General features: G+C 41.9%; 2 protein-coding genes across 2 annotated transcripts; one reads left to right on the top strand and one right to left on the bottom strand.

Annotated features, from left to right (window-relative positions):
• Window positions 1–50,813: 50,813 nt before the first annotated feature.
• On the bottom strand, window positions 50,814–52,122 carry LOC142706821 (serine/threonine-protein kinase SBK1-like). The gene is made up of 3 exons (XM_075848312.1): window positions 51,929–52,122; window positions 51,408–51,610; window positions 50,814–51,302 (listed from the first exon to the last, which is right to left on the bottom strand). The coding sequence occupies exons 1-3, from the start codon at window positions 52,089–52,091 to the stop codon at window positions 50,814–50,816; spliced, it is 855 nt and encodes a 284-aa protein (XP_075704427.1). The 5' UTR covers window positions 52,092–52,122.
• Window positions 52,123–55,609: 3,487 nt separating this feature from the next.
• Window positions 55,610–71,804, top strand: LOC142706660 (serine/threonine-protein kinase SBK1-like). The gene is made up of 5 exons (XM_075848304.1): window positions 55,610–55,692; window positions 59,157–59,332; window positions 59,844–60,046; window positions 60,489–60,970; window positions 71,573–71,804. Exons 1-5 carry the CDS (start codon window positions 55,610–55,612, stop codon window positions 71,802–71,804), a joined length of 1,176 nt encoding a protein of 391 aa, XP_075704419.1.
• The last annotated feature ends 285 nt before the right edge of the window (window positions 71,805–72,089 follow it).

Below are 72,089 nucleotides of genomic sequence, written 5' to 3'. Positions count from 1 at the left end.
CACACTCCAGTTAATTTGTCTATTTCTCCTCTCTTATCCTTCCATATTTCCTTTTCAGCAACTGGTGCTGAATCATGTGCCTCTATCAACATCTGGATAGACTGAAATCTGATTCTGAAAAAGATCTACGACATTTTCAGCACTATGGGATATGGCGTTACCATATAAGCTACTTCCTTTGCAGTGTCATCTGCCAGCATATTTGCTCTAGATATATCTCTCCCGTATGTGCAGCGCACTTAACTACAGCCAGTTGGCAATCGAATAACACGTGATAACTGTCAGATTGCAGCAAGAGCCATTTGTAACAATTTGGACAAGGGGTCAGTTAAAGAGGCATAATCCGGGATCCAAGGTCGACCATAGTTTTTGAGGCCTAAAAATTGCTGCAAGCTTTTTATATTTTAGGGCAAGGGTGTCTGTAGTGCAGCTTGAATGATTTCTGATCTTAAGGTCCTTTCCCCATGTGAAATCTTTTGCCCGAGATCCAATACTTCTGTCCGGCATAATTGTAACCTGGATCGACATGTGGATCCAAGAGCGCACTTTGGAAGTTCGCTGGGAGAAGAGATCTAATCTATTGGCAACAAAGTTTCAAACACCTCTTCTGTCTTCTTCTTTTGTACCCATGGAGGAGCCTATGCAGGTAGACAGACTCAGGCTGACCGACCAAGAACGGCAGCCCAGGTGATTAACTGGGTTGTGTCTATACTGTGTTCACAAGGGGCATTTTGTGCGCCAATGCCCCCAGGAGCCGGGAAACTCCAGCACCTAGGGTTAATTGAAGAGACAACTCTAGGTGAATCTAATTGTAATTGTACAACTAAATTCTCTCCCAGACTTTCTATTCCTGGTTCTATTGTAACCCGTGAAGGATCACACTCTGTGCCTGCCTACTTGGATTTTGGAGCAGCTGCAAATTTTATCCAGCAGGACTTGGTAGACCGTTTTCATGTGGCCACTGTTCCTCTGGAGAAGCTACTGGCAGTCGCTTCCGTGGATGTACAACATCTGCTGGATCTTATCCTGTCTACCACCAAGCCTCTGAGACTACAGATAGGAGTCCTCCATTCAATAAGTTTCTATCTTCTAACCAAAGCTAATAACCCCCCCCCCACCCTGCTTCGATTGAAATGGCTTCGCCAACACGCTCCAGTCCTCGATTGGCTTCACCCCTGTCTGCCTCATGTTTGACCTGTCATCTCTCCTCTGCCTCAATAGCTCTCTGGACTACCTCCACAATATGCTGGTTATGCATATGTTTTAGTAAAAAGGTGGCAGAGATCCTTCCTCCTCATTGTCCTTATGACTGTCCTATCGAGCTGCTTCCTGAAGCCTCTCCCCCCTCGCGGACGGGTTTATCCCCTCTCCTTGCCGGAAACCCAGACCATGTCAGATTATGTCAGGGATAACCTAGAGAGGGGGTTCATCAGGAAGTCTACTTCACCAGCCGGTCCTGCATTCTTCTTTGTGGAGAAAAAGGATGGATCACTCCGACCATTCATTGACTACCGTGTTTTAAACCAAATCATGATCAAAAGCAAGTACCCTTTGCCGCTAATCTCTGAGCTTCTTGACGGGATTAGTGGAGCCAAGGTGTTCACTAAGCTGGATCTACGTGGGGCCTATAACCTGATCCATATCCGCAAGGGTGACGAATGGAAAACCGCATTTTACATCCGAGACAGTCACTACGAGTATCTCGTAATGCCCTTTGGACTGTGTAATGCTCCAGCTGTGTTACGAGAATTTGTAAATTACATCTTTCAGGATCTTCTATATGTCTGTGTGGTGGTATATCTGGACAACATCTTGATCTCATCAGCTGATCTGACGATGCATCAGAAGCATGTACGCCAAGTCTTGTGGTGGTGAAAGGGGAATAATCTATACGTGAAACTCGAAGTGCGTATTTGAAAAAAAATCCTTGCCCTTCCTGGGATATGTTATTTCTGATCATGGTCTTCAAATGGATACAGAAAAGGTAAAGTCCGCCTTGGAGTGGCCACGTCCTCAAGGTCTCCAAGCTATACAAATATTTCTCAGATTCGCTAGTTTCTATCGTCCGTTCATCCCAAATTTCTCGTCTCTTACTGCACCCGTCTCTGACCTTACCAAGAAGGGATTGAATGACAGGACTGTACCCCTGAGGAGGAGTCGGCATTCTTCAACCTCAGGAGCGCCTTCACTTCTGCCTCTGTTCATCATCCTGATGTGACTCTACAGTTTTCCTTGGAGGTTGATGCCTCTTTCATTGGTGCTGAAGCACTCCTGTTTCAAAATAATACCAAGGGTAAGGCAGTATCATGCAGATTTTTCTCCCTGAACGCAACTACTCCATTGCGGACCGATAATTGCTCGCTGTCAAGTTGGCCTTGGAAGAGTGGAGACATCTGCTGGAAGGAGCTACTCATCCCATCATCATCTACACAGATCACAAGACTCTTACATATTTGAAGTCCGCACAGCAACTAAATAATCGTCAAGCCAGATGGTCGCTGTTCTTTGCTAGATTTAGATTCCTGCTACACTTCCGCCCTGCAGACAAAAACCTTAAGCCCAATGCCCTGTCCCGGTCATTTGAGACTGATGACTCTGAAGAAAGTCCTCAGCACATCATTGATCCCGTTAGGATTATTGCCGTGAACCCTCTACAGATCAGGGACATTCCTCCTGAAAAAATGTTTGTCCTTTCTGCTGACAGGAAAATAGTTCCAAAATGGCTGGGCACTCTGGTGTCCATAAGACTCAGGACTTTATTGCTCATCACTACTGGTACCCCACGCTACCCAAAGATGTCGTGGACTATGTTTCTTCCTGTACGAACTGTGCCCAAAACAAGGCTACCCGTTCTAAATTTGCAGGCTTGCTCCTACCACTGCAAGTTCCTGATACACCCTGGCAGAACATCGCTATGGACTTTACTAACCTTCCTACTTCTGCTGGATGTACAACTGTCTGGATCGTGGTGGATCACTTCTCCAAATTGGCACATTTCGTCCCTTTAACCGGTCTTCCCTCTGCTCCCCGTCTGGCAAGTTTGTTTATCCAACACATATTTCATTTGCACGACCACCCACCCAAAAATTGTGTCAGATCGGCGTGTACAGTTCACATCTAAGTTCTGGAGAGCCCTATGTAGACATTTGAATGTGAAATTTAGACATTTCTTCCGCTTATCAAATTGATAGGATAAACCAGGTACTTGAAAATTACCCTCGTCCTTTTTATTTTTGCTCAACAAGACGATTGGTGCAGCTTCTACCATTGGCCAAATTCTCTTACAACAATCATACTAGTGAGTCTACTGCTTGTTCTCTGTTATTCATTTTGTACAGTCAACATCCACGTGTTCCTCTGCCAGTGCCAGCTACGTCTCAAGTGCCTGCAGCCAATTCTTCATTCGGAAGTTTCCTTCACATCTGGCAGCAAACTAAGTCAGCGATCCTTCAGGCAGTTGATCACATGAAGAGATATGCAGATAGGAAAAGGAAAATTCCTCCTCGGTATTCTTCCGGAGTCAAGCTCTGGTTATCTTCCAAAAACATTCATATGAAGATCCCTTCACACAAATATGCTCCCAGACTCCTTGGTCCCTTCGAAATATTGCAATAAATAAACCTTGTGTCCTATGAGTTTTGGCTACCTCCTACCCTCAAAATTCCCAACTCATTCCATGTGTCCCTCCTAAAGCTTGTGGTCTTTAACCGATTCAGCAAATTCCTTGTTTCTACAGTTGCTCCCTGTGGTTCTTCTGACACCTTTTGAATAGGAGAGATCCTGGAATACAAGAAGATAGGAGGGAGGACCTTCTACCTGGTGGGCTGGAAGGGGTTTGGTCTTGAGGAGAAGTCATGGGAGCCTGAAGATAATGTGGATGCTCTGGCTCTCCTCAGGAAATTCCTCTCCAGCTCGGGGCATAAGGGGGGGGGTACTGTAATGGCTGCAGTTGCGGACCGCCGGCATTACTTAACTGCCAACAGCCGGCGTCCCCCCTACTCTGAGACGCCGGCATGCTACACTGGCCTCCGGTGCTGCTAGGTGATCACGGAAAAGCAACTACATCCAATCACAACACACCCTGGATTTTAAAAAGGACTTTGCCCTCTCCCTCTTGCCTAAGCGTATGGTGTGTCTTTCCATGTTCATTTAGCAAATGGTCCCTTAGTTGTATCCTGTATCCCGTATCCAGTGATCATGTTTGTTACAGTGCAAAAGTCTAGTGTCGGAGTTGTGTTTACCATCTGTAGCAGGCCCGTGGGCCCGGGCGACTACACTTCATCTGTGCCAAGTGTCACGCCAAGTGTCTGCCAAATCCCCTATCCAGGGACTCTTGTCTTTAAAGACTATCATTGACTTTTTGTTTGGCCAGCTGCTACTACGCCACGGTGGAGCGGCCTAGTGAGTCCACATACCCCATGATCGTGACAACTATCCATAAGTTATCAGGAACCATTTGAAGGATTTCTTTATAAAAAGAGACTTGTGCCATAATGGGACTTTCTGGTTTTCCAATATGTTTCTGACAAAATATGTCTAAAGGATAATTTAGTGATACCCTAATATTCCCCTTGTGATCTTGATGTATCGGACTAGTGTAATCTATGGGGGACCAAGGCCCCGGGGGTATATCGGCCATTTCGCTTAACAAAGGCATATAAACTTGTTAATATGAATGCTACCCACCTATTATCATCTTGATCTTTAGCGATTATCTAGTATAGTCCTTCAGGACATACATCTCAGTCACTTTAATTGCTATAGTAAAATAAAAAGATATTTCCAGCTCACCGGTGTCCAGCGTCTTTAGTGATCCAGTACGCGGACCTCGCCCTGGCCCAGGCGTCTTACACAGCAGCAAAAAAAAAAGGTATGATCCAGCACTTCATGAAGAGATCTCAGGACTTTATTGTATAAACATTAAAATTCCACCCAGCACATAAAGACAAAGGACCAGTACGCTTACAAGCGTACTGGTCCTTTATTGTATAAACATTAAAAATCCACCGATCACAAAGACAAAGGACCAGTGCAATTTTAATGTTTATACAATAAAGATTTCTTCATGAAGTGCTGGATCATACCTTTTTTTTGCTACTTTAATTGCTAGGTAGAGATCAACTGAGCTCTCGTGATCAAGAGGTCTAAACATAATTTCCTGCACGGAGTCTTGATCTTTTACCTGAACCGCACAATATTTGCTGTATGTAATCCACATATCCATGCTTAAGAGCTGTAAGGTAGATAGGACACAGACGTAGTTCAGTATCCAGATTCATCATTATACATTTGCCTGCTCCTGATATAGCCTCATATACGAGACCATTATCAGTACAAGATATTGTCATATTCAGTCTTGTCAGCAAATCTCTTACTAAAAGATTGATAGGGGTATGTGGGGCAAACAATACTGGTTCGGTCACAGTAGTGGAACCCAATGTAACCTGTACAGGTTGGGTGAAAGGTGTAGTTAATAATTGCCCAGAGAAGCTTTGAGTTTCAATAGTTTGGGCTGACAAAGAGGCCATTATGGCATTTTTGCCTATACAGGTAAATGTTTCTCCTGTATCAATAAGAAATCGAACTGGCTTACCTTCCACTAGTAACGTAACGATGGTTTCCTGTCTAGACGAACTAGTGGAAGTTACTACTGAAAACTCAAATATCATCTTCTCGGGGCGCTCCTAAACATCTTGTTGTTAACCTCATTCGATTCTGGCTACAAGTCTGCTGAGGGGGAGCCCCGAAAAGGTTTTGGACCATGTCTGGAAGAGTGGCCCATGCTGCCGCAGCTCCAACACTATTCTCTAGGTGGACCTGTCATCCTTCCACCCCCGGGACCTCTATCCATCCCCTTGTGGGCAATTGACCTCTTTGATTTCCCCAATATTCTGGTTCCATAAGGTGGGGTATATGTGGTGTATTTGTTGTAAGATTATTATTGGTGAAGTTATTGTTAGTTTGTGGGGATGTCACAACAGCAGCTTCTACAATAGGCAGCAGTGTCATCTGTTTTTGCTTGTTTTTCTGTCCTTCTCCTCTTCCTCTGTCTCCAGAAATGTACTATATGGGCCTGAATTTCTGGCCATGGTTTGCTTTCCAATGCAGCTATTTGATTCAACTTTCGCTGCAATTCTACGGGAAAACCCTTAGTAATAGTTTGGTAAAATAAAACATGCCCACCTCCTGTCTCATCCCATTTTTTGTCCTACCTCCTCTCTTCATTTTTCTGTATTTTCTCAATGTATGCAATAGGTTCTTCTTCTTTACCCATAGAACTAGCTGTAATCTTCCCAAAATCTCTCCTATCAGGTTATATCTGTCTCCGTGCTGTCCAAATTATGTTTCGATAGAGATTAAACAAAGCCCCATCACATGCATCTCCCTTAGTTGTTACCCGATCATGTCCAAAGGCTGATTTAAATACATGATTAGTCTTTTGTCCTATGGTATGCCCTATAAAGGGTGCTCTGGCGGGCACCAATCCTAGTAATATGGCGCAGGTTAGTACTATGATTATTTTCTGTCACTCCACTTGCCGTTCCCAGAGTAAAGCCTACTGGCACTCCTCACCATGCAGCGACTGTCCCCTTACTTTAACACAAGCTGAGGTAACAACGCGGGGGTTCTACTCTTCCAGAGTGCTCACAGTAAAACCTAATGGCACCACACCATTGGTTTGTGTGCTTACAAAAACTTGGCGTTTCAACCACTCTGCTTATACAATGAATGTTAAGTACAAAACAGAAAACAAGACCAACCAATTCCTAAGGGGATTCTCCAAGCCCACTGGACAGCAGAGATCTTCAAACTACAAATTTTACATTTTTTCAAAAATGCTACCGACGTCCCTTTATGCACAAACTTTAACAAACTGGATGCCGGTACCACAATACTCATTACTCCACGCAAGAGCGGAACAAACAGTCTGCCCAATGTCTGGTTACTTTGCGCACAAAGCTTTCACAACACACTGCACACAGAACACTACCTCGGTTCCCACATCCCCAATTTGGTCTAAAACCAAACAGAGAATTACTGGGCCTTTGGAACTGGGAAAAATACCCAGCCAGTTGTGATGTAAACCTGAACTGAGGCCCCTTCCTATTTTGGTTCGCAAATCAATATTGTATTTTCTGGACTAAAGGACTAGGATTCTAGCCAGCAGTTATGCAAACCTGAACTGTAGCTTCTTCTTATTTCTACTTGATAAACATTACTTTACCTGAAAGTGGTATTAGAATTTACCCATACTAACCCCTCCACTTAGTGAACTCTGATGACCAATGGAAAAAACAGTGCGGACAGACTTTAACAAAGCTAGGTGTCTGCTTACCTGTAAGTTTGCGCAGGCCTGCACTGATGAGATTTTCCCAATGGTCACGCTGCCAGCAAGAAGAGTTCGAGTTTTTGGGATCACGTCGGGGTCACCAAGAAATGTTGTAGAATACCACAAGAGACTTGGTCTTCAGGAAATATAAAATTTATTGATGACCAGCCGGGAGCATTTAGAAAAACCGCAGCACACGCAGGTTTCAAAGTATCAAAAAGAATATCTTTATTCCACCATGAATAGCGACGTTTCGACCCAAGTGAGGGTCTTTCTCAAGCAATAAATAAAGTGCAAATGTGAGATTTATATAGGGGAAATTACATCACAGCAGTGATTACATAAACAGATGCACATGTAACAAAATCAGATAAATAGGAGTACATTAATATAAATACATACAAATGTGTATAAATATATACAGTACTCAAGTGGGTGGATAACAGGACTGTCAGTTTAAACAAGCTGTCCAAATTCAACGTTTTAATGTATCAGTGTTCGGCTCTCCCTACTGCCCATGTGCGGGATTCACTAGACGTCATAACAAACGTCGTAGCTTAGTAACCCCGACCATGTGACCGCAAGAACCATGGCACGTCATCAAGTGCGGCTTCCATGGTAACCCGCTCCACACTTCAACAGTGAGTAGTGTTAGACATACACCGCATTCCAAATTATTATGCAAATGTTATTTTTCGCTGATTTTCCTAAATAGTCGATGCAAATGACAGTCAGTATAATCTTCAAGCCATCAACCGTTGGAGTATAATGCAAATTTTATTGAACAAATCTCCTAAAGATAACCGGATTTTTTTTAGAAGTAAAAAAACTCAAAATGCACTGTTTCAAATTATTATGCACAACAGAGATCAAAACATTTTAAAGGTTGTAAAGAGAACTAAAATGGTAATTTGTTGAATTTGCAGCATCAGGAGGTCATATTTACAGAAATCAAAAGCTTTTTCAATAAAAAAAAAACTTAGCAGGCCAAGTTACATGTTAACATAGGACCCCTTCTTTGATATCACCTTCACAATTCTTGCATCCATTGAATTTGTGAGTATTTGGACAGTTTCTGCTTGAATATCTTTGCAGGATGTCAGAATAGTCTCCCAGAGCTTCTGTTTTGATGTGAACTGCCTCCCACCCTCATAGATATTTTGCTTGAGGATGCTCCAAAGGTTCTCAATAGGGTTGAGGTCAGGGGAACATGGGGGCCACACCATGAGTTTCTCTCCTTTTATGCCCATAGCAGCCAATGACAGAGGTATTCTTTGCAGCATGAGATGGTGCATTGTCATGCATGAAGATAATTTTGCTACGGAAGGCACGGTTCTTTTTGTACCACGGAAGAAAGTGGTCAGTCATAAACTCGATGTACTTTGCAGAGGTCATTTTCACACGGTCAGGGACCCTAATGGGGCCTACCAGCTCTCTCCCCATGATTCCAGCCCAAAACATGACTCCGCCACCTCCTTTCTGAAGTCGCAGCCTTGTTGGGAGATGGTGGCCATTCACCAACCATCCACTACTCCACCCATCTGGACCATCCAGGGTTGCACGGCACTCATCAGTAAACAACACGGTTTGAAAATTAGTCTTCATGTATTTCTGAGCCCACTGCAACCGTTTCTGCTTGTGAGCATTGTTTAGGGGTGGCCGAATAATAGCTTTATGCACACTTGCAAACCTCTGGAGGATCCTACACCTTGAGGTTCACGGGACTCCAGAGGCACCAGCGGCTTCAAATACCTGTTTGCTGCTTTGCAATGGCATTTTAGCAGCTGCTCTCCTAATCCTATTAATTTGTCTGGCAGAAACCTTCCTCATTATGCCTTTATCCGAACGAACCCGTCTGTGCTCTCAATCGGCCACAAATCTTTTCACAGTACGATGATCACTCTTAAGTTTTCTTGAAATATGCAATGTTTTCATACGTTGTCCAAGGTATTGCACTATTTCATGCTTTTCGGCTTCTTTCCCATATTGCTTGAAACCTGTGGCCTGCTTAAAAATGTGGAACGTCCTTCTTAAGTAGTTTTCCTTTGATTGGGCACACCTGGCAAACTAATTATCACAGGTGTCTGAGATTGATTACAATGATCCAAATAGCCCTAAGAGACAATACCATCCATGAGTTTAATTGAAAAACTAATAATTAAATGTTTATGACACTTAAATACAATGTGCATAATTGGAACACGGTGTATTACCTCCGTAATTCGATGTTAATGGTGTTAAATAATATAATATCACAGTTTAAATGTATCACATTGCGCTCCACTACAGTTTCGCCTATTTTCAAAAGGCATATACAGATATTTTTTTATTCATTAACCGGTTAAGGACTAGGCTGTTTTACAGCTAAATGACCAGAGCAAATTTCACAATTTTGCTATGCGCTTCTTTAGATGACTATAACTCAGCAGGTGAATAAAGTTCATCTTTGAATTTTACACTCTTTTTAAAGGACAGATAGGGCTTTGTTTTAGTGGCATTTGTCAGTATATATTATTTTTATTTTTTTCTCTAAAGTGGGCAAAATTGGAAAAAAATGCAAGAATTTAGCAATTGCGCCAGTTTATGCTAGCATTTTTCACACACGGTATAGACCACGGACAAAATTCTTCTCCTTTCACATTCTTCCACTTCTCCCGTGCATGGGGATACCAAATATGTGAGCCTTATTCACTGTGCGGGCATGTGCCAACGCGTGGCATAAAAGGAGGCTTTTCGGTCCAGGAATTTTGAATTTGATTTTATAGCCGCATACTGCTTTCTGGGGGGCGTAATGCTGCTGAAACATTAGAATTACCCCATAAATTACTTCATTCGCACAAGTAGACCCCACAAGGTTTCCTTCAAGGGATTTATCATATTTTTAGCAAGTCCAGTTTTCTTCTGAAAGTTTCTTGAATAAGATGGAACAAAAAAAAACCAGCTATTTTTTAGCAAATGCGTCAGTTTAGGCTAGTATTTTTCACATACGGCATAGACCACGGACATAATTCATCTCCTTTCACATTCTTCCACTTCTCCCGTGCATGGGGATACCAAATATGTGTGTCTTATTTATCACATAGAGAAGTAGGAGGGCGGACGATAGAAGAAGCTTATTTCACAAATCGCTTTTTTTCAAAGCTGGTTTTACAAAACTCAACAGAGTTTCTATAACACTTCCAAAATATCTGCTCTTGAAGCATAAATCCCAAAATATTCATCTAGGGGTATAATGGGAATTTATTTTTTTGGGTTTTCTAAAATAAGAAATTGCAGGCTTATGCAAATGGAGCTCTCCAGCAGATGAACTTTAGAGAATATGCAAACATGACATCCACCCCCCACCCATTCCCTCCCTCACCCTTGGAGTAAAATCAGGGGAAAAATAAAAACGTAATGTAGGGCAAATATATTTTCAACGAATTAACTAAAATCTAATAATTCAGAACAGTGTGGTATTTTTTAAAACATGGCTCAATGCACAGGCCTGGTTATGAGGGACAGAAATATCGGGAATCTTTGCGGTGCCCGTCTTTTCTGCAGACGCGGCACTTTTTCTGAGGGTTGCTTCTGGTTGCTGTTGGGGGAATCCGACTGATGAAGTGTCTTTCAGTCAGTCGCGTGACATCCTCAGACTGGGGGCATTCTCGGGTGTCCTGAACATCAAAAATGAGGCCTTCAATAATTTTTTCCTGGAAATCCAGGTATGTGTCTCTGCCTCTGTTTTTTTTGTAGAGCACAAATGAGTTGTGGATGGCCACCTGTAACAAATAAATGGCCACTTTTTTGTACCAGGTTTTAGTTTTGCGTTTTACTAAATAGGGCTGTAAAACCTGGTCGCTTAAATCCACCCCCCCCCCCCATGTACTTGTTATATTCGGACACGCTCACTGGTTTGTGCTTGTCCGATGTTGCCCCTCATTCCCTCACTGCCACTGTTCCTGCGGTATGAATCGTGCTTAGCACATACACATCTTTGCGATCCCTGAACTTGACCGCCAGCAATTCTTCAGATGCATAAGCACAGGAGTCCCCCTTTACCATGCGCTTCCCCACTAATTGCTGTGGAAAACCAATTCTGTTTTTGCACATGGTACCACATGCCCCAGTCCTTGCAGCATGCAAATGCCTAAACAGGGGCACACTCGAATAAAAATTATCACAGTACAGGTGGTACCCCTTGTGAAGCAGAGGCTGCATTATCTCCCACACGATCTTACTGCTGGTGGAAAGATCAGGGGGGCATCCAGGAACATTTATTGTGCGGTCCCGCCCTTCATAAATTCTGAAGGCGGTGGTATATCCTGACCCGCTTTCATACAATTTGTAGAGCTTAACGCCATATCTTGCCCTTTTTGAAGGTAGATATTGGCGAAAGCTAAGTCTGCCATGAAAGTTGAGGAGGGATTCGTCCACACTTACATTCTGCTCAGGGGTGTAGAGTTGCAGAAATAAATTATTCAGGGAATTTATTAGCGGTCTTATTTTGAACAACCGATCCCGGTTTGCATTGGTACTAGGGGGTCCTGTGCGTTGTCATTGAAGTGGAGGAACCTCATTATTGTCTCATAACGAGACCTGGTCATTACTGCAGAATATACTGGGGTGGCTTGGGCGGGTCTTGTTGACCAGTAAGACCTAATGGAGGGCTTTTTGACAATACCCATATTTAGGGTGAGCACCAAAATTTTTTTTAATTCCAGCAAATTGGTGGGCGTCCAATCTCTGCCATGGGTGGATGAAGGTTTCTGCCTTATATATTGAGTGGCATATAAATTTGTTTCGTGGACAATCTGATTTAGGATGTCGTCCGTTATAAATAAATGGAAGTAATCCATTTGGACAAAATTTGTATTGTCCACGGTTATGCCAGGAGTGGCAGTAAATCCGTGGATTCTAGGCCCAAAAGATGGGGCAGGTGCCCATACAAGAGCCTGGACTGAAGGGACCAGGCTGTCCCGTGCTACAGCGCTACTTGGCCCTGCGCTTTCAAGTTCTGCAGTTTCAACTGCATCAGGGATAACGTCCCCTGAAGATGAACCTGAAGTGACGCTGTCATCGTCACTACCTAAAAACAGGTTCCATCTCTGACGCCATCTCTGATGCGGTCTCAGACCACAGCATGGCGTATGCCTCCTCGGCGCTAAACAACTTCCTCGCCATAACGTAACTAACTAAACAAATTTATTTTTTTTTTATATAAAACACACAAACTAACTGCTATATATATCTACACTACCGCTAACAAAAAAATAAACCGCTATTGCTATATATATTATATATATGTGGATATATATATAATTATATACTCCCTACCTGCCTATTCTAATAGAATAAAAGATAGAAAGGTAGATATATAGAAAAAAAGATAGATTGTATAGATAGATAGAAATCTATCTATACAGAGAATGTTTTAGAGTGTAACTGTATTTTTTTGTGTAACTGTAATCTTCTGGCAGCAATTCTCCCGAGTCTCTTCTTCTCCTCAAACTGAAACAATGTTTGAGGAGAAGAAAAGAGGCAGGAGATTTACTGCCAGAAAAGTCAAAATAAAACAAATGTGGTCGCTGTGGTTTTCACAGCGACCACATGTTCAGGGACCATCAGATTGGTCCCTGATACTCTGCCCAGTGCCCAGAGCTGTTGGTAACAGCGTGGGCACAGGGCTGTGTGCACGCGATCGCGTGCACACTGTTTTCTATGCAGAAATGCATGTGATCGCTGTGATTGGTTGTCACAGCGATCACATGTTGGTCAATCTTTTGGCCCCTGACATTCTGCCCAGTGCCCATGGCTGTTAGCAACAGCCAGGGTACAGAGCTGTGTGCACGCGATCGCGCGTGCACAGTCTCTGAAGTGCCGCCGTAAATAGTCTATACGGCGGACTTCAGAGACGCTGACCGCTGGCCGTATAAATATGGCCAGTGGTCGGGAACCTGTTAAATTTATAAGCATCTGTTGATACCAGACTAGGTGCTAAGTAAAACTCACTTATTGCACCTGTCGGGCACTAGAGAAAAAGATACAATAATAATATAATCTCAATATAGGGCATTAGGGAACGTTAATATATTAGCCAAATGGACCTATATCACCAAGAGATATAACTTGATACCATTTTATTATAATGAAATGGGAAGAAGGAAAAGAGGCTGGCACTGCTGAACCAGCACAATCGGAATGGGAGTGTGAAAAATGGCTTATTTTCTATTTGGATAATTGCAGGTAAGTTGCCACGGAGTTGCTCATCGAAATTGTAGCACAACCAGCTAAATATATTGTAGAAGAATGATCGAGGCACTCACCGAAGCTGGCAAAACAATTTCTTTATTTCGAAAGATCTCGGTCAGGATGTGGAATTGCCTACGGCCGTTTCACGTGCGTACACGCTTTCTCAAGGCCCTCAAAAAGGAGATAAATATGGCAGAGGGAAAATTGAACAGCAAAAATAAATAACATTATATCAAATCAGTCCGGAATTCTATTTTCACAGGGTTTACAACTTCCAATATGTGTAAACAATCTAAAAGAAAATATATATTTTTTAATTTTATTATAAAGTAATAAAAAATAAAAGCATCATAACAGAACAATATGTCCGTTAACTACACAACTGATCTAAGCACTTAAATTTAAAAACAAAGCTACAGCAACATGATACTGCAACGCATAAAAAAGTAAAGCTAGAAGAGTGAGCCAATTTTGAATTCTAGATTTAAAGGGAACCTGTCACCAGCATTTCACCTATTGAACTTTACTTATCCCTCACTGGCCGCTGCTATCAAAAGTTCATTGCCGTTATCCCCTCTCCAAAACTCCTCCTCCGACTGTAAATAATGGTCTGCAAACTTTTTGTGCTTTTTATCGTAATAATCCGGTGTCCCTCTGTGCGCACACACCAGAAGAGGACATCAATGCACAAGCGTGGGATTTTGTTTTCTGGGGGAATGCGAGGAGCTGTCAATCAGAAGTAAGGAGGCGGGGTAAACCCGGAAAGACTTGAGGAATGAGGATATGACTCTTTTCAATAAAGATTTGACTCTTTTCAAGCGAAGATCTGACTCTTTTATGCTCATTAGCATACGGTGTGGTTACACGAAAAAAACTGAATACTAAAGCTACAGAGCCGACTAGGAAGACAATTATATGTTATATAGAAATTATTTTTCACGCACTACCACCAGGTATTGCTGGTTTAATAGGTGAAATGCTGGTGACAGGTTCCCTCTAAGCCTTTTGGTTCCAAACAGTCAGGCTCATAGATCCAACGAAGCTCCAACCTTTTTAGCATAGCTTCCCTGTCACCTTCCCTGCGTGGCAAAGGGACCCCATCAATAATTCTAAAGCCCAGTTGCGAAACATGTCAATGTTTCTCAAAATGTAGTGGTATAGGGAAGTCCAGCTTTTTTTGACGAATAGTGTACTTATGTTGGTTAAGCCTATTGCTACACTCTTGAGTGGTCTCGCCTACATAAAGCAACCCGCATGGGCAATGTAAAAGATAAATGACAATATCCGATCTACATGTAAAAATTGTTTTATTGAATATCGTTTGCCAGTTCGGGGGTGTACAAAGCTATTCTCCTTCTTTATCGTGTTGCAGCGGCAGCAGCCCAGGCAGGGGAAGCATCCTGTTTTTCCATGACTAGAGATCCTCTGGTTTAAAGTATCAGTCTTAACCAGACGATCTTTCAAACTTTTAGATCTCCTAAAATACATTAACCCCTTCAAGACTGAGCCTGTTTTGGCCTTGTGGACGCAGCCAATTTTTTCAAATCTAACGTGTCATTTTATGTGGTAATAACTTGGGAATGCTTTTACCTATCCAAGCGATTCTGAGATTGTTTTCTCGTGACATATTGTACTGTACGTTAGTGGAAAAATGTGATCAATAAATTCAGTATTTGTTTGTGAAAATCACAAAACTTAAAGGAACAGTGTCACCCCCAAAAAAATTTTTATATCAGTTTGATGTTAGTGTTTTATTAAAAACGTTTATATTTATTTGTGTGTTTGTGTGTTACTTTTTTTTTTTTTTTTACTTTTTCTTCCCTATTGGGGCTGCCATTTTTTTTTTCCATTTCTGTATGTGTCGATTAACGACACATACAGACATGGAATACGGCACCTACAGTCCCATAGTGAATGTGAACGGGACCCGTTCCATCCACTATGGTGTACACCGTTTGTGTGGGAACGGCGCATGCACCGATTCCACACAGTCCAAGTTGAACTGTGCGCCGTCCGGCGGCATTTTCCTGTGAACCGGAAGTCGCGGCCGGACAGTTAGATTATTACTTCCGGTCGCGGCTTCCGGACTTGTGCACTTGGAGCAGCGTCAGCAGACGGAGCGGACGGACCGGAGGGAGCAGTGGCAGCAGGAGCAGGTAAGTTATTTCTATGTATGTTCGTGTTTCAGTGTGTGTTTACTACTGTATGTAAACCTACTACACTGTGTTAGCTCAAAAAATGGCGACACACTGTGTAGGAGGTTTGACCGTTCAATCCCCTCGTTTCTCCCGGCACTAGCCAGGATAAAGGAGGGGGGGATTCTGAGAGCTCACTAGAGCGAGGGATTTTTTTCCAATTTTGCAGCATAAAGCAATGTGGTTGCTTTACCACATGCAATGCTGCAATTTTGGGAATTGCTCCATCTAGTGACCAGCACTGGGAAATATTATAAATTAGAATCTAATTTATAATATTTCCTAACTCGTGAAAAAAAATAAAATAAATTAGAACAATGTTTAATCACCTACACACTAATTGTTTAATTAAAAAAAAAAATACATTTTTTGCTAGCAACACATTCCCTATAAGAGAAAATTAGCATTTTTCTAAATTTAAATGTATCTGCTTGTAAGACAGATAGTAATACCACACACAATAGTTACTAGTTTATATTTCCCATATGTCTACTTTATGTTTGCATCATTTTTTGAACATCCTTTTATTTTTCTAGGATGATAAAAGGCTTCGAACTTTAGCAGCAATTTCTCACATTTTCAAGAACATTTCCAAAACCTATTTTTATAGGTACCAGTTCAGTTCTGAAGTGGCTTTGAGGGCCTTCTATATTAGAAACCCCCATAAGTCACCCAATTTTAAAAACTGCACCCCTCAAAGTATTCAATACAGCATTTAGAAAGTTTCTTAACCCTTTAGGTGTTTCACAGGAATTAAAGCAAAGTAGAGGGGAAATGTACAAATTTATTTTTGTTGGTCGGAAAATCCATTTTAATCCATTTTTTTCTATAACACGAAAGGTTTTACCAGAGAAACGCAACTCAATATATATTGCCCAGATACTGAAGTTTTTAGAAATATCCCACATGTGGCCCTAGTGTGCTAATGGACTAAAACACCGGCCTCAGAAGCAAAGGCACCTAGAGGATTTTGGGGCCTCCTTTTTATTAGAATATATTTTAGGCACCATGTCAGGTTTGAAGAGGTCTTGTAGTTCCAAAACAGTGGAAACCCCCCAAAAAGACACCATTTGGCAAACTACACCCCTCAAGCAATTCATCAAGAGGTATGGTGAGCATTTTAACTGAATGTAGTGGAATTAGTCTGTAAAAATGAAAATCTACATTTTTTCCAATAAAACTTAGAAAGTACCAATTTTTACAAGGAATAAAGAAGAAAAAGCTCCCCAAGATTTGTAAAGCAATTTCTCCTGATTACGGCAATACCCCATATGTGGTAATAAATGTCTGTTTGGACACACAGCAGGGCTCAGAAGGGAAGGAGCGCTATTGGCTTTTGGAGCTCAAGTTTACTCAATTGGTTTTCGGGTGTCATGTCGCATTTGCAAAGCCCCTGAGGGACCAAATCAGTGGACACTCCCCAGATGTGACCCCATTTTGGAAACTACAGCCCTAAAAATAATTTATCTAGGGGTATAGTGAGCATTTTGATCCCATAGGTTTTTTGCTGAATTTAGTGTAATTAGGCCGTCAAAACTTCTATATTTTTTTTTTTATTTTTTTTTACAGCGTTCACCGTGCACTATAAATGATTTATTTAATTTATTCTGTGGGTCGATGTGATTGCGGCAAAACCATATGTTTATAGGTTTTTTATGTTTTACGGTGTTTGCACGACGGTTTTAAAAAAATTATTTTGTTTTTGTGTCGCCATATTCTAAGCGCCACAACTTTTTTATTTTTCTATCAGGAAAGCTGTGTGAGGGCTTGTTTTTTGCGGAACAAACTGTAGTATTTATTGGTAAAATTTTTGGGTACATGCAACTTTTTGATTTCTGTCTTTATGCAATTTTTTTGGGGAGCTGAAGTGACTAAAAATAGCGATTCCGATATCATTTTTTATTTTTTTTATGGCGGTCACCGTGCAGGATAAATTACATCAAATTTTAATAGTTCAGGCCGTTACAGACGCGGTGATACCAATTATGCATAGTTTCTTTTTTTAATTTTTTTCTAATAATAAAAGACTTTATAAGGGAAAAAGGCCCTAATTGCCTTCCATAGATGGCAGACCGGAAGCCTTTGTTAAACTTCCGGTTGCCATAGCAATCACCCCCCACAACAATTGGTGCGGTGGTCGCTATTGACTGCCACATTTAAAGGGTTAATCGGTTCGGATCACCGCAGTGATCCGACCCGATGTTTTCCCCCAGTACTAAGGCTGCTAGTAGCAGCCCGTACTGGGAGATGCCGGGCTGCTGGAGTGCCTGTGCTCGGTTAGGATCACACATAGATTAACTGCAGTTACAAAGACCAGTGCTGCAGCCCATTAATCTATGTGGGGTGGTCGGGAAGGGGTTAAGGGAGGAGAGTTAAACTCTAGAATATAGAAGTATAGACAAGTTTTTTTTAACAATGTTGCCCAACTTTTTACTGACATTGGAGTAGGTAGAGACAAACTGGATCCTAGGCTTTTTTCAACTTTATTCCTCCTGCATAAGATGTCCTTTCTAGAATGATTTAATGCCTTCTCTTTGTCTACTCACCAAACTTCTAGGGTAACCTCTCTCTAAAAAACTTTTACACATCCAATCGAGACGGACATCAACAATGTCATCCTCCGCAACTATTCGCCTAACCCTCAACAATTGGCTAAACGGTAGGGAATCAATCATATGTCTGGGATGTTGACTTTCATATCTGAGGGCACTATTTCTATCTGTTTCTTGTATCCAGGAATTGTAGACTATCCCTAGAGTACACAGGCATAAACTGCAATTCTCCATAGATACTATTTAGGTAGCTCAACCAACCATTAAGACAGTCTTCTGTCCCTGTCCAGACAAAAAATATGTCATCTATGTATCTCATCCAACCCCTCACAAACTGAAAGGGGCTGGATGAGTATACTTAATCCTGTTCAATAGGTCGCATAAAGATATTGGCTCTACGTAGGGACCACATTCGACCCCATCGCTGTGCCCCTACGTTGAATCTAATAACGATCAAGGAACATAAAATAATTCCCACGAAGCACCAATTCAAGTAGTGAGAGAAGAAAGCTATTACCGTCTGCATCAAGCGCAGAGTCAACCAACATGCGGGAGCATTGCCGCATCTAGTAGTTTAGATGACATGCTCTGAGGGGGAGGGCCCCTCTATTTTTTTTATACATTTACACTTTGAGTTGTATATCAAATCCTTACCCCTATTGGGTGGCCAACATCAATACCTTTTATCCCATTGGACACATACATGCATGCACAGCTCGTAAATCTCTAGTGGTCTTCTCATGATCAACATATGGTTCACATTAGTCTCATTGAAACAAACTCCTTTTGACCTGTCCAAATTCTAACTAATCAATCTTCTTGGAGTAGTCTGCCCCCTACCTTGCAAAGTGGCTGATTGCTTATGTAACCTGAGAATGTAATACATGACATAACATGCGGCTAAAATCGAAGTGTCCTCTTCACTACTGTACACTAACTCTTTTGGAACATATCTTCTTTAAATGGAGACCAACTTTTCAAACTTATGCTAATCTAATACTATACCTGATATATATCAACTTTGTAATTTACTTACTGTTAAAATTTTACTTTTTTATCTATGCAAATTTTGTTAGTGACACTAGGTGAGAGACACACAGACGCTTTTGCTTATAGAAGTCATAGGAGAGGATAGGGGAGCAGGAGCACAAAGACACAGACGCTGTTGCTTATAGAAATCCTTGAAGAGTGGATGGGGAGTAGGAGTAGAGAGAGGACACATAGGTTGCTGGTAAGAGTTATGTCACCCTGGTGCTGGATTTTCCGCTGCACTTCTTACTGCTTTATGATATGTTCCATGCTGCTACAGCTTCAAAGGGTGTGCTACAGAGAGATAATAGAACAGGCTGGTTCTCTGCTCTGTGTGCGCAGTGTATAGAAGACATGATAGCAGTTAGGCTCCAATCAATAGCTCATTGAAAACTGAGAATTAGAGAGAGAGCCTGCAGAGGGAAAACTGCTAATTGAATGCCATATACAAATCATATAATGGCCTGAAATAGTTATTCTTCCTGTACACACATATCACAGTTTATTCAGAGAAGTCGTCTAAAATTTAGTATACTTTATGTGTATTTAAGAAGTTTTCAAAGTGGGTTTAAAGATGTGGGGTTTTTATATTGGATTTAAAAAAAATAGATCCATGATTATTAGGAAGCACCTATTTTTAACCAGTTACTAACTGTTCATAGACTATAAATGTCCTCGTGGTTCACCGCTATCTCTGCAAGGACGTTTTAAAACGTCCAGCAGAGTTTTACCCTTTACGCCTCTCCGACATCAGAGTTAAATATATCACTTATTTTATTACACAATATCGGAGCCCTATATGTTCTGAGATTAAGAAGACCAAATAAATATAGATTGGCAGAGGAATAGAACAACAACTTGCTATTAAATTATCACATGGTTAAAATTTGAATGAGGCCACTTCTCTAGGTCAACCTTATTAGTACTTGATAGGACCCTCTTTCCCCTTAGAACATCCTGAATTCTTAATGGAATGATACAACAATGTACTGGAAACCTTTATTTGAGATTCTCATTAATAACCTTACTCTGTCTATTCCACTACATTCTAAAGATGTTCTATAAAACGGAGATCTGGCGACACTGCAGCCATTCGAATATACAGACCTCATTGTCATGTCTGTGAATTGAACCTGAGATCTATTCTTTGTCTTGTTAAATTAGAAAAAACTGTGGGTCCCCCTATTTTTCATAACCAGCCAGCTACAATATAGCAACAGCAGGCTAGGCAATGGGAAGGCCCACTGTTTTTGGAATTTCCCAGCCTAATAATACCAGCCTGCAGCCACCCCAGTACCCAACCGCCACTACAGATGGTCGGGTACTAGACCGCACCAAGCTCTTCCTGGCACCCCTGGTGGTGGTAATAATGGTTATTAGGGCTAGCCTTTTCACTGGCTAACATTAAGCCCTGCCTTGGTTATGGGCGCGGCTATTACTAAGGCGGCAGTAATAGTTTAAAAATATATAAGGACATATTTTATTGAAATAAAAAAAAACACAATCTTCGTTAACCATTTTATTGGGAATTTAAAAAAAATACCGTCATTGAAGTAGTCCTCGAATCCGAAGTAGTCCAACAACTGAACCTGTAAAAAAACACAAACACACAGAAAAAAATTTGTAACACGTTATTAAAGGGAATGTGTTGCCAGAAAAACATGTTTTTTTTTAAAAAATGAAACATTTAGTGTGTGGGTGATTAAACATGGTTCAAATTTTTTTTATTTTTTTCACGAGTCAGGAAATAGTCAGGAAATATTATAAATTAATTCTAATTTATAATACTACCCATTTTTGGTCACTAGATGGAGCTAGTTCCCAAAATTGCAGCATTGCAACATTGGGTTAAAAGCCCTCGCTCTAGTGAGCTCTCAGCATCCCCCCCTCCTTTATCCTGGCTAGTGCCGGGATAAACGAGGGGTTTGAAAGGTTTAACCTCCTACACTGTGTGTCGCCATTTTTTGAGGTAACCCACAGTGTAGTAGGTTTACATACAGTAGTAAACACACACAAACACTAACATACATTGAAATCTCTTACCTGCTCCTGCCGCCGCGGCTCCCTCCGGCCCGTCCGCTCCCTTTGCTGCCGCTGTTCCATGTGCACAAGTCCGGAAGCCGCGACCGGAAGTAGTAATATTACTGTCCGGCCGCGACTTCCGGTCCACAGGAAAATGGCGCCGGACGGCGCCAATTTGAATAGGACTGTGTGGGAGCGGCGCATGCGCAGTTCCCACACAGACGCCGTACACGGCAGTCAATGGGACGGGAGCCGTTCGCAGTCCCTATGGGACTGTGGCTGCCGTACTCCATGTCTGTGTGTGTCGTTAATCGACACACACAGAAATGGAACAAAAAATGGCAGCCCCCATAGGGAAGAAAAAAGTGTAAAAATAAGAAACAGTAAAACACAAACACACAAATGAAAATAAACGTTTTTATTAAAGCACTAACATCTTTAACATATAAAAAAATTATTTGTGATGACACTGTTCCTTTAAAGCAATTATTATCCTACCTTCCATGGGTCCAGCGCTGGAGCCGCAATGTCAGCGAGCTGCGTCCTGTATCTAAGCCTATCATATGTGATAAAGTCTGTGATAAAGTCTGCTGAGACAATGCATCTAATTCTATCCTGTGGTGTAGCTATAGGGGCCTTAGTCTTATAGATATGATATCTCCGATATGTATGCAAAAAATTATATTTTTTTTGGAGAGTGGGTAAACGTATGTCTCGGGACCACTGATCCCAGCAATGCCCCTGATTGAAGGGCCAAATGTGTTGGTATTGCCAGAGAAGATGCTGCTTTTCAAAAAAAATTACAAATTTAGCAAGTCAAGCTTTATGTAATAAAAGTGGAAGACTGGGTTTGGACCAGTATCCTTGAATTTATTATTAATGTATTTTAAAGTATTATTCAAATCGTTATAAGGCCGAAATAACACTATAGTTTTTGACCTGAATACAGGAGTGGACTCTGCATGGCTTAAGCTTCGCCTTCCAGCTTAATCCACTTCTAACTCTGGCTCAAAACACTGCATGTGAGTTTCCAGCCTAATATGAATGTTATAAATTTGTCAACTTTTCTGTTTTGAAACGAAATCACAAAATACATTTTTAACCCCTTAATGACCAGCCTATTTTAGACCTTAATGACTAAGCCATTTTTTACGTTTTTCCATCGTCGCATTCCAAGAGCTATAACCTTTTTATTTTTGCGTCGACTTAGCCGTATAAGGTCTTGTTTTTTGCGGGACAAGTTGTACTTTTTAATAGCACCATTTTGGGGGACATATTATTTATTGATTAACTTTTATTAACTTTTTTTGGGGGGGAATAGAAAAAAACCTGAAATTTCGCCACTCTTTTTCGCGTCTTAAATCAACTGCGTTTACCGTGTGATATAAATAACACAATAACTTTATTCAGCGGGTTGTTACGATTGCAACGATACCAAATTTGTATCGTTTTTGTATGTTTTACTACTTTTACACAGTAAAAACGCTTTTTTTTAAAAATGACTTGTTTTTGTGTCTCCATATTTGAAGAGCCGTAACGTTTTTATTTTTTCGCCGATGCGATCGTATGAGGGCTTTTTTTTTGCGGGAAGACTTTTAGTTTTTATTGGTACCATTTTGGCGTAGATGCGACTTTTTGATCTCTTTTTATCACATTTTTTTTAAGTTAGGATTCACAGAAAACAGCAATTTTTCCATAGTTTTTTATTAAATTTTTACGCCGTTCACCGTGCGGGTTAAATAATGTAATAGATTTATAGTCGGGGTCGTTACGGACGCGGCGATACCAAATATGTGTAACTTTTTTACTTTATTTTGTTTTTTTAATAGTAAAGCATTATGTATGGGGAAAAGCTGGGTTTTTCATTTTTTTCACTTTTTTTTTAAAATTAACTTTATGAAACTTTTTTTTCACTTTTTTACTAGTCCCACTAGGGGACTATAATATGCGATTCTCCGATCGCTATTATAATACACTGCAATACTTTTGTATTGCAGTGTATTACTGCCTGTCCGTTTAAAACGGACAGGCATCTGCTAGATCATGCCTCCGGCATGATCTAGCAGGCATTCGCTCCAGGCAGACCTGGGGGCCTTTATTAGGCCCCCGGCTGCCATTAGAGACACAGACACTCGGCGATGTTATCGCCGGGTGTCGGTGGGATGAGAGGGAGCTCCCTCCCTCTCTCCAAAACCACTCAGATGCGGTGCACGCTATTGCGCACCGCATCTGAAGGGTTAAACAGGTGAGATCGATACTAATATCGATCTCACCCGGCAGAGCAGGGACGCTCCCAACCCTCAGCTGCCTCTAGCAGCTGAGAGCAGGGAGATTTGATGCTCCCTGCTCTGTTTACTTTTATCCTGATGCAGTGCCGTAAAAAGGCATATGCATCAGAATAAAGCCCGTTAGTGGCCGCCGTTAAAAGGCGTATTGGCGGTCACTAACTGGTTAATCCTAACAGAAAATTCCAGGAAGAACTGGTATAAAGTAGAAGATGAAGATCTCATGCAGCAGTCTTCAGGAGAAAACTTAATTACCCTTAATGTACATCCAGGGCTTCATAGTGCAGATCTATCATATAATTCTCCTAATCATGAGGAACCTTCTACTGACCAATCACAGATTGTTACCACAAGTACAGCTCAGAATAGGGGTAAAAGGTTTCAATGTGGTAAACAGTTCGCAAAAATCTCAGGTCTTTTTAAGCATAAAAGAATTCACACAGGGGAGAGGCCTTATTCATGTTCAAAATGTGGAGAATGTTTTTTGACAATCTCACATCTTGTTACACATGAGAGAATTCACATAGGAGAGAAGCCATATTCATGTTCAGAATGTGGGAAATGTTTTACATATAAATCACATCTTATACATGAAAGAATTCACACAGGAGAGAAGCCATATTCATGTTCAGAATGTGGGAAATGTTTTAGAATTAAATCAAATCTTGTTAGACATGAGAGAATTCACACTGGAGAGAAACATTACTCATGTTCAGAATGTGGGAAATGTTTTTCATGAAAATCATATCTTGTTATACATGAGAGAATTCACACAGGGGTGAAGCCGTATTCATGTTTAGAATGTGGGAAATGTTTCATTACTAAACATAAGCTCAGGATTCATCAGAGAATTCACACAGAGAAACCATATTCCTGTTCAGAATGTGGGAAATGTTGTACTACTAAAGGCAATCTTAGGGCTCATCAGAGAGTCCACACAGGGGAGAAGTCATTTTGATGTTCTACATGTGGAAGATGTTTTACAAAGAAATCAAATTTTGGAACTCCTCAGAGAATTCACATAGAGAATAAACCATAATCTCGTTTAGAATGTGGGAAATCCTATAAGAGCAAAAGAAGATTTTAAACATCAGGTTATTCATAGACTTTAAACAGCCAATAAGAGTGTTTGTTAATTTTTTCGGGTAAAATAAGCCTGAATCTGCCGAAAACTCAAATTATATTTACCTGAGGTCAACTATGGCCGGGATCCATGAAGGAAAAGTATTGTGGCTATAAGGACAAAAAGAAGAGCCTTGTTCACTTACAAAGCAAAGAAGCTGAACTGTCGTCATGAACCTTGCTTATTACTGTATTTATAAATCCACCCACACTGCAGGAGAATCCAGACTGACAGTAAGGACAATGTAAACTTTTTGTTTTTAACCTATATGGACATTTTTATATTTGACTTTAATTAAAACAGTCTAAACAGATGAAAATTATGGAATTGAACAAAAAAAACTAACAAATGAACTTTGCAATTGAATAAAATAAAAGTTCACATATTTGTTTTTTTCACAAAAGGAAATGTCATGAGTTTATTTATCATTACCTTAAAGGCCTAGAATTAGAATCGGGTGGCGCTTGAAATCACGCCCACATGTGGTGTCGAATGCCCACACGATTTTTCAGATACCACAGTATTTACTGGCTCAATCGTATGTCCATTCGTCACCTACAGTAGTATTAAAAAAAAAAATAGCAGTCCAACATCATTTACCTGATAAATCAATGGTTTTGGTAGAAGTAATATTTCTACATAGCAAATAATTGACTTGTAAGTGTAGTATAAAAAAAAAACAGCCAACAATTAGGACATGCATGCCGCTCTTTCTGCGTAATTGAATCATTAATTGAAAGGGTCTTGTTCAAAACAATAGTAGTGAGGAGTTAAATTGGTGAAGTCATTCATTCTGTGGAATAACAGGTGTCGCTTTTGGCCCTTATTTAAGGTAGGAGGGTGGCAAATGTTGCACATGTTGGTTACAGTGCATTTCCTTATGAAATACTGGGGAAAATGGGTTGTTCCAGACATTGTTCTGATGAAAAACCTACTTTGATTAAAAAGTTGATTGCAGAGAAAAAAACATATGGAGAAGTGCAGCAAGTTATAGGCTGCTCAGCTAAAATGATCTCAAATGCCTTGAAGCAGCAACCAAAACCTGAAAGATGCAGAAGGAAGCGGGGAACTACTGTTGGAATGGATCGAAGAATAGACAAAATGCTAAAGGCTCAGCCAATGATCACCTCCAGAAAGATCAGAGAAAATCTGAAGTTACCAATGATCTGCTACAATCAGAAGACGATTAAGTGAAGCCAAGTTACCAGCAAGAACTCCATGCAAAATTGTTGAAAAAAAGACATGCCCTGAATAGTTTAAAATTTGTTAAGGAACACATTGATTGGCCTAAAGAGAGATGGCGCAAGATTTTGTAGACTGATGAAAGCAAAATTGTTCTTTTTGGGTTTAAACAGTATGTCAGACGATCCCGATCACTGAATTCAAGCCAAAGTACGCTGTGAAGATAGTAAAGCATGGTGCTGCAAAAATCATGATGTGGGGTTGTGTCTCATACCATGGTGTTGGGCCTATTTATCTCAATGGATCATGGATCAGTTTGAATATATCAAAATACTTGAGGAAATCATGTTGCCCTATGGCGAAGAAGAAATTCCCTTGAAATTGGTGTTTCAACATGACAATGACCCAAAACACACCAGTAAGCGAACAACATCTTGGATACAGACAAACACGATTGAGGTAATGGAGTGGCCAACAGAATCCCCTAACCTCAATCCTATACAGAACTTGTGGGGTGACATAAAAAATGCGGGTTTATAAGGCAAAAGTGCAGAACTGTGTGTCACGGTCACAGGGTATGTGGACCCACTAGGCCGCTCCGCCGTAGCGGGGAGGCAGATAGCCAGGTCACAGTCTACACGAAAGTCAATAGCAGATAGCAACGCTTGGGTACCTGAACTATTGCAGACGGTGGCTGTGGCTTCAGCACGGATGGAGGCCCGTGCGGCAGGTAGCGCCAGACGTGGCGGGCAGTATCGGATGTGGCAGAAGACACTGGACGTGGCAAATGACAGCAGGTGCAGTAGACACGACTCCAACACCGGTAGGCACAGGAACAAGAACAATACGGGATACAGGAACGGGTAACAGGGCACGGGTAACCACTGGAACGGGGAAACACTAAGGGACCATTTGCAAGACAGACTGGGATATACGAACAACGCTCAGGCAAGGATCAGAAGGCCTGGGGCCTTCTTATAGACCAGGAAATCATGGCAGTTGATGATGATGACTATTTCCTTTGTGCGCACGCTGGCCCTTTAAGGCGGTGCACGAGCGTGCGCGCGCACCCTTTGGGACACAGCAGAATGGAGCGGAAGTAAGCACTGGCGTCTCCTAGGAAGGAGATGAGGACCAGCGCTCATGGATCCATGGCTGCGGGCGTCGGGAGGTGAGTAAACTCGACAGCCCGCGGCCATGGACGCTACACTGTGGAATGTCATCCAATCTTCCTGGACTGGAATAGCTGTTCAGAGGAGCCAGAAGTTGCTCAACTCCATGCAACACAGATGTCAAGCAATTCTCAGAAACAACGGTTATGCCACTAAATATTGAGGGAAATCTCAAACATTTTGTCAGTTTTTACATTACATTTTTTTAGTTTTTAAAGAAAAATTCTGCCACTGCTATTTTTTTTAACAGCCTAATATTATTTTTTCCTTTACTTTCTGTAAAGAATTAACACAAACTGGATACATCTCATTATTGTTTTGGAATTGAATGTGTAATATTTCGAGTAAATTTGCATTTAGGGAAATAAAAGTTGTTATACTGATTTTGGGCTTTATTTGCTTTTTTAAACTCATATTTTTCTGAACACTGCTTTATGTGTCTGTATATCTCTATGAATGTGTATACTCCAGAATGTATATTTTATTTTTATTTTTTGCATGTTTGTCTAAATATCTGCCTTATGTATGTGCAGTATATATGTTCCAGTATGTGCGTGTCTATATATGTGGTAAATGTTTGGTTTGTGGAGGGCAGTAATAGAGAGTCCCGCTGTAACGTCCGTGGTCGCTGACCACGAACTCCTTCCATCCAGTCGACGACCTTCTCTCCAGAGATGTCTGCACATGCGGTCGTCTTGTTCCGCAGTGACCACCAGAGTGCGCTCGCGTGCTCAGTCCAGACTTGAGAAGCCAAAGCGCACGCATGTGGGAAATTGAGCTGATTGCTCCCAGAGCACCCTGGGCTATAAGAGGGTCCCAGCCCCATTCTCCCATGCCTGAGTGTTGTTTGTCGTATCCTAGTTTGTCTTGCAAATAGTATCCTAGTGTTTTCCAGTTCCAGTGTTCCCTGTTCCTGTATCCCATGCTATTCTGTTCCAGTGCCGTGTTGTGCTGTAGCCGTGCTGTGCTGTACCTACCCCTGTCCTGCTGCTCCATGCCTGACGCCTGCTGCCTAGTCCCAGCCGAGCCTGCCTTGCTACTGTCCGAGCTGCCACAGGTACCTTATACAAACTGTGACCTGCACCCTGTTGGCCATCTGCCATACCGCCAAGGCGGTACGGCCCAGTGGGTCCACGAACCCAATGTGACACCCGCACAGGGCGCCGTCCAACCTAAGGTCGGCCCTGTGCTAGGTTTACGGACAGAACATTTCCCATCTCTGGAACTGTTTTGGTCAGTACGTAGTGGTTCAGATGGCAGCAGACAAATAGAGTCTCAACCCAATCATAACCAGAAAGAAGTATTCGGCACAACAAAATTTTCTTCAGCGCTAAACCTCTGGCATTATTTCCAAAATGTTCTTCAACTACAGTATTGTGTGCCGAATACTTCTTTATTGTTCTGCTCAGTAGTTACAGAGGCTTACAGGCAGCATCAGACTGGGGCTCCTTGGACCCACCCGAAGAGATGACACTGAGGGCCCACCCTCCATCTATAAAGAATATGCACATGTCCACTTTTCATTTAATCTTCATCATTGTTTTTACCATTGAACACACAGGACATATCATCAATAAGGTCTAATAGGTAATTTGTGAATCATTCCATTTGAATTAGACCCTAGTGGAAAGTGATTGGCTCTAAAGAGCTCCAAATGGGGTTGTCTACTGTGGGACCTTTAAAGCCCATTATTGTGTTAGAGCCTGGCACCATCTGAGGATCTCCTGGTTCTCTGGTGGGCCAGTCCAACCCTGCTTACAGGGAACATTGATCCACATGTCCAGATGCTGGTGATGTAGTGGTCCATGTACCCAGATCCTGGTGGTAAGTGATGTCAGCGTGATACGGGAGTGTTAGATCTGCAGTGAGTATTGTGACTCATAACCCTGGTTACAGGGAACATTAATCTAGATGTCCAGATGCTGGTGGTGTAGTGGTCCATGTACCCAGATCCTGGGGGTAAGTGATGTCCGCATGATACGGGAGTGTTAGATCTGCAGTAAGTATTGTGGCTCCTAACCCTGGTTACAGCGAACATTGATCTAGATGTCCAGATGCTGGTGGTGTAGTGGTCCATGTACCCAGATCCTGGTGGTAAGTGATATTAATATGATACAGGAGTGTTAGATCTGCAGTAAGTTTTTTTGCTCATAACCCTGGTTACAGGAACATTGATCTAGATGTCCAGTTGCTGGTGGTGTAGTGGTCCATGTACCCAGATCCTGGTGGTAAGTGATATTAGCATGATACAGGAGTGTTAGATCTGCAGTAAGTATTGTGACTCATAACCCTGGTTACAGGGAACATTGATCTAGATGTCCAGATGCTGGTGATGTAGTGGAACATGTACCTAGATCCTGGTGGTAAGTGATATTAGCATGATACGGGAGTGTTAGATCTGCAGTAAGTAGTGTGACTCATAACCCTGGTTACAGGGAACATTGATCTAGATGTCCAGATGCTGGTGATGTAGGGGTCCATGTACCCAGATCCTGGTGGTAAGTGATGTCAGCATGATACAGGAGTGTTAGATCTGCAGTAAGTATTGTGACTCATAACCCTGGTTACAGGGAACATTGATCTAGATGCTGGTGGTGTAGTGGTCCATTTACCAGATCCTGGTGGTAAGTGATGTCAGCATGATACGGGAGTGTTAGATCTGCAGTAAGTATTGTGATTCATAACCCTGGTTACAAGGAACATTGATCTAGATTTCTAGATGCTGGTGATGTAGTGGTCCACGTACCCAGATCCTGGGGGTAAGTGATGTCAGCATTATATGGAAGTGTTAGATCTGCAGTAAGTATTGTGCCTCATAACCCTGGTTACAGGGAACATTGATCTAGATGTCCAGATGCTGGTGGTGTAGTGGTAGATGTACCCAGATCCTGGTGGTAAATGATGTCAGCATGATATGGGAGTGTTAGATCTGCAGTAAGTATTGTGACTCATAACCCTGGTTATAGGGAACATTGATCTAGATGTCCAGAAGCTGGTGATGTAGTGGTCCATGTACCCAGATCCTGGTGCTAAGTGATGTCAGCATGATACGGCACTGTTTGATCTGCAGTAAGTATTGTGACTCATAACCCTGGTTACAGGGAACATTGATCTAGATGTCCAGATTCTGGAGATGTAGTGGTCCATATACCCAGATCCTGGTGGTAAGTGATATTAGCATGATACGGGACTGTTATATCTGCAGTAAGTATTGTGACTCATAACCCTGGTTACAGGGAACGTTGATCTAGATGTCCAGATGCTGGTGGTATAGTGGTCCATGTACACAGATCCTGGTGGTAAGTGATGTCAGCATGATACGTGAGTGTTAGATCTGCAGTAATTATTATGACTCATATCCCTGGTTACAGGGAACATTGATCTAGATGTCCAGATGCTGGTGATGTAGTGGTCCATATACCCAGATCCTGGTGGTAAGTGATATTAGCATGATACTGGAGTGTTAGATCTGCAGTAAGTAGTGTGACTCATAACCCTGGTTACAGGGAACATTGATCTAGATGTCCAGATGCTGGTGATGTAGTGGTCCATGTACCCAGATCCTGGTGGTAAGTGATGTCAGCATGATACGGCAGTATTATATCTGCAGTAAGTATTGTGGCTCATAACCCTGGTTACAGGGAACATTGATCTAGATGTCCAGATGCTGGTGGTGTAGTGGTCCATGTACCCAGATCCGGGTGGTAAGTGCTATCAGCATGATACGGGAGTGTCAGATCTGCAGTAATTTTTGTGACTCCTAGCCTTGGTTACAGGGAACATTGATCTAGATGTCCAGATGCTGGTGATGTAGTGGTCCATGTACCCAGATCCTGGTGGTAAGTGATGTCAGCATGATACGAGAGTGTTAGATCTGCAGTAAGTATTGTGGCTCATAACCCTGGTTACAGGGAACATTGATCTAGATGTCCAGAAGCTGGTGATGTAGTGGTCCATGTACCCAGATCCTGGTGGTAAGTGATATCAGCATTATATGGGAGTGTTAGATCTGCAGTAAGTATTGTGACTCATAACCCTGGTTACAGGGAACATTGATCTAGATGTCCAGATGCTGGTGGTGTAGTGGTCCATGTACCCAGATCCTGGTGGTAAGTGATATCAGCATTATATGGGAGTGTTAGATCTGCAGTAAGTATTGTGACTCATAACCCTGGTTACAGGGAACATTGATCTAGATTTCTAGATGCTGGTGATGTAGTGGTCCACGTACCCAGATCCTGGGGGTAAGTGATGTCAGCATTATATGGAAGTGTTAGATCTGCAGTAAGTATTGTGCCTCATAACCCTGGTTACAGTGAACTTTGATCTAGATGTCCACATGCTGGTGGTGTAGTGGTCCATGTACCCAGATCCTGGTGGTAAGTGATGTCAGCATGATACGGGAGTGTTAGATCTGCAGTAAGTATTGTGACTCCTAACCCTGGTTACAGGGAACATTGATCTAGATGTCCAGATGCTGGTGATGTAGTGGTCCATGTACCCAGATCCTGGTGGTAAGTGATGTCAACATGATACAGGAGTGTGATCTGTAGTAATTATTGTGGCTCATAACCCTGGTTACAGGGAACATTGATCTAGATGTCCAGATGCTGATGATGTAGTGGTAGATGTACCCAGATCCTGGTGGTAAATGATGTCAGCATGATATGGGAGTGTTAGATCTGCAGTAAGTATTGTGACTCATAACCCTGGTTACAGGGAACATTGATCTAGATGTCCAGAAGCTGGTGATGTAGTGGTCCATGTACCCAGATCCTGGTGCTAAGTGATGTCAGCATGATACGGCACTGTTTGATCTGCAGTAATTATTGTGACTCATAACCCTGGTTACAGGGAACATTGATCTAGATGTCCAGATTCTGGAGATGTAGTGGTCCATGTACCCAGATCCTGGTGGTAAGTGATATTAGCATGATACGGGATTGTTATATCTGCAGTAAGTATTGTGACTCATAACCCTGGTTACAGGGAACGTTGATCTAGATGTCCAGATGCTGGTGGTGTAGTGGTCCATGTACACAGATCCTGGTGGTAAGTGATGTCAGCATGATACGTGAGTGTTAGATCTGCAGTAATTATTATGACTCGTAACCCTGGTTACAGGGAACATTGATCTAGATGTCCAGATGCTGGTGATGTAGTGGTCCATATACCCAGATCCTGGTGGTAAGTGATATTAGCATGATACTGGAGTGTTAGATCTGCAGTAAGTAGTGTGACTCATAACCCTGGTTACAGGGAACATTGATCTAGATGTCCAGATGCTGGTGATGTAGTGGTCCATGTACCCAGATCCTGGTGGTAAGTGATGTCCGCATGATACGGGAGTGTTAGATCTACAGTAAGTATGGTGGCTCATAACACTGGTTAAAGGGAACATTGATCTAGATGCTGGTGGTGTAGTGGTCCATGTACCCAGATCCTGGTGGTAAGTGATGTCAGCATGATACTGGAGTGTTAGATCTGCAGTGAGTATTGTGACTCATAACCCTGGTTACAGGGAACATTAATCTAGATGTCCAGATGCTGGTGGTGTAGTGGTCCATGTACCCAGATCCTGGGGGTAAGTGATGTCCGCATGATACGGGAGTGTTAGATCTGCAGTAAGTATTGTGGCTCCTAACCCTGGTTACAGCGAACATTGATCTAGATGTCCAGATGCTGGTGGTGTAGTGGTCCATGTACCCAGATCCTGGTGGTAAGTGATATTAATATGATACAGGAGTGTTAGATCTGCAGTAAGTTTTTTTGCTCATAACCCTGGTTACAGGAACATTGATCTAGATGTCCAGTTGCTGGTGGTGTAGTGGTCCATGTACCCAGATCCTGGTGGTAAGTGATATTAGCATGATACGGGAGTGTTAGATCTGCAGTAAGTAGTGTGACTCATAACCCTGGTTACAGGGAACATTGATCTAGATGTGCAGATGCTGGTGATGTAGGGGTCCATGTACCCAGATCCTGGTGGTAAGTGATGTCAGCATGATACAGGAGTGTTAGATCTGCAGTAAGTATTGTGACTCATAACCCTGGTTACAGGGAACATTGATCTAGATGTCCAGATGCTGGTGATGTAGGGGTCCATGTACCCAGATCCTGGTGGTAAGTGATGTCAGCATGATACAGGAGTGTTAGATCTGCAGTAAGTATTGTGACTCATAACCCTGGTTACAGGGAACATTGATCTAGATGCTGGTGGTGTAGTGGTCCATTTACCAGATCCTGGTGGTAAGTGATGTCAGCATGATACGGGAGTGTTAGATCTGCAGTAAGTATTGTGATTCATAACCCTGGTTACAAGGAACATTGATCTAGATTTCTAGATGCTGGTGATGTAGTGGTCCACGTACCCAGATCCTGGGGGTAAGTGATGTCAGCATTATATGGAAGTGTTAGATCTGCAGTAAGTATTGTGCCTCATAACCCTGGTTACAGGGAACATTGATCTAGATGTCCAGATGCTGGTGGTGTAGTGGTAGATGTACCCAGATCCTGGTGGTAAATGATGTCAGCATGATATGGGAGTGTTAGATCTGCAGTAAGTATTGTGACTCATAACCCTGGTTATAGGGAACATTGATCTAGATGTCCAGAAGCTGGTGATGTAGTGGTCCATGTACCCAGATCCTGGTGCTAAGTGATGTCAGCATGATACGGCACTGTTTGATCTGCAGTAAGTATTGTGACTCATAACCCTGGTTACAGGGAACATTGATCTAGATGTCCAGATTCTGGAGATGTAGTGGTCCATATACCCAGATCCTGGTGGTAAGTGATATTAGCATGATACGGGACTGTTATATCTGCAGTAAGTATTGTGACTCATAACCCTGGTTACAGGGAACGTTGATCTAGATGTCCAGATGCTGGTGGTGTAGTGGTCCATGTACACAGATCCTGGTGGTAAGTGATGTCAGCATGATACGTGAGTGTTAGATCTGCAGTAATTATTATGACTCATATCCCTGGTTACATGGAACATTGATCTAGATGTCCAGATGCTGGTGATGTAGTGGTCCATATACCCAGATCCTGGTGGTAAGTGATATTAGCATGATACTGGAGTGTTAGATCTGCAGTAAGTAGTGTGACTCATAACCCTGGTTACAGGGAACATTGATCTAGATGTCCAGATGCTGGTGATGTAGTGGTCCATGTACCCAGATCCTGGTGGTAAGTGATGTCAGCATGATACGGCAGTATTATATCTGCAGTAAGTATTGTGGCTCATAACCCTGGTTACAGGGAACATTGATCTAGATGTCCAGATGCTGGTGGTGTAGTGGTCCATGTACCCAGATCCGGGTGGTAAGTGCTATCAGCATGATACGGGAGTGTCAGATCTGCAGTAATTTTTGTGACTCCTAGCCTTGGTTACAGGGAACATTGATCTAGATGTCCAGATGCTGGTGATGTAGTGGTCCATGTACCCAGATCCTGGTGGTAAGTGATGTCAGCATGATACGAGAGTGTTAGATCTGCAGTAAGTATTGTGGCTCATAACCCTGGTTACAGGGAACATTGATCTAGATGTCCAGAAGCTGGTGATGTAGTGGTCCATGTACCCAGATCCTGGTGGTAAGTGATATCAGCATTATATGGGAGTGTTAGATCTGCAGTAAGTATTGTGACTCATAACCCTGGTTACAGGGAACATTGATCTAGATGTCCAGATGCTGGTGGTGTAGTGGTCCATGTACCCAGATCCTGGTGGTAAGTGATATCAGCATTATATGGGAGTGTTAGATCTGCAGTAAGTATTGTGACTCATAACCCTGGTTACAGGGAACATTGATCTAGATGCTGAAGGTGTATTGGTCCATGTACCAGATCCTGGTGGTAAGTGATATTAGCATGATACAGGAGTATTAGATCTGCAGTAAGTATTGTGACTCATAACCCTGGTTACAGGAACATTGATCTAGATGTCCAGTTGCTGGTGGTGTAGTGGTCCATGTACCCAGATCCTGGTGGTAAGTGATATTAGCATGATACAGGAGTGTTAGATCTGCAGTAAGTAGTGTGACTCATAACCCTGGTTACAGGGAACATTGATCTAGATGTCCAGATGCTGGTGATGTAGGGGTCCATGTACCCAGATCCTGGTGGTAAGTGATGTCAGCATGATACAGGAGTGTTAGATCTGCAGTAAGTATTGTGACTCATAACCCTGGTTACAGGGAACATTGATCTAGATGCTGGTGGTGTAGTGGTCCATTTACCAGATCCTGGTGGTAAGTGATGTCAGCATGATACGGGAGTGTTAGATCTGCAGTAAGTATTGTGATTCATAACCCTGGTTACAAGGAACATTGATCTAGATTTCTAGATGCTGGTGATGTAGTGGTCCACGTACCCAGATCCTGGGGGTAAGTGATGTCAGCATTATATGGAAGTGTTAGATCTGCAGTAAGTATTGTGCCTCATAACCCTGGTTACAGGGAACATTGATCTAGATGTCCAGATGCTGGTGGTGTAGTGGTAGATGTACCCAGATCCTGGTGGTAAATGATGTCAGCATGATATGGGAGTGTTAGATCTGCAGTAAGTATTGTGACTCATAACCCTGGTTATAGGGAACATTGATCTAGATGTCCAGAAGCTGGTGATGTAGTGGTCCATGTACCCAGATCCTGGTGCTAAGTGATGTCAGCATGATACGGCACTGTTTGATCTGCAGTAAGTATTGTGACTCATAACCCTGGTTACAGGGAACATTGATCTAGATGTCCAGATTCTGGAGATGTAGTGGTCCATATACCCAGATCCTGGTGGTAAGTGATATTAGCATGATACGGGACTGTTATATCTGCAGTAAGTATTGTGACTCATAACCCTGGTTACAGGGAACGTTGATCTAGATGTCCAGATGCTGGTGGTGTAGTGGTCCATGTACACAGATCCTGGTGGTAAGTGATGTCAGCATGATACGTGAGTGTTAGATCTGCAGTAATTATTATGACTCATATCCCTGGTTACAGGGAACATTGATCTAGATATCCAGATGCTGGTGATGTAGTGGTCCATATACCCAGATCCTGGTGGTAAGTGATATTAGCATGATACTGGAGTGTTAGATCTGCAGTAAGTAGTGTGACTCATAACCCTGGTTACAGGGAACATTGATCTAGATGTCCAGATGCTGGTGATGTAGTGGTCCATGTACCCAGATCCTGGTGGTAAGTGATGTCAGCATGATACGGCAGTATTATATCTGCAGTAAGTATTGTGGCTCATAACCCTGGTTACAGGGAACATTGATCTAGATGTCCAGATGCTGGTGATGTAGTGGTCCATGTACCCAGATCCTGGTGGTAAGTGATGTCAGCATGATACGAGAGTGTTAGATCTGCAGTAAGTATTGTGGCTCATAACCCTGGTTACAGGGAACATTGATCTAGATGTCCAGAAGCTGGTGATGTAGTGGTCCATGTACCCAGATCCTGGTGGTAAGTGATATTAGAATGATGCGGGAGTGTTAGATCTGCAGTAAGTATTGTGACTCATAACCCTGGTTACAGGGAACATTGATCTAGATGTCCAGATGCTGGTGGTGTAGTGGTCCATGTACCCAGATCCTGGTGGTAAGTGATATCAGCATTATATGGGAGTGTTAGATCTGCAGTAAGTATTGTGACTCATAACCCTGGTTACAGGGAACATTGATCTAGATTTCTAGATGCTGGTGATGTAGTGGTCCACGTACCCAGATCCTGGTGGTAAGTGATGTCAGCATTATATGGAAGTGTTAGATCTGCAGTAAGTATTGTGCCTCATAACCCTGGTTACAGTGAACTTTGATCTAGATGTCCACATGCTGGTGGTGTAGTGGTCCATGTACCCAGATCCTGGTGGTAAGTGATGTCAGCATGATACGGGAGTGTTAGATCTGCAGTAAGTATTGTGACTCCTAACCCTGGTTACAGGGAACATTGATCTAGATGTCCAGATGCTGGTGATGTAGTGGTCCATGTACCCAGATCCTGGTGGTAAGTGATGTCAGCATGATACGGGAGTGTTAGATCTGCAGTAAGTATTGTGGCTCATAACCCTGGTTACAGGGAACATTGATCTAGATGTCCAGATGCTGGTGATGTAGTGGTCCATGTACCCAGATCCTGGTGGTAAGTGATGTCAACATGATACAGGAGTGTGATCTGTAGTAATTATTGTGGCTCATAACCCTGGTTACAGGGAACATTGATCTAGATGTCCAGATGCTGATGATGTAGTGGTAGATGTACCCAGATCCTGGTGGTAAATGATGTCAGCATGATATGGGAGTGTTAGATCTGCAGTAAGTATTGTGACTCATAACCCTGGTTACAGGGAACATTGATCTAGATGTCCAGAAGCTGGTGATGTAGTGGTCCATGTACCCAGATCCTGGTGCTAAGTGATGTCAGCATGATACGGCACTGTTTGATCTGCAGTAAGTATTGTGACTCATGCCCCTGGTTACAGGGAACATTGATCTAGATGTCCAGATGCTGGTTTTGTAGGGGTCCATGTACCCAGATCCTGGTGGTAAGTGATGTCAGCATGATATGGGAGTGTCAGATCTGCAGTAATTATTGTGACTCATAACCCTGGTTACAGGGAACATTGATCTAGATGTCCAGATTCTGGAGATGTAGTGGTCCATGTACCCAGATCCTGGTGGTAAGTGATATTAGCATGATACAGGAGTGTTAGATCTGCAGTAAGTATTGTGACTCATAACCCTGGTTACAGGGAACGTTGATCTAGATGTCCAGATGCTGGTGGTGTAGTGGTCCATGTACACAGATCCTGGTGGTAAGTGATATTAGCATGATATGGGAGTGTTAGATCTGCAGTAATTATTATGACTCGTAACCCTGGTTACAGGGAACATTGATCTAGATGTCCAGATGCTGGTGATGTAGTGGTCCATATACCCAGATCCTGGTGGTAAGTGATATTAGCATGATACTGGAGTGTTAGATCTGCAGTAAGTAGTGTGACTCATAACCCTGGTTACAGGGAACATTGATCTAGATGTCCAGATGCTGGTGATGTAGTGGTCCATGTACCCAGATCCTGGTGGTAAGTGATGTCAGCATGATACGGCAGTATTATATCTGCAGTAAGTATTGTGGCTCATAACCCTGGTTACAGGGAACATTGATCTAGATGTCCAGATGCTGGTGGTGTAGTGGTCCATGTACCCAGATCCGGGTGGTAAGTGCTATCAGCATGATACGGGAGTGTCAGATCTGCAGTAATTTTTGTGACTCATAGCCTTGGTTACAGGGAACATTGATCTAGATGTCCAGATGCTGGTGATGTAGTGGTCCATGTACCCAGATCCTGGTGGTAAGTGATGTCAACATGATACAGGAGTGTGATCTGTAGTAAGTATTGTGGCTCATAACCCTGGTTACAGGGAACATTGATCTAGATGTCCAGATGCTGATGATGTAGTGGTCCATGTACCCAGATCCTGGTGGTAAGTGATGTCAGCATGATACGAGAGTGTTAGATCTGCAGTAAGTATTGTGGCTCATAACCCTGGTTACAGGGAACATTGATCTAGATGTCCAGAAGCTGGTGATGTAGTGGTCCATGTACCCAGATCCTGGTGGTAAGTGATATTAGAATGATACGGGAGTGTTAGATCTGCAGTAAGTATTGTGACTTATAACCCTGGTTACAGGGAACATTGATCTAGATGTCCAGATGCTGGTGGTGTAGTGGTCCATGTACCCAGATCCTGGTGGTAAGTGATATCAGCATGATATGGGAGTGTTAGATCTGCAGTAAGTATTGTGACTCATAACCCTGGTTACAGGGAACATTGATCTAGATGCTGAAGGTGTATTGGTCCATGTACCAGATCCTGGTGGTAAGTGATATTAGCATGATACGGGAGTATTAGATCTGCAGTAAGTATTGTGACTCATAACCCTGGTTACAGGAACATTGATCTAGATGTCCAGTTGCTGGAGATGTAGTGGTAGATGTACCCAGATCCTGGTGGTAAGTGATATTAGCATGATACAGGAGTGTTAGATCTGCAGTAAGTATTGTGACTCATAACCCTGGTTACAGGGAACATTGATCCAGATGTCCAGATGCTGGTGATGTAGTGGAACATGTACCTAGATCCTGGTGGTAAGTGATATTAGCATGATACGGGAGTGTTAGATCTGCAGTAAGTAGTGTGACTCATAACCCTGGTTACAGGGAACATTGATCTAGATGTCCAGATGCTGGTGATGTAGTGGAACATGTACCTAGATCCTGGTGGTAAGTGATATTAGCATGATACGGGAGTGTTAGATCTGCAGTAAGTAGTGTGACTCATAACCCTGGTTACAGGGAACATTGATCTAGATGTCCAGATGCTGGTGATGTAGGGGTCCATGTACCCAGATCCTGGTGGTAAGTGATATCAGCATGATATGGGAGTGTTAGATCTGCAGTAAGTATTGTGACTCATAACCCTGGTTACAGGGAACATTGATCTAGATGCTGAAGGTGTATTGGTCCATGTACCAGATCCTGGTGGTAAGTGATATTAGCATGATACAGGAGTATTAGATCTGCAGTAAGTATTGTGACTCATAACCCTGGTTACAGGAACATTGATCTAGATGTCCAGTTGCTGGTGGTGTAGTGGTCCATGTACCCAGATCCTGGTGGTAAGTGATATTAGCATGATACAGGAGTGTTAGATCTGCAGTAAGTAGTGTGACTCATAACCCTGGTTACAGGGAACATTGATCTAGATGTCCAGATGCTGGTGATGTAGGGGTCCATGTACCCAGATCCTGGTGGTAAGTGATGTCAGCATGATACAGGAGTGTTAGATCTGCAGTAAGTATTGTGACTCATAACCCTGGTTACAGGGAACATTGATCTAGATGCTGGTGGTGTAGTGGTCCATTTACCAGATCCTGGTGGTAAGTGATGTCAGCATGATACGGGAGTGTTAGATCTGCAGTAAGTATTGTGATTCATAACCCTGGTTACAAGGAACATTGATCTAGATTTCTAGATGCTGGTGATGTAGTGGTAGATGTACCCAGATCCTGGTGGTAAATGATGTCAGCATGATATGGGAGTGTTAGATCTGCAGTAAGTATTGTGACTCATAACCCTGCTTACAGGGAACATTGATCTAGATGTCCAGAAGCTGGTGATGTAGTGGTCCATGTACCCAGATCCTGGTGCTAAGTGATGTCAGCATGATACGGCACTGTTTGATCTGCAGTAAGTATTGTGACTCATAACCCTGGTTACAGGGAACATTGATCTAGATGTCCAGATTCTGGAGATGTAGTGGTCCATATACCCAGATCCTGGTGGTAAGTGATATTAGCATGATACGGGACTGTTATATCTGCAGTAAGTATTGTGACTCATAACCCTGGTTACAGGGAACGTTGATCTAGATGTCCAGATGCTGGTGGTGTAGTGGTCCATGTACACAGATCCTGGTGGTAAGTGATGTCAGCATGATACGTGAGTGTTAGATCTGCAGTAAGTATTGTGACTCCTAACCCTGGTTACAGGGAACATTGATCTAGATGTCCAGATGCTGGTGATGTAGTGGTCCATATACCCAGATCCTGGTGGTAAGTGATATTAGCATGATACGGGACTGTTATATCTGCAGTAAGTATTGTGACTCATAACCCTGGTTACAGGGAACGTTGATCTAGATGTCCAGATGCTGGTGGTGTAGTGGTCCATGTACACAGATCCTGGTGGTAAGTGATATTAGCATGATACGTGAGTGTTAGATCTGCAGTAATTATTATGACTCATATCCCTGGTTACAGGGAACATTGATCTAGATGTCCAGATGCTGGTGATGTAGTGGTCCATGTACCCAGATCCTGGTGGTAAGTGATATTAGCATGATACTGGAGTGTTAGATCTGCAGTAAGTAGTGTGACTCATAACCCTGGTTACAGGGAACATTGATCTAGATGTCCAGATGCTGGTGATGTAGTGGTCCATGTACCCAGATCCTGGTGGTAAGTGATGTCAGCATGATACGGCAGTATTATATCTGCAGTAAGTATTGTGGCTCATAACCCTGGTTACAGGGAACATTGATCTAGATGTCCAGAAGCTGGTGATGTAGTGGTCCATGTACCCAGATCCTGGTGGTAAGTGATATTAGAATGATGCGGGAGTGTTAGATCTGCAGTAAGTATTGTGACTCATAACCCTGGTTACAGGGAACATTGATCTAGATGTCCAGATGCTGGTGGTGTAGTGGTCCATGTACCCAGATCCTGGTGGTAAGTGATATCAGCATTATATGGGAGTGTTAGATCTGCAGTAAGTATTGTGACTCATAACCCTGGTTACAGGGAACATTGATCTAGATTTCTAGATGCTGGTGATGTAGTGGTCCACGTACCCAGATCCTGGTGGTAAGTGATGTCAGCATTATATGGAAGTGTTAGATCTGCAGTAAGCATTGTGCCTCATAACCCTGGTTACAGTGAACTTTGATCTAGATGTCCACATGCTGGTGGTGTAGTGGTCCATGTACCCAGATCCTGGTGGTAAGTGATGTCAGCATGATACGGGAGTGTTAGATCTGCAGTAAGTATTGTGACTCCTAACCCTGGTTACAGGGAACATTGATCTAGATGTCCAGATGCTGGTGATGTAGTGGTCCATGTACCCAGATCCTGGTGGTAAGTGATGTCAGCATGATACGGGAGTGTTAGATCTGCAGTAAGTATTGTGGCTCATAACCCTGGTTACAGGGAACATTGATCTAGATGTCCAGATGCTGGTGATGTAGTGGTCCATGTACCCAGATCCTGGTGGTAAGTGATGTCAACATGATACAGGAGTGTGATCTGTAGTAATTATTGTGGCTCATAACCCTGGTTACAGGGAACATTGATCTAGATGTCCAGATGCTGATGATGTAGTGGTAGATGTACCCAGATCCTGGTGGTAAATGATGTCAGCATGATATGGGAGTGTTAGATCTGCAGTAAGTATTGTGACTCATAACCCTGGTTACAGGGAACATTGATCTAGATGTCCAGAAGCTGGTGATGTAGTGGTCCATGTACCCAGATCCTGGTGCTAAGTGATGTCAGCATGATACGGCACTGTTTGATCTGCAGTAAGTATTGTGACTCATGCCCCTGGTTACAGGGAACATTGATCTAGATGTCCAGATGCTGGTTTTGTAGGGGTCCATGTACCCAGATCCTGGTGGTAAGTGATGTCAGCATGATATGGGAGTGTCAGATCTGCAGTAATTATTGTGACTCATAACCCTGGTTACAGGGAACATTGATCTAGATGTCCAGATTCTGGAGATGTAGTGGTCCATGTACCCAGATCCTGGTGGTAAGTGATATTAGCATGATACAGGAGTGTTAGATCTGCAGTAAGTATTGTGACTCATAACCCTGGTTACAGGGAACGTTGATCTAGATGTCCAGATGCTGGTGGTGTAGTGGTCCATATACCCAGATCCTGGTGGTAAGTGATATTAGCATGATACTGGAGTGTTAGATCTGCAGTAAGTAGTGTGACTCATAACCCTGGTTACAGGGAACATTGATCTAGATGTCCAGATGCTGGTGATGTAGTGGTCCATGTACCCAGATCCTGGTGGTAAGTGATGTCAGCATGATACGGCAGTATTATATCTGCAGTAAGTATTGTGGCTCATAACCCTGGTTACAGGGAACATTGATCTAGATGTCCAGATGCTGGTGGTGTAGTGGTCCATGTACCCAGATCCGGGTGGTAAGTGCTATCAGCATGATACGGGAGTGTCAGATCTGCAGTAATTTTTGTGACTCATAGCCTTGGTTACAGGGAACATTGATCTAGATGTCCAGATGCTGGTGATGTAGTGGTCCATGTACCCAGATCCTGGTGGTAAGTGATGTCAACATGATACAGGAGTGTGATCTGTAGTAAGTATTGTGGCTCATAACCCTGGTTACAGGGAACATTGATCTAGATGTCCAGATGCTGATGATGTAGTGGTCCATGTACCCAGATCCTGGTGGTAAGTGATGTCAGCATGATACGAGAGTGTTAGATCTGCAGTAAGTATTGTGGCTCATAACCCTGGTTACAGGGAACATTGATCTAGATGTCCAGATGCTGGTGGTGTAGTGGTCCATGTACCCAGATCCGGGTGGTAAGTGCTATCAGCATGATACGGGAGTGTCAGATCTGCAGTAATTTTTGTGACTCATAGCCTTGGTTACAGGGAACATTGATCTAGATGTCCAGATGCTGGTGATGTAGTGGTCCATGTACCCAGATCCTGGTGGTAAGTGATGTCAACATGATACAGGAGTGTGATCTGTAGTAAGTATTGTGGCTCATAACCCTGGTTACAGGGAACATTGATCTAGATGTCCAGATGCTGGTGGTGTAGTGGTCCATGTACCCAGATCCTGGTGGTAAGTGATGTCAACATGATACAGGAGTGTGATCTGTAGTAAGTATTGTGGCTCATAACCCTGGTTACAGGGAACATTGATCTAGATGTCCAGATGCTGGTGGTGTAGTGGTCCATGTACACAGATCCTGGTGGTAAGTGATGTCAGCATGATACAGGAGTGTTAGATCTGCAGTAAGTATTGTGACTTATAACCCTGGTTACAGGGAACATTGATCTAGATGTCCAGATGCTGATGATGTAGTGGTCCATGTACACAGATCCTCGTGGTAAGTGATGTCAGCATGATATGGGAGTGTTAGATCTGCAGTAATTATTGTGACACATAACCCTGGTTACAGGGAACATTGATGTAGATGTCCAGATGCTGGTGGTGTAGTGGTCCATGTACCCAGATCCTGGTGGTAAGTGATATCAGCATGATACGGGAGTGTTGGATCTGCAGTAAGTATTGTGACACATAACCCTGGTTACAGGGAACATTGATCTAGATGTGCAGATGCTGGTGATGTAGTGGTCCATGTACCCAGATCCTGGTGGTAAGTGATGTCATTCATGATACGGGAGTGTTAGATCTGCAGTAAGTATTGTGACTCATAACCCTGGTTACAGGGAACATTGATCTAGATGTCCAGATGATGGTGACCGTTACATGTACTTACATACCGTTTATAAAAAAGGAATCGCATATAAAAAGCAAAATTCCATACATAAATTTCAATCATATAAATCCCTATAGATATAATAACATTTTTAAGAAAAGTCAGTGTGTCTAATAGTTCTGTTATTGTGACTTTATAAAATGTATTGCAGAACCTGTCTGGGCCTGGCGATTTTCCATTAGCAGCATGTTTAATTACTCTTTCAACCTCTTCCTTGGTAACACTTGCATTTAGAATGTCAAGCTTTTCAGCTGTTATCTGATTTAAGAAAATATTAGAGGAAGGAATCTGCCCGTTGCTGGTTTTCTATGGGGTTTCCTTATAATGATTTATAAAAAATCATAAAACACTTCATTGCCTTGTCCTGGGTTGTCTGAATAACTCCTTTTTAATCCATAATTACAGTAATGTTATTTTTTCTACCTCCCTCATTAGATAAATTAGACAGCATTTTCCCTACCTAGTTGCCATACTTGTAGTATTTATACTCATAACTCGATCGAAAGGAGCTATCTATCCCCTCGATCCACTCTTCATTTATTTTCTTTGCTTTCAACATTTCTATTTTATTATTAATTATTTTTAACGATTTTCTAAATCTAAGAGTTTATCTCTCAATGTTCCATTCTCTTTTTTCAGCTCTGAAACCGAGCCATGAAGCTCTGCCCTCCATTGCAGAAACTCTATCTTTAAATTGGTCTTTCCGGTCAGTATGCTTCCGAATGTCCTCTCCCACTGTTTTTAATAACTGTGTTACAGCCTTATCCAGTGTCTCTATTATAAGAGGCATCAACTGCTCTGTCACTGCCCTTGCTATCGCCTCAATATTCATTGTCAAGATGTTAAAATGTGACTTGTCCTCTATAGAATAGTTAAGCCTTACACTTTTGTTCGGTGATTTTTGTAGAACTTTTAGTCCCTTGGTGGATTCTCTTCTTTTTTGTTGTTGATTTTTTAAATTAGTTTTTGGAGCCATTTTTCGTGGATCAAGGCCTTTCCTCTTCTCTTGTCGTTTACCACATTCTTTTTACCAAACGTTCAATCATCTGGAACACATATAGAGTATGTAATAATTAAAACATTTCAGAAATTCTCCACTCCCTATATCCTGTATATCACGTATACAAGTGAAACCAAAACTTCTGTCCCCAGAAAGGATATGTCACAGAAACACAATGAGATTCACTGCTGGCCATTGCAAGCTGTTGCACACTTTAGGTAGCTAAGGAATTTAATGCATGTATTAACTTCGTGATGATTCAATTCACATTTATCCAGGATTTGTCAGAGATTTTTAGCCAGGTTTTACTTTGTATTCCGTCGTCTGTAGCATCCAATCACTGAGATGAAAAGCTTGACATAGATCACTATTGCACACAGCTGCAGGCTATTGTGGACTATTGCAGACCATGCAAGGTTACCTGCAAGGAAACACCAGCAGTCATCACTGCTTTGCATCAAAAGGGCTTTACCGGCAACGACATTGTAAGATTGCCCCTAAATCAACTATTTATAGGATCATCAAGACCTTCAAGGAGAGAGATGTAATTGCTGTGAAGAAGGGTGCCCAAAAAGTCCAGCAAGTGTCAGGACCGTCTTCTTAAGAGGATTCAGCTATGGGATTGGTTCAACACCAGTGCAATGATTGCTCCGGAATGGCAGCAGGCAGGAGTCCGTGCATCTGCAAGCACAGTGAGGCAAAGGTTTTTGGAGGCTGGCCTGATGTCAAGAAGGACAGCAAAGAAGCCACTTCTCTCCAAGAAAAACATCAAGGACAGACTGACATTCTGCAGGAAGTAGAAGGATTGGACTGCAGAGGATTGGGGTAAAGTTATTTTCTCTGGTGAGGCCCCCTTCAGACTGTTGGAGACATCTGGAAGAATGATTGTCCAGAGAAGAAACTGTGAGCGCTACCATGAGTCCTGTGTCATGCCAACAGTAAAGCATTCTGAGACCATTCATTTGTGAAGTTGGTTTTCATTCAGTGGAGTGGGCTCACTCACAATTTTGCCTAAGAACACCTAGTTGAATAAAGAATTAGTAAGAAGGGAAAAATGGCAATATTTACAGTATCTGCGCCAGGCAGGTATGAAATAATGATGATGACAAATGGAAAGGTCTTTTCTATTTTATAACCTAGCACTATACACGTGCAAACATGTACAACAAACCTGATGAAGGGACCGGTACGGTCCAAAAACGCGTCGTCCACTGAATAAAGAACAAATTTCCTCTAAAGAAAAAATCATCTGTCATTATCATTATTTCTTACCTGCCTGGCGCTGATACCGTAAATACTGCAATTTTTCCTTCTACCCTTCTTACTAATTTGATTCCTGCAAGGAGGATCATTCCTCCAAGGGAACGCAGTGGGTGGCAGCCGGCCTTGACACAGAACGACACAGATCTCGGAGGAGCGCCGTCACCCGTTATTTTCTTCAAATTCCCTATATGAATAAAGAATGGTATCTAAACATTATCCAAGAGCAACTTCTCCATACGATCCAGGAGAAATTTGGTGATGAGCAATGCTTTTTCCAGCATAATGGAGCACCATTTCACAAGGCAAAAGTGATAACTAAGTGGCTAGGTGAACATTTAAATTTTGGGTCCATGGCCAGTAAACTTCCCAAATCTCAATCCCATTGAGAACCTTTGGTCAATCCTCAAAAAGCGGGCGGACAAGCAAAAACACTGAAATTGTGAATGGGCAACAGTGGGTTGTCATCAGTGTTGATTTCCCCGGAAGTGGATATCCAGCATGCCATGGCGAATTTCACAAGTCTTGAAAAAGAAGTGTCAGCGCTGTAAATATTGAATCTTTGCATAAACTTGATGTAGTTGTCAATAAAAGCTTAACCCCTTAGTGACCAGCCCATTTTAGGCCCTAATGACCTAGCTATTTTATTCGTTTTTCTATAGTCGCATTCAAAAAGCTATAACTTCTTAATTTTTTCGTCTACATAGCTGTATGAGGACTTGTTTTTTTGCGGGATTAGTTGTACTTTTTAATAGCACTATTTTAGGGTACATATAATGTTTTTATTAACTTTTTTATTAACTTTTTTTGGGGGGATTATAAAAAAAATTGTTCTATGCGTTTTTAAATTGACGCCGTTCACTGTGCGGCGTAAATAACATGCTACCTTTATTCTATGGGTCGGTACGATTACGGCGATACCACATATGTAGAGGTTTTTTATGTTTTACGACTTTTGCACAATAAAACCACTTTTGAACTAAAATTATTTGTTTTTGCATCGTCGCTTTCCAAGAGCCATAACGTTTTTATTTTTCCATCAATGTAGTGATTTTTTAGGCTTGTTTTCTGCGGGACGATACGTAGTTTTGATTGGTACTGTTTTGGGGTGCATGGGACTTATTGATTTATTTTTATTATGACTTTTTTGGGGAGCAATGGAAAAAAATGGCAATTTCGCCATTGTTTTTTGCGTTTTTTTTTTACGGTGTTCACCTTGCGGTTTAAATTACATATTAACTTTATTAATGGAGTCATTGGTCGCGGCGATACCACATATGTGTACTTTTATTTATTTTTTACACTTTTACTAAATAAAACGACTTTTTATGGAAAAAAATGGTTTTATTTATTTTTTACTGTCATTTTTATTAATCTTTATTTCACATTTTTATTATTTATTTCACTAGTCCCTCTAGGGGACTTTACTGTGCGATCTTCAGATCGCTGCTATAATGCTTTGGTATACTTCGTATACCAGAGCATTATTGTCTGTCAGTGTAAATCTGACAGGCAATTTATTAGGACGTGCCTCCGGCGCGTCCTAATAGGCATATGTCCTGGCAGACCTGGGGGCTTTTATCAAGCCCCCGGCTGCCATGACAACCCATCGGAGACCCGCGATTGCATTTGCGGGCCGCCGATGGGTGACAGAGGGAGCTCATTCCCTCTGTAAACAAGTTAAATGCCGCGGTCGCTTTTGACGGCGGCATTTAATGGGTTAAACGGCAGCAATCAAAGTAAACGTCGATCGCGGGCATTGGAGCAGGAGCTCAGCTGTCATCAGACAGCTGAGCCACGGCTCCAGCCTGCACGGGAGACCCGTGCAGGACTTAGACTAGGCTAACTTGAAAAGGCGTCAGACTAGCCTAAGGCCCCTTAGTGACGAACGTGAAAAGGCGTATTGTTGGTCACTAAGGGGTTAAAAACTTATAAAATGCGTATAATTGTACTGCAGTTACCATAGACTCATCCGACTAAAAGACCTAAAAACACCGAAGCAAACTTTGTGAAAAGCAAAATTTGTGTCAGTCTCAAAACTTTTAGCCAGGACTGTAGTATTGGCCATTTCTTTTCAAAAAGGTCAAACTATCTATTTATTTAAACATCATAAATCCAGTATTAAATTAGTGTTTCAAAAGTTTTAATCAAAACACAAAAAAAAAAAAGGTGTTGTGTTTACTGGATAATATTCCTGATCCTGTTTGAAGGGATTATCCTGAGAAAAGAAATGATGGACTATCCTCAGGATAGGCAATCTTTATCTGATTGGTGGGTGTTCGACTCCCTGAATCCCTGTCAATTAGCTGTATTTTAGGGGCCATAGTGCTGGTGCAAGTGCTGCTTCCCCTTCATTCCTCACTGCTCCATACTGTTAGACGGGGGCACACTTGTAGTGCCGCTTCAGTCTATTCCACGATTCTGCCATTCATTTTAAATTCACAACATCTCTAAGTTTGGGGCCGGGCTACGTTGCACTATAAAAGGCGTTAATAATGTTTTACCTACAAAAAAAAAATGACATATTAAAAGCAATAGTCAATGGAAAATACAATTAACAACACAAAAGACTTACGGGCGGGGCTTCATGCTAGGCATAAAGAACAGCAGCTCCTGAAAAAATGGTTCTGCAGCTGGGAGAGGACCCGCTCCTTCCATCTGGGCTACCTTCTTCTGGAACCTATCCCGCACTAACTGCTATCTCTTTCCGGATGACACTTTCTACAGAATGAGCGACCAGAAAACAAAATTTTACTAAAATTCAAAACTAAAACATTCTTGTAAGATATTTTTGATGTACAGAAGAGTAACATGGAGAAGGTCTGGTCTTTGTTTATTGGCGTGCTTAAACTAACAAACAATTTTAAAAATGAATGTAAGCTTTAAAATTAAGTGTACTTTTACATTTTTTTTTTTAAAACTTACAATTTTTTAAATACATAATTCAATTAAGTGCGTTGACATCATATGTGTAGCTTAAACATGAATCAAATAATCAAGAAATACTATTTTACATAACAAAGTGAAGTTAACATGAAACCCTCGTCTGCTGAGTTGAGAAAGTTGGATGAGTGTGAGGGCACGTAGATCATGATCATTTTTATTACAACTGTTAATTCATTTTCAACATCACTAAACGCTGAATTATTCAAATTTCAAGTACAGGATGATAGAAAATTCACATTTCACTAGCAGAATCCATGATAAATCTCACCCCTATCTTTTATGTCCTCCTGGGGCAGAATGAAGGAAAGACTACAAGAACCCCGATCAATGCATTGAAGATAAAAGCGTGAATATTTTGTCACTTTAAACCTATACGGACAGGGTGGAGCTCTTCCTCATCTCCTATAATGGAATGAAAACTCATTACCTGGGTAAATGTGATAACATCTTGTTGGTCCTTGTATTATCCCATTACTTAATAACAAATACATCTATAGTAGAGGCGCAGCTAGACCTTCCTTCACCTGAGGCGGAAGATTCAGTCTGTTGCCCTAAACCTGTATCCAAATGTCCTGGCAAGTGTCACCCTCATCCCCAACTATTCCCCAGCGTATAGAAAGGAGTATTCATGTCTCATGTTCAATGTGCCAAATACAGAAGATGAAAGCGCCAACTTGACAACTGGCCCACTATCTACGTACAGCGCCATGGTGTGCGTTGCTATTTACGTAACACACCTTTGTAAAATTAGGTGTTTTAGAATGGCGTATTACGGAAATTGCTAGTGCACCATGGCACCCTATTTAAATAGAGTAGTCCATTCATCATCAATTATAATGTGAAAGTTATTAGGGACAGTGGGAACATAAAGATATTATTATTATTTATAGACAAGAAACAAGGAAAATGTTCACAGTCATCACTAATATCGGGGAAAGCCCGTTGACCTATTGAAGACTCATGCCAATGAAATAATCTTCTTACTTGATTCTTGGAATTGGAGTCACTTACTGTTACCATGAAGGACAATGTTTTCATTCATCCAATTTCCACATCTGCCTCAACATGGACTGAAATCTTGTCATCCATAATCATCGATGGATTCAGGACATTTTTCTGCCAATCATCTAGAGTCCCCTCGCTCTCAGAATCAGAACTGTCAGAGGTCAAATAGTAGGACATGGAAGTGGTAGATATGCTGCTGTAGGAGAGGTTTGCTGAGATCCTGGCAGATACATCTTTGCAGATATATGACTCCTGGTAACAATTTGAAAGCTCAAATTCCTCCGCATCTGCATTGCCCAAGGTTCCTTCAGGTGACTCTGAGATTTGTTCTGTCCAACATTCATCCAGGAACATCAAGACTTCAGTAGATTAACTCCTCTTATTAGTGTCTACAGCTAAAAGACGACTGAACATCTTCAGTGCCCCAGGTGAAAGTTTGCTCCATGGTGCCGGTGGCTCAATATTCTCAAAGTTATTTTGCCATTCAACAAAACTACTGTAATCTTTGTCTGTATAAACTGCTGACTGCCATGGAAATTTACCTGTGAGCAAGCTATAGAGAACAATACCAAAGGACCATACATCCAGTGTGGAGTCTACAAGCAAAGCGTCCTTGTCGGTAAGTTGGCGCATCTCCGGGGCCATATATGAGGTACTTCCAGACTTACTTCTAGTTATTGTTCCTTTCACACGTGAAAGACCAAAGTCTATCATTTTGATACAGTGACAGTCCTTATGAAACACCAAAATATTCTCTAGTTTGATATCCAGATGCACCAGCCCTTTACTGTGGATGAATTCCAGGGCACTGGAGATCTGCACCGCACATCTCTTTATTGTATGTTCTGAGAGTCCAACCTGAAATAGAGAAAAAAAGAAAGTCAACACAACTGAAATATTACTACAGGAGGGAAAGGATGTTGAGAATGTAGTTCTCCAGGTAATTCAGGAACTTCTACTTACATTAGGTTCAACAAGAGAGAACAGGTCACCACCCATCGACACCTCCTGTGTAAAGGCAAAGTAGTCACAAGTCTTGAAGGCAGTGCCATAAGTTCCAATGATGTTGGGATGGGATGAGACGAAGAAGGACATGCTCAACTCCATGAGGAAGGTGAATTCTGTGGTTTTCTTCCTGTCTAGAACCTTTAATGCCATTATTTGATCTGTTTATGGAAGGAACATAATTAATTGTACATACATCACACATAGGTTTTATAGTATCGTCTCACTGGACATATGCAAATTAGTAAAAGTATTGTGTGGACCCTTCTGGCCTCTTACCCATCTATTCCCTACCTATGATTCTAATAGATGATGGAAGAAATAACTTATCATGCCACATGCTCCATTTTTATGAATTTGTCCCAAGTTGCACTATTTTGCAGATTCCTAGATGTATGTATCCTGGTAAATGCCGAAACTGTTCATAAATCTCCACCATTATATCTATACTATAGTGATGGATAATTGATCACACTGACCTGTTTTCTTCTCTTTTACCATGAGCACAGAACCAAAGCCTCCATCTCCAAGCTCCTGTATCACATGGAAGTTCTCCTGTAGATCTAGCTGCTGTAGATTGTTAGAAGCCATGGAGACAAGTCCTTCCAGGATCAGCTCCACGTCTTGTATACTGGAGGCCATTGTGTCCTGTAAAAGTTACAGACAGTAGAATATTTTATAATCATCAAGTATAATATATATATATATATATATATATATATATATATATACACACACACACATACTGTATATATGAGTATAATGCATATGGCAAATGACAGAAATAAAAAATGCATAAACTTTCATTGTAAATAAGGCAAAACAATATAAAGTTACCTTGGAAAAATCAATCTTGAGTTGGGATCGGTTTAAAATTATTCAAAAAAACAACAACAACAGTATTTCAGGAAGGTAGAAGAAGTCTCTGGAAGCAGAGGAAGTCACTGACCAGAGAAGGTGGGGACTGCTTTATATGATGGGGGTAAATTTACACAAGGGTCACTGAGCTCCATGATTGGCTGAGAGTCAATTTGCAAGTTTTGCATACATAACATTATCAGGTATCGATATAATTTGCATTTCAATAGTGTTCCTATAGACTGAAGTCAAAGGCGGTGTAAAGTGTAGAAACCGACTCCTAGACAGACCGATTCTGAGAAAAACTCTTCTTTATTATCATACTGGACATTCCGACCATATGTGAGCCTTGTATTGTTAGGGCTGAGATATATATATATGTGTATATATATATATATATATATATATATATATAGTACAGTATATACATGTATGAGGAGGAAGCTTTATGCTGAGCTATTAGGTCCATATAGTGTTCTTTTGCTGTCTGTATCCGCCCCTGTACAGAATATTAAAAAGCACCAGTAATGCACTTTTTTTTTCTATTAGTGTTTTGGTGGAAGTTTTTATTTTTTAACATCTGAAGTGTGACGTTTCTGGTGCTTTTCTAGTCCTATACAGATATAAAGTCAACCAGAAATTCCTGAAGTTACAAAAGGAAATGAACCTCAAACATATTTTATTTTGCATTGTATTAGATTTATGTTATAATAATATCACTTTTAGTATCATATTCAATATTTTATTCAATTTCCTGGGATGGCCATGGGGTTGACATCACCCTAAGTTATGACCCGACCCAATATTCAGCTGCATCTTCTGTATATTCATTAATAATATTATCTATAAAGAAAGGAGATTGTATTCATGGGTTCCGTTGTAGCTTTCCTTTGGAGGAACCCATGAACAGAAAGGCTAATGGAAACCCTAGCTATAAAAATTTATATTACACCATTTAACAATACACTTACCTGCAGACTATCGGTGTTCTCCAAAGTTCCTAGATTGTCATCACATGCATATTCCATTTCTCCATTTGATAAGATAGTATGTGAAGGCCTTACTACCTCTTGGTCCCTTCTGAATTCAAGTCGATGAAAGTACCACAAACTTGGGGTGCACATATCATCCGCCCCGACTCCAGATTTTTGGGATTCTTCCACCTTGTTGAGTTATTTTTCTGTACACTGTGTATATTTTGAATTTTCCTGTTTACAAATTTTAAGTCTGCCATTTTATAGTACATTAGAGATATATTTAAAAACTGATAGGCCTCTGATTTTTTATTTCTATTGCAATTTCTATTGCAATACTCAGGTATTTTGATTTTCCACAAACACGGCGCAGACCGATAAATTTCAATGAAGTCTTGTAAGTGCTAAAACGAAGAAAACTATTTATTAATTAAAAGAAAAACACTATAGCCAAATAAAAAATAAAAAAATACTACGAATAAATCACAGGAGGGAATACATGTATGATGTAATCAGGGTACTTGTTTAATTTACCAGCCTGTATAAGGAAATTGAAAGATCCATTTTAAATATAGAATTAAAGTTTGATACAACAATCGGTATATCGCGATTACATTTTACAACGTTCGGAATAGAGAATATAAACACGATCTAGCTGTACCTTTTGGGTTTGATAAGTTCTCAAGGGCCGGATGAGTATCCTCCTCGTTGGTAGCTCTCAAATGTGTATTCGCAGTTTCAACACCTGAGGTTTATATAAGTAGTGTGTGTCGCTTCCTACAATTTTTATTTTCGCGCTTCACAGTATTTGACACATGATTAGTTTTTTCTTTTGTACGTATTTCCGATTCCTTGTGACCAATAACACTGAACTTGGTGGGATGTTCAAAAGTTATGGGACACACCACTCAGAACAATAAAACGCCTACTGCTTTGTTACTGAAAGACGAGCGATTCCGGTTTACACTTGAACACTTTTTGACGATGAACAATTAAATTTCTCTCATCCAAAAATATATGATCGCCGATTTACAAAGGGTATAAGGCTAATCGTTCAAATGCTGACATTGTTTACACCTGATCACTTTTTGCTCAATCAAACCATCTTCCGAACGAGAATCTACTCATCTAACGGGTCCTTAAGACTAGAAGACGTCCGATACTCAATGACACACAGGACAGTGACCCATACAGCAGCCCGCAAAGCACTGCTATATCCTGTATAGAGTAAATGTCATCACATGAAGACAATATATGGAGCATTTCGTTCCTGGGTTGCTCACATTCTTATATTTTACATATTGGAGGTCCTTGTGTGACTTGGGTTTTTGTCTTTTGTCTTGTGACATCATAAAACTAATTTATGAAAAAAACATTTCAGACTTTCCTTGTGTTTACCTCATTAACAGCACAATGGCGGATCCTCCAGGGCGGGAGTTTTCCTCCTTTATTACATCTCATTAGCATAATAACACCCCAGTCCTGCTTCTATTGTCTCTGGAAGGAACTCTCCCTTCTAAGCAGACTCCTCTGCCCGTCACTACAGAGAGGGCTCTATGCATATTAATCACTATTCATACCTATATATGCATTCTCATATTTATATGTGCACATGTAGCAGAGCTGAATATGTCATGTATCGTTCTATGATGTGCACCATGAAAACTTAGTGAATGAAGATATTTCCCTGGGTTTTGTAACATCTTAAATGTTTTGTTTCAGTTTTTTTCTAGTCCTATACAGAAGCCTTTGGGAAAAACACCTGAAACAAACTCCATACCCACAGCACACTAGACCCAGAAAAGCCAATTAAACAGCACAAACCAAAACACTGTGTATGTAGACAGTCAATATATTTTACTATAGACTTAACAGTAACATCTGGCCACAGACAATAGGGCGGCCGATTATGTTGGGTGTTAGGCGGGGGCTACAAGCTCTGGAGATGATAACATTCACTTATTATGAGGATCCGAAACAGTTGTTTACATGTAGCCTGTCTTTTGATTGGCTGTGAATGATTCCTCTATAACATTGATTATAGTGTGACGATGGGCGGCCTCATTACTATGCGAATGTCTCCAAATTAACATAGCAGATTTATTACAATTAGCATAAGGCCACATGTATCGGCTGTCTTGCGGAAAAATTGTGGCTGAAAACAACGCAGTGATGTAGTTTGACCGCAAGTCAGCGCAGTTTTCGAATTCTTGATTAGATCTGTGTGGGTTTTACAGGTAAACGGTCTTATTAGTAAAAAAAAACTAAAAAAAACCTCATGAACATAAACAAGCATACAGAAATTGCACTAATTAGTATTTAAACGGCATGACATCGTGGTTTTCAACCACAATTCGACCAACCAGCGACCACTACATGTTGCTTTGCCCTTCATGTTCTGATGACAACATGTCAGCTCTGATTTTTGTTGTCATAGAGACCTTGACAAAACTTTTGGTTTCCAGGGAAGTAATATTCAGCAATAATGAGATTTTATAAACTTCAGATTTTTACAACAAGTATTCCCTAAGGAGAGGAAACATGGATTCCTGAAGTTACTAAAGTAAATGAACCTCAAACATATTATTATAACATAAAACGAATACAATATAATTTAAAATATTACTCAAAATAAAATATTGAATATTATACTAGGGTCCCTGGGATGGCCATGGGGGTGACATTCACCCCAAGTTATAATCCAACCCAATATTCAGCTGCATCTTCTGTATATTCATTAATAATATTTTCTATAGAGAAGGGATTGTATTTATTGATCCATATTACAATATAAATGTATATAATATAATAAAGTTTTCTTTTGACTTATTTATATTTGTAGTAGAAATAAAGTTAAAGTTAATAAACTCTTTTATAGCCACAGATTCATTGTAATTGTGAAATCTGTAAAAATAAGGCATGTAATATGATTTTCACTTATTAGGGTATATTCACACGCAGCAAATTTCTTGGAGAAATTTTTGTGACTTTCCTATAGATCTGAATGAGGCTTCAGAAATCCATTCCCCTTCTGCAGAAAGATCCTGTGTATTTTTAATCATAGAAATTTCTGCAATAAATCTGTGGCATGGAGGGGGAGGGGTGTACACATTCGTCATGGCCCAGAGGGGCATGTCATGGATATACAATGTGGTGTGATTTTTTTTGTACCTTATATTTACACATTATCAGATTGTGTTATTTTGTATGTGTTTACCTTTATACTAATAACTACTATACATGTTACTGTCACATATTTCAGTTATTAGATGACCATGCAGCCTTTATACAAGTGAGGACATTGTTGTAATATTAGACATCAGAAGCTGAACAAGGCTGAATTAACAGAGGCAATTCTGGTGTATTTATTTTGGTTTTTTTGCCAAAACCAGGAGTGGATGAAAAAAACTGGGTTCCTCCCAATCTAACATTTTACATATTGAGGTCACTGTGTGAATTGGGAGTTTTGTTTTTGTCTTGTGACATCATGAAACTAATTTATGAGAAACATTTCAGAATTTCCTTGTGTTTACCTCATTAACAGCACAATGGCGGATCCTCCAGGGCGGAGCAGGACGTTTCTCTCCTTTATTACATCTCATTACCATAATAACACCCTAGTCCTACTTCTATCCTGTCTGGAAGGAACTCTCCATTCTAAGCAGACTCCTCCACCCGGCACTACAGAGAGGGCTCTATGTATATCAATTCATATTCATATGTACACATGTAGCAGAGCTGAATATGTGATGTAACGGTCTATGATGTGCACCATACTAACTTACTGAAGAGAAATTCCTGGTTTTATAGGAAGTCCAATGGTAACCACTGAGCCCATATTGTAATATCACAGCTCCTCATGTCCACAGCCATATTATAGGAAGGGAAATGCTGCAGTTACCCCAGGACCCCAACCTTCTCTTCTCCATGATACACAACCCACACAGCGGATTATATAATAATCTTTATTTATGTAATGTCAACATATTCCGCAGCATTTTATAATTGGAGCGGATCACATAGAATGGAGGAAAATATCTAAAAGGTGTCAGATATTGGGCACCGTATGATGTATTGTATAGGGGCTATGCTCTTATATTGAGGATTTTCTCTTCTATGATATAAATAAAGGACCCCCACTAGTCCAGCATCCCCCCTGTAATATCAGTATGTACATTACTCCAACAATACTCACTTGTCGCTCCTGATATATCAGCAATGCGCCTCTTATCTCCTGCTTTCTACAATGTAATCTATTATGACCGATCATCAAGTTACTTGTCACATATCAGCCTGAAGAGCCTTTCTATAAGCGGCCGTGCTTCCTATATGATGGATTTACCATTATCTTTATCTTTTAGATCTTAATACAATTCTGAATAAAGAGTGAACCTGTTCTATCATTCAGGGCTCGCGTACATGGCAGAGTATGGGGGACACGTCCTTTGTGCACTGCCGTGCTACCTTATGTACATAGATAGTCTGCCTTAGTAGCAATGCCTCCTTATATCTCCATACATACTGACTCTGATGAAGCAAACACAAATTTTTGGGTGGAATAATGTAGAATCTAAGGGTATGTTCACACGGCCAAATTTCAGACGTATACGAGGCGTATTATGCCTCGTTTTACGTCTGAAAATATGGCTACAATACGTCGGCAAACATCTGCCCATTCATTTGAATGGGTTTGCCGACGTACTGTGCAGACGACCTGTTATTTACGCATCGTCGTTTGACAGCTGTCAAACGACGACTCGTAAAAATACAGCCTCGTCAAAAGAAGTGCAGGACACTTCTTTCAGACGTTTTTGGAGCTGTTTTCTCATAGACTCCAATGAAAACAGCTCCAAAAACGAGTTGTTAAAAAAATGAGTTGGTAAAAATGCGAGTTGGTAAAAAACGTCTGAAAAGCAGGGTCTGTTTTCCCTTGAAAACAGCTCTGGATTTTCAGACGTTTTGGTTGACTACGTGTGAACATACCCTAATAGAAAATATCCCCATAATCCCCTGTATGACATCAGAGACATAAGGAGGTAGAGTACAGACCTCATTCCTCTTTGGGGCTCTAATATGGGGCTATACAATACAGAGTTATATAATGTCCATGCAGACCATCATATACAGACAAGGTAAGATGGGGGCACTGCTTTCTCTGATAAGAACAACAAGTCCCATCAGATAGCAGTAAAACATCATAGGGACGTGTTCTATACTGAAACCCTTAGTTGTAGGATCCGCTGATATTTTCCAGTGTTAAGTTGATCATAGTGTACAATACATGAGTGACCTGTCTACACACATGAGCCGCACCCGCACGCCCCATTCATATGAAATCACCCGGCACACGCCCTACAGAGACTTTCACTGTGAATTCATATGTAAATAGACCAGCAGATGTTAACCAATGACATTGTCCCATTAATTAACAAACTCCAACCTATTCCCAAATATAAACCTCCCCCATCTCCTCCTGTCAGTGATATGTACTCCACTTTGGGGATTATTTGCTGTCAGTATTGGCCCGTGAGGAGCAGCACGTTGTAGACTTGTTGATGTCCAGGAATATTTCATCATTGATTATCATCTCTACAAGGAGCAGTTGACATCTTGAGTCTTCATTGTAAGGTCAATATGTGGTCATACACATCACAGGCTATAGTAGATTATTTGACTGTAGAGCACCAGCGTATTATACAATGCTGCCACCAGCTTCTGCCATACAGTGTAAAGATAACAGCCAGGAGAGGGTACATCCCCTGAAGGCTGGCACATGCAGCCTGGCACCCCGGACATGAGCCATGACTTCCCGGTGCTCACAATAGTTTTCTTCTGTTTTAGTAAAGTAAATTTTATATCTCTTTGTATCACCCAGAATGGCCGCCCACATCAAAGATATGACCAAGAACATGGCAAAACACCTTCTGAACCTGGTCTCAGAGACCTGTAAGAACCTGAGGGTGATGGAAGTGACGGACTACTTTGAAATTTTGCAAGAACTTGGAGCAGGATCTTATGGAAAAGTTTACATGGGCAAACACAAACATTTAGGTGAGATGATGATGAATGATGAGTGTGATGATGGATGATGATTGGGCCATTTCCACCCCCAGTTCTATTATGTGGTGAAATGTAGTGTAGTTCTCTATTCTACCTGTAGCAGCTCTGTTCTATTTTCTGTAGATACCGGATGTCAGACTCTCAATGCAAGTCTTTGAGAATAACATGGAAGCTCTTATAGACTTGAAATGAGATACTGATTTTCGGTCCCCCAGTAGACACTATATAATTCAGGGAGTTCTAATAGAGATCACGTAACCCCCCCCCCCCTCCGGGTGGCCAGGAATGGAGGTCTTTCATGGGTATTTCCTTAAGTTTGTAAGCTCATAAGAATTTTACCCCACTGCTTCATGTCACTTCCATTCAGTATCTGCATTTTCATCTTGTGATTGCTACTGTATAACTTTATTGATCTTGTTTGGGTACGACCTGGAAAGTGTCAGAGAATATGATGGTGATATAGAAATCAGTAATAATAATAATAATAATGTCTTATTAACAGGTCAGGTCGTGGCTGTAAAAATGTTGCGAAAGGAGAAGACCCCAGCAGATAACTTCCTCCTGGAATACGGCATCTCGCTCATCCTCAGCTGCCACCCGCACATCATCCTGACCCACGAGATTGTGTTTCATACCAGTAGTGATTTTGTGTTTGTCCAGGAAGTGGCACCGGCAGGAAATCTTCAGTCCATCATTAAACCTAAGGTGAGTTTATATCCTGGAATTTTCCACTTCCTTCAAGTTGTAAACATTGTCTTCTCATCCATTTCTGGGAAAGCTGGTGGCCACCATTACAGTTCTTATAGGAGTTATCTTCCAGCTTCTCTAGAGTTCTTAACCACAAATATGTCCAGGTATGAAGCAGTATGGGACCTCCACAACTAGGCAGATGTACCATACAGGAGACAGGGTGAGCTGGGTGACATCCCCTATGTGATGACATATTGGATGACATCCTCCTTGTCCGAAATTACTATAACTAATAAATAACTGAATACAGTTTTTTTTACAAATTTGACAAAAAATTACGACTTAAGGGTATGCATGTATTCGTAGAAGTTAAATACAAGTCTGAGCCTTTTCTATTTGATAAAATTGTCTGGTCTGCTGTTCATCTTTGTGATCTCTTGTGTTGTCTTCTTCTCAGGTAGGTATGCAGGAGGACATGTTGAAGCGTTGTGTTCCTCAGATAGCCAGTGCTCTGGACTTTATGCACAGCAGAGGAATGGTCAATCGGGATATCAAGCTGGATAATATTCTTCTGATGGATGCAGAATGTCACCTGATAAAACTGGCAGACTTTGGACTCACTCGGCTCCAGGGAACATATACACCTTCTCTGTCCTGGTATATACCCTACGGTGCTCCAGAACTCTGCCGCTTAAGAAAAGGAGAACAGCTGTTACTACATCCCAGTCTTGATGTGTGGGCTTTTGGCATTCTTGTGTACAAAGCTCTTACAGGAGTCTTTCCTTGGCAAGGGGCACTGGGCAGTGATCATAAGTATAAGGAGTTTGCCTGGTGGCAGGTGAAGAGGGATCTGCCACCAGCTCCAGAGAAGTGGAAGAAAATCTCACTTGAAGCTAGAGGAATGTTCTGGGAATTGTTGGCACTAAATGCCTCTGAGAGGTGCTCAACCATGGACAGAGGTCCCTTCAGAACATGTAACCAGGAACAACGGCTTCCTACAGGTGACATTTATACCATACGATGTCCATGCGGGAACCACATCAAGCAGCACATCCTGCGTTCTGTAGGTCATGAGAGGACCTCCCTTACTATGTGTTACTGTGTTCCCATCTAATACATGAACACAGACACCTGGAGGTAGGTTGTACATTATCCAGATCACATCCTTGTTAGACAGGTATGTATGGAGTCATTTTATTGGAAGAAAAGTGTGGATTTTCAGAATTCTAGAACTGGATTGTAATAGAAAGCAAGGACATAAAACACTAAGAAATGCTACAGGGGAACACTCAATAACTAGAGATGATCTAGAGGTAGTAGCCACAACTGAACCTCTACACCTATAAGTCCCACAGTACTCTCAGCCACATATGAAAGTAGAAGTACAAGTAGCTGAAGGAATAATACAAGACACAAATATAATCATGAATGACAAAACTATAGAATTACATAAATAAATAAATACATAATGTATAAAATGGTAGATATAACATCATTAAACAGAAGTAATTGGTGGATATGGAGAACAGGCCAGGTAAAGTTTATGCGCACAAGACATCCAAGCTATCAAACTATTTCAATAAATGAATAAAATAATACTCCTCATTATCTCCGGAGCCTGTGTTCAGTTAATGCAGCAGGGTTGTCACTATGTTCTGTCATCACAACAGCCTCTCAGCTGATCATACAATATACGACGCATAGAAGCTGATGGACATTACTGTTAATGAGCTTCTATCCTCTCTTGATGTTTTTATGACAAGTTGTAGTTAAATAAATAATTGAGGGTGATACCAGGAATAAGATTGTGTTGTAAATTTATTTCAGACTTTTCCTATGATGACATTTTCCTTTTCTAGATTCCAAGTCTGTGAAACGTTTGTGATCTGTCATCACTGCTTACTGTCCTTACTGCTATGTCTTCAGTTATATTTTCTCCAGGAGCTTCTTCGCACCTTGGCCTCATTCAGATGAGCATATTTTAAATTTCCATTTCATCCATTTTTTGCCCTCTATAATATGGTGGTAATGGAAATCTATGGGGCTATTCGCATGACCCTATTTTTCACTGCTGTTTTTTTAAATACGCAGCAGGCCCTACTTTTCTGTGTTTATGTTCTAAAAAAAAACACTTATTATAGTCCATGAGAGTGCTCCAAATACGGATGCCACCATATGCCACCCGTATTCTTAGGTCTGTATTTTGGACGAAAGGTTTACACCCCTAAGATCCACTGGATTCTTTCAAGCTGTCACATCACAGAAGAATGAGCATTAATGTAGAGGAGCTCATTAGTTAGATGCAGAGTCCTCCAGAGTTGTGGGACATCTCATCTACCATATACCTTGACCGGCTATGAAAAGATGCAGCCTGGGAGCAAATAGTAAGGAACATGTATCCAGAGTGGGATGACTTGGCAGATGCTAAATAGGGGGACATTAGTTACATAGTTGATAAGATTGAAAAAAGAGAGAAGTCCATCAAGTCCAGCCTATAATACTAGCGTGTTGATCCAGAGGGAGGCAAAAATCCCCATGATTTGCCTTCAATTGCCTCATTAGGGGAAAAATTCTCCAAAGATGGCAATCAGAATAAATACTTGTTGAAGTAGAGCCTCCAATTCTGTTAATATTTTTATTTAAATTTTAATGTCCCTCCATGCTCTGGTGTACACCACCTATTGAATAATAAAAAGTGTAGGTATGGGTAAAGAGGGAAAAGTAGAGCACGGTGGGTTAAATGTCGCCTTCAATGGTTTTATTGATACCGACTAATGTAGTAGGAAAAGGATTGTCCTGTGCAATGTCCCCTTTAATTGCCACAGTTTATAATGTTTTTGTTATAAATAAGGTCTGTCAACCCTATTTTATTACATTATATATTTCTTGGTTCTAATATTTTCAAATTCCACTGATAAGGAAGCTATTGATGGCTTTTCTCCTTCAGTGGAAATAGAAGGGGTGGTGCTGCAAGGGTCGATATTGGATTTATAATAAACCCTGCATGTGCACACTGCAAAGAATCGTACTCTGTCTCAGTGAACAGCTGACTGGTCACTGAGTATATTGTTATATATATTCTCCTAGCGTTGCCACTCTAGTCTTTAATTGATTAGCAGCCCAGGATTACCAGCTGCGTCTGTAATTGAGTAGCAGCGCAGGGTTAACAGCTAGCACTGCGTTTAGACAGGCAGACAGTCTGAGTGAGCAGCTGACTGATCACCAATGCGTTTTTATTGTATAGTTATCCCTGCGCTGCTGCTCAACATTAGATCGGAGTGGCAGCACTGGGAGATAACTATACAATAAAAACGCATTGGTGATCAGTCAGCTGCTCACTCAGATTGTCTGCCTGTTTAAACGCAGTGCTAGCTGTTAACCCTGCGCTGCTACTCAATTACAGACGCAGCTGGTAATCCTGGGCTGCTAATCAATTAAAGACTAGAGTGGCAACGCTAGGAGAATATATATAACAATATACTCAGTGACCAGTCAGCAATCAGAATAAATGCCTGGATCCTTGATCTACAGAATCTAGAAATCATAACATATAATATGATATTTTTCAAGAAAGACATCACATTCGTGTTCAGAAGCCGTTCAGAACATAGTGTTCCCGCTAATTCAATTACAACCAGTATTTCTTTGGTAGGGGCCTTGGTTAACAGTAGGTACCAGTTTGTAATTGTTGATATTACTACCTATGGGAGCACTGCGGATGCCCGCATGTTCAGGGCTTCCAGAATGTGTGAACGGCTTCAAGCCAGACAGCTTGCCCGACTAGAGCCAAGATGCTTTCCCCGATCGTCTAGACCACCGGCCCCACTTGTCATCGTTGCTAACTAAGGGAATGTCACCCCACATGATGCAGCCCTTCCTAAGACGCGATTTGGATGACAGGAGGCACATTTATAACTACCGGCTGACCAAAGCCCGTCAATACGTGGAGTGCACTATTGGAAGGGGACCAATATGTGACTACCTCATTGGGTACTTTGGATCGGACCCTGCATAGACTACCTGAAACGTCAGGACTTGCTATCCGTAAACTCTATGCTGACTACTTTATCAGCCCTGAGGGAGCAGTTCTACGGCAGCTGGATGTCATCTGACGCGTGGCGCGTCACGTGATGTGTGTGTCACCCGGCGGGCGTGTCAAGCGCCGATTTGCATCCGTCCCAGGTGAGTTTAAACCCTATTCCATTACTATATAAACCCCTAGAGTTTTATTTCATGTAGCCTCCTGACGAAGCCGGTCTACAGGGCAAAACACGCGTCGAGGCGTTCACCCATCCATCCATTTTGGTACTTTTGCACCGCTCTCCATCATGTCCCAGGGTATGTGCTGGCCTCTAGTCCTTATATAATCTATGCATCACTATTAGCTAGGGTTAGGTTGAGTCTCTTGGCCATTTGTGCCTTCATGTTTTGTTAGGGCTCTTCCAGTCTAGTTAGATATTACTTCTTACTAGTTAGGCAGCATTTTGATTACATGTGGGTTTTGTCTATTCAGTGCCCACGTTTACTTTGTTTCCTGTGGGTTATTTTAGTGTGTGTTTTAGTCATCTGTGGATGGTTGACTCTGTTTGTCCATGGTCTGTTCCATCTGACCCTGCTGTACTTTTTTCCGTGTATGGTTCCTCTTTTATCCTGTATTATGTCATTGTGTAATATATTTAATAAAGATTTTTGTACTCTTGTATATCATTAGTATACTATTTCTTTGAGGGTCATGTCCCTTTTTTTGGTTCGCTTTTAGGTTGTCTGCTATATTGAGGGACCCTTGTATACGCCATTGGTTTGGTGTGAGGTTTGTTTAGGTTGTTAAATTTTTACATTTATAACTACCGGCTGACCAAAGCCTGTCAATACGTGGAGTGCACTATTGGAAGGTGACCAATATGTGACTACCTCATTGGGTAATTTGTGTCGGACTCTGCATAGACTACCTGAAATGTCAGGACTTGCTATCCGTAAACTCTATGCTGACTACTTTATCAGCCCTGAGGGAGCAGTTCTACGGCAGCTGGATGCTTTTCACGGTGGTCATTAATTTGGTTTGGACTCCGGACGGTTTAGTTTGCCTGTTTTCTAGTTTGCTTCATTGTTCCTGTTTAGTTTGTGTAGGGACTCGCTAGAGGATGAGGATCCTTGACATGGGCTTGTGAGCTGAAGTACTACTGGCAAACTTAATTTGTTTTATTTTTCATCAATTTTTTAATCAAAATTTTTCAAATTTCACCAGAAATTATTTTTCAATAAAATTTGTCTTACGAATGTTATTATGTCTACCATCATCCACACAATATTGAACCCTTATCCCTGGGATAGTGAAGACCTCAAATGAATAAAGCATATCTACACAACAAACTCATCTGGAAGCAGAAACAATGAATCCACTGTGTTGTAGCTTTGACATCTTTCATTACTCCAAAAATGTAAGACTAGCTGCAAAAACCCATCAAGGCCACACAACAATGAATGAAGATTTAGAGTTTCCGCTAGAACAACAGCTATTGGAAGTGATGTGGACCTATAGACTTAAATGGGGCGTGTGCAAAAACCGATAAGTATAGGATATGTTCTATAATTTGCAAAACGGAGCAATGAACTTGCAAAAACAAACTGATGTGTGTATGGCCCTAATGGGTCAGTGTGCTATCAGCAAAAAAATGCGGACAGCACACTAAAGAAATCCACGGTCGTGTGAATGAGCCCGTCCAGTCTAGATACACCACATCCACAGCCTTACCCAAGCCCAGTCTAGATACACCACATCCACAGCCTTACCCAGCTCCAGTCTAGATACACCACATCCACAGCCTTACCCAGCTCCAGTCTAGATACACCACATCCACAGCCTTACCCAGCTCCAGTCTAGATACACTACATCCACAGCCTTACCCAGCTCCAGTCTAGATACACCACATCCACAGCCTTACCAGCTCCAGTCTAGATGTACTACATCCACAGCCTTACCCAGCTCCAGTCTAGATACACCACATCCATAGCCTTACGAAGGTCCAGTCTAGAACTTATCTCCACATAGAAGCTGATCAGATTAGTGTAAAAGGACCGATCCGTCAGTGAACAGCAAACTCCTCTCCATGTTGTCAATGGCCCTCCCTGTTGAAAGTTGCTCATTTAGATCCAGAATCTGGGCCTCCAGATGGGCAATTCTCACACACCCTGCACAGCAGTATGGTCACTCAAGCGGCTGTTCAAGAAGAACATACATGGCACAGGATGCACACCGGGTAACATTGGCAACAATGGAGATCATTGTGTTAATAGGGATATAAAATAAATATAATCCACAGCAAGTACAACTTGGATAAAAATAAAAAACACCACAAATAACAATTTCTTCTAAAGTCACTGAATTTAAAGTCCCACTCCCACACTCCCACACTCCCATGCTCCCACGCTCATTTTAGCTGCTTACATAGATTCGTTTTTGCCGCTTAGTTGCTTCTTGAAATCATTTCTCTGGCTGCAGTAATTATTATTCTATAGATAATGATTTATATATTTTTCCAAATTCCCTACCTTTGTATCACATCACTGCAGCCCTCTTTATTTTCCCCACAGTGCAGATCACTACTTTATATGACTCTACTGTCTCTTTATCCCATTCCCGCTCTGTGCAGGATTATTACGTCGGGCTGTGTGCGTAGTTCGCGCTCAGCTCAGTAATAGTACATTGGGGATTTTATAAAGCGACATTTTTTCCCGATGCATGCGTGAGCTGTGACATCACAGCTTAGTCTCCAGAGACCAATTGTGATGGTCCGGCCTTGGCAATCGCCGCTATTGGTTAGTCAGTGACTACTGACCAATAGCGGCGATTGCTAACATCAGATCCTGTCGCTGACATCAGATCCTGTTGCACCCGCCCTGAACTTCTCTGTTGGTGTTAGTGAGTCGTTCAGAGCGGGCGTGTGGAGCGTTTGTGAGGAAACATTGTGCTGTGCTTTGCTAAGAGCATCCACTTCCCACTCTTGTCCTCCTCCCCCTTGTGTCCCGCTTGTCAGCCCCATGTTTTTGGTCAATGATCTCCTATAACTGACCACTTTGCAGAGTTTACAGGGTCACATTTTTTGGACTCTATGGGCTATATATATATATATATATATACATATAAAACTATAAAAATAATAAATAAAAATAAGCATGTAAAAAAGAAGTTCGTTTACATAGTTAACAGTTAGTTCGTTTAGTATTAGGGTTAGTTAGTGTCAGTGAAACTGAATAATCTACTTAGGTTAGCAGGATCGGAGGTTTTCATCAATGCAGTTCATCATATGTATACAGGACTGGAGCAGGATCGGAGGTTTTTATTTGTGCAGTTCATCATATGTATACAGGACTGAAGCAGGATCGGAGGTTTTCATCAGTGCAGTTCATCAAAAGGAAATAGAGGACTGGAGCAGGATTGGTGGTTCTCATCAGTGCAGTTCATTACATGTATACAGGACTGGAGCAGGATGGAGGATTTTCATCAGTGCAGTTCATCACATGTATACAGGACTGGAGCAGGATCGGAGGTTCTCGTCAGTGCAGTTCATCATATGTATACAGGACTGGAGCAGGATCAGAGGTTTTCGCCAGTGCAGTTCATCACATGTATACAGGACTGGAGCAGGATCGGAGGTTCTCTTCAGTGCAGTTCATCACATGTATACAGGACTGGAGCAGGATTGGAGGTTCTCTTCAGTGCAGTTCATCATATGTATACAGGACTGGAGCAGGATGGAAGATTTTCGTCAGTGCAGTTCATCATATGTATACAGGACTGGAGCAGGATCGGAGGTTCTCGTCAGTGCAGTTCATCATATGTATACAGGACTGGAACAGGATCGGAGGTTTTCATCAGTGCAGTTCATCATATGTATACAGGACTGGAGCAGGATCAGAAGTTTTCGTCAGTGCAGTTCATCATATGTATACAGGACTGGAGCAGGATCGGAGGTTCTATTCAGTGCAGTTCATCATATGTATGCAGGACTGGAGCAGGATCGGAGGTTCTCGTCAGTGCAGTTCATCACATGTATACAGGACCGGAGCAGGATCGGAGGTTCTATTCAGTGCAGTTCATCATATGTATACAGGACTGGAGCAGGATCGGAGGTTCTCTTCAGTGCAGTTCATCACATGTATACAGGACTGGAGAAGGATGGAAGATTTTCGTCAGTGCAGTTCATCACATGTATACAGGACTGGAGCAGGATCGGAGGTTTTCATCAGTGCAGTTCATTACATGTATACAGGACTAGAGCAGGATCGGAGGTTTTCGTCAGTGCAGTTCATCATATGTATACAGGACTGGAGCAGGATCAGATGTTTTCGTCAGTGCAGTTCATCACATGTATACAGGACTGGAGCAGGATCGGAGGTTCTCGTCAGTGTAGTTCATCACATGTATACAGGACTGGAGCAGGATTGGAGGTGCTCTTCAGTGCAGTTCATCATATGTATACAGGACTGGAGCAGGATCGAAGGTTCTCTTCAGTGCAGTTCATCACATGTATACAGGACTGGAGCAGGATGGAAGATTTTCATCAGTGCAGTTCATCACATGTATACAGGACTGGAGCAGGATCGGAGGTTTTCGTCAGTGCAGTTCATCATATGTATACAGGACTGGAGTAGGATCGGAGGTTTTCATCAGTGCAGTTCATCCAATGTATGCAGGACTGGAGCAGGATGGAAGATTTTCGTCAGTGCAGTTCATCACATGTATACAGGACTGGAGCAGGATCGGAGGTTTTCATCAATGCAGTTCATCATATGTATACAGGACTGGAGCAGGATCGGAGGTTTTCATCAGTGCAGTTCATCAAGAGGAAATAGAGGATTGGAGCAGGATCGGAGATTTTCGTCAGTGCAGTTCATCACATGTATACAGGACTGGTGCAGGATGGAAGATTTTCGTTAGTGCAGTTCATCACATATATACAGGACTGGAGCAGGATCAGGGGTTTTCATCAGTGCAGTTCATCACATGTATACAGGACTAGAGCAGGATTGGAGGTTCTGATCACTGCAGTTCATCATATGTATACAGGACTGGAGCAGGATCAGAAGTTCTCGTCAGTGCAGTTCATCATATATATACAGGACTGGAGCATGTGAAAGAAATTAACTAACTCCACCATTTTGTCTTGTATTCTATATCTCCGTTTAAAATTATAATGCTTAGAAAATAGCTTTTTCAAATTGCTTGACATAGATGATATAGAGCGTAGATCCTTTGTGGGATTATCGTTTAGATGTTTGTCATTTGGCTCTGCTGGAATATTTGTTTAGTGTATACGGATGCGTATAGGATATGTAGTGTGGGACTTTCCCTAACAGCCAATAGTTGCCGACGCTGTGCCTGGGGATTCCACTCCAGGAGAAGCTAATGACGTCCATTTATGGACAGAGACATCAAGCGCTCTGTTCACTCCTGAAGCGGAATCCCTGTCAAGTGGCCGGTGATTCAGCTCCAGGAGAAGCCCCTGACATCACTGTCCATAAATGGACAGATACGTTAGGGGCTTCTTCTGGAGTGGAATCACCGGTCACAGCGTTGCCACTGCTGAAGCGGAATCCCTGTCCTGTGGCCGGTGATTCCGCTTCAGGAGTTGCCCCTGATGTCCATATATGGACAGAGACATCAAGCACTCCGTCCAGGAGTGGAATCCCCGGCCACAAGGAGATTCCGCTCCTTCAGGGATCTACAGTGGTGCTATCTACAGGAAAGGGGGTGCTATCTGCAAGGGGCATGTGTGGTATTACCTAAAAGGGGTGTCTGGCACTACCTACAAGGGGGCTGTGTGGCAATACCTACAAGGGGGCTGTGTGGCAATACCTACAAGGGGGCTGTGTGGCACTACCTAAAAGGGGACTGTGTGGCATTACCCACTAGGGGGCTGTGTGGCATGACCTACAAGGGGGGTGAGTGGCACAACCTACAAGGGGGTGAGTGGCACGACCTACAAGGGGGCTGTGTGCCACTACCTACAAGGGAACTGTGTGCCATTACCTACAAGGGGCTGTTTGGCACTATCTACAGGGGGCATCTGTGAGTGGCGGGCTGATGGTCATTTTAGTGAGAGTGGCGGGTGGATGGTCATTTTACTGTGAACAGGGGGGGGGGGGCTGATGGTCCTTTTACTGTGAGTGGCGGGCTGATAGTAATTTTACTGTGAGTGAGGGGCTGATGGTCTTCAAGTGGTTTCCACCTCTGACCTCCAATTGAAATTAATAGGAGGCAGGTAATACCAGTGGCACTCATCTGGAGTGCTTTTTTTGTCTGCGTCTTTCGCATTTGCTTCAACGGCTTAAAAAAAACACACAAAAAAAAAATCAGTCAAATGACGCTGTCAATTCAAAATCTGCAATTTTGCGGAAATTTTTTTTCTGCCTTACAAAAAATGCCATGTGAACATACCCTAAGACTATACTGCTTGATTTGAGCCATTTTCTATCTTTCCCAAAACAATTTTTGTTAGGTGTTCCCTGAGGATTTTTTTTTTCCAGGGGTGCCTCGAGTCCGAAACTTTGTACTACAGGATCACGCCAGCCTAAGCAAGGATCCCATCGGCGACTTTGTGGAGCAGCTTAGTTCATCGTGGAAATGGGCCTAGGTGAGTAAAATATTTTTGGTTTGGGGGGCACTGTCTACAAGGGGGAGGTAGTGGGCTGCATGGCATTGTAAACAAGGGGGAGGTGGGGGGCTGTATGGCAGTGACTACAAGGAGGTGGGGGATTATGGCACTGTCTACAGGGAGGCTGTGTGGCACAATCTACAGGGGGGCACCATCTACGAGGGGGAGGGCTGTGCGTGGTAGCCAGGGGAGGGGGCAATATACTGTGTGGAGGCCGCTAAGCAGACATTATACAGTGTAGGGGCACTACAGGGGGCAATTCCCTGTGTGGCACTTTGGGGGCTTAATACTGTGTGTGCACAATTAGTGGACAAAATGCGGTGTCCTTGAAGGTTATAATATATTATTAAATATTATACTGTATGGGGTTCACTAAAGGGGTATTATACTGTGTGTCGGGCACTAAGGGGGCATTATACTGTGTGGGGGTGCTATATAGGGCATCATACTGTAGGGGGGCATTATACTTTTTTATGGGGCATTTTTTTTATAATGGGTTGGGGCGCTGAAAGATAATTTCGCACAGGGCGGCATCTATCCTAAGGCCGGCCCTGGACACAAACATAAAATGCGCATATAGCTGTTTTGTATAACAATGTAGAACAGCTTTGTGTCATTTGTAGATTGACTCAGGAAAAGTGATAAATATGATAATGTATAAGTAGACCTTCACGGCCTAAGCACAAGGCACCTCCGTTTTATACTCTGCAACCCTTGATCCTGTCATACATTCTGCCCAGAATGCAGAGTTGGTTGCCCTGATCAAGGCATGTAAACTGGCAGAGGGAAAGACTGTAAATATATATACGGACTCCCGTTATGCTTATGGAGTTGTGCATGATTTTGGTTTACTGTGGGAGCACAGAGGTTTCTGAACTTCTTTTAGGAAGGTTGTGAAGCATGCAGACCTCATACAGGACCTACTGGAAAAGGTAAAGCTACCTCGAGCTATAGCTATTATCAAATGCCAGCCACATCAGCGAGCAAAAGATACTATCACTATGGGTAATAACAGGGCAGATGAAGCGGCTAAAAAGGCTGCTCTTCTAATCCTCCAAGAGTACCCAAAAGATGAACAAAATCTGACAATGGACACTCTTATAACCTTGCAGAAGTAGGCAGGTCGCCATACACACAGTAAATGGAGGAACACAGGTCGTAAGCCAGATAATGGTGATTGGAAACATGAGGATGCGCGATTGTGTGCCCCTCCAGCTATATATCAGTTTTTAACAAACTTATCTCATCTTCTATGTCATGTTTCCAAAGGAGGAATGGTTGGTATTGTAAGTAAATTTTGGGTTGTACCCGGCTTCTCACAATTTGCGACACAATGGTGAAAGAAATGCATGATTTGTGCAAAGCACAATCCAGGCAAAATGACTAGGGTACAGATGAAACAC

This window comes from Rhinoderma darwinii, chromosome 1, assembly GCF_050947455.1.
Source record: "Rhinoderma darwinii isolate aRhiDar2 chromosome 1, aRhiDar2.hap1, whole genome shotgun sequence".
Taxonomy (NCBI): domain Eukaryota; kingdom Metazoa; phylum Chordata; class Amphibia; order Anura; family Rhinodermatidae; genus Rhinoderma; species Rhinoderma darwinii.
This window is presented reverse-complemented; position numbering and strand designations above follow the sequence as displayed.

What these genes read in the sequence shown, in the direction of transcription:
- LOC142706821 (XM_075848312.1), bottom strand. Translation starts at nt 52,091, where the DNA reads ATGGCCTCCAGTATACAAGACGTGGAGCTGATCCTGGAAGGACTTGTC. An exon ending in GGTAAAAGAGAAGAAAACAG is followed by an intron (nt 51,611 to 51,928) that starts GTCAGTGTGATC and finishes TTCCATAAACAG; the next exon opens with ATCAAATAATGGCATTAAAG. An exon ending in TCTCTCTTGTTGAACCTAAT is followed by an intron (nt 51,303 to 51,407) that starts GTAAGTAGAAGT and finishes TCTCTATTTCAG; the next exon opens with GTTGGACTCTCAGAACATAC.
- LOC142706660 (XM_075848304.1), top strand. Translation starts at nt 55,610, where the DNA reads ATGACATCGTGGTTTTCAACCACAATTCGACCAACCAGCGACCACTAC. An exon ending in GGGCAAACACAAACATTTAG is followed by an intron (nt 59,333 to 59,843) that starts GTGAGATGATGA and finishes TCTTATTAACAG; the next exon opens with GTCAGGTCGTGGCTGTAAAA. An exon ending in GCACTAAATGCCTCTGAGAG is followed by an intron (nt 60,971 to 71,572) that starts GTGCTCAACCAT and finishes AACTTCTTTTAG; the next exon opens with GAAGGTTGTGAAGCATGCAG.